This window comes from Diadema antillarum, unplaced genomic scaffold, assembly GCF_040938485.1.
Source record: "Diadema antillarum isolate AM-2024a unplaced genomic scaffold, OU_Dant_1.0 seq00000998_RagTag, whole genome shotgun sequence".
Classification (NCBI taxonomy): domain Eukaryota; kingdom Metazoa; phylum Echinodermata; class Echinoidea; order Diadematoida; family Diadematidae; genus Diadema; species Diadema antillarum.
The window spans coordinates 804,196-876,284 of NW_027271836.1; the positions used below are offsets into that span (position 1 = coordinate 804,196).

The 72,089-nt window shown below is 38.4% G+C and overlaps 1 protein-coding gene across 1 annotated transcript; it reads right to left on the bottom strand.

The window, feature by feature from the left end:
• Positions 1-1,141: 1,141 nt before the first annotated feature.
• LOC139742362 (kinesin-like protein KIF21A) lies at positions 1,142-42,977 on the bottom strand. Its single transcript, XM_071652940.1, has 34 exons — positions 42,973-42,977; positions 41,264-41,443; positions 39,852-40,077; positions 38,950-39,009; positions 37,585-37,677; positions 36,705-36,830; positions 35,718-35,900; positions 34,266-34,381; positions 32,491-32,686; positions 31,077-31,269; positions 29,366-29,480; positions 28,968-28,988; positions 28,599-28,721; positions 27,562-27,687; positions 26,042-26,232; positions 25,068-25,262; positions 24,110-24,312; positions 22,644-22,820; positions 21,243-21,482; positions 20,257-20,520; positions 17,702-17,803; positions 16,933-17,098; positions 16,242-16,293; positions 11,880-11,994; positions 10,412-10,641; positions 8,865-8,939; positions 7,738-7,845; positions 6,899-7,035; positions 5,815-5,995; positions 4,692-4,853; positions 3,748-3,865; positions 2,997-3,167; positions 1,538-1,737; positions 1,142-1,169 (listed from the first exon to the last, which is right to left on the bottom strand). Exons 1-34 carry the CDS (start codon positions 42,975-42,977, stop codon positions 1,142-1,144), a joined length of 4,878 nt encoding a protein of 1,625 aa, XP_071509041.1.
• Between the last annotated feature and the right edge of the window lie 29,112 nt (positions 42,978-72,089).

The following is a 72,089-nucleotide window of genomic DNA, read 5'->3' on the forward strand; positions in this document are numbered from 1 at the left end:
TTGAACAAGGTTTTTTTCAACAAATCTTAATGTATGGCTGGCTTTGTACTATCCCCCCACTACAGCTTGCTGAGACACATTGTACATGGAACAACTAATTTTAGAATGTAACATTATATAGACAATGACTAACAGAGCGGGGAACATATAGGATATTCTGTCCAAAGATTCTAAAATGCTATAAGTAAGTTAGACAGAATCTAGTACATATTCCTTGCACCCATGTACATCCTAAATCACTTGGTTTCTAAAATATTTCAATATGAATGTTTCCTACACATATTGAAAATAGTCATCATTCGTTCCAATGATTTAAGTAACAGACACTGTATATTGTATCTATCCCCTCCCTGGATGACACAATCGTGACACTCTTCTCATCTTTATATGAAGTATCTGTTATCCAAAGTAAAGTCTTCAGCGTTACACAGCTCTCCAAGAGGACCCTACTATTTATTACCCTAGCATTACCAACCACCCCTTTATACATCTGGGTTAAGAGGGACATACAATAGTAGCGGGTAATAATATCTTGTCCAAGTACATAAGTACTTGATAGGACTTGAACTAGGGATCTCCAATTGAAAAGTCAAGGGTCCTATCCATTATGCCACAGTGCCCCCATCCCCAAACGTATTACCCCGAGTTAGAGTGAACTGAAAATGTGTCTTACAGGAAAATCTGTCTGTCTTCGACAGGTTAAAGGGATAGTACAGTATTGGCTGGGATGAGAATTGGGCTTTTAACTTTTTGTGAGATACCAAGAAAACACTTATGATAAACTACAGAACATACCATTTTATGAGGAATTCAAAGTTTATTTGATGAAAATCAGATTTGGAACGACAGAAACATCCAAAAACAAAGTAAAACAAAGTGATCGTAATAAAGTGTGGGTCCCACACTTTCCTAGAATCCTCTTTTTTTGATATCTCAGCCATTTCGAAACCAATTTTCATCAAATAAATGTTGAATTCCTCGTAGAATTACATGTTCTTTCTTATTTCATAAGATTTTTCTCATTATCTCACCAAAAAAATGTTAGAAACCTGAAATCAGATCTTAACCAAAACTGTACAGTCCCTTTAAGGATGCTCTTTTTTCAAATAGCCTCCTCACCAGTTACATGAGATTAAAAGCCTCAGGGAGCTATCACAAGACACTGGACACTGACACAGTAGCAAATGAAAAGGTCAATCAAGGTTACCATATTGTTTTTTTCAATTCAGTACTGAGAACTCCATGAAACCAAACCAAAAGGAGTATTAAGAAAAATAACCGCAAGACATGGGAAAAGGCTGGACATTTGGCAACAAGACGCTTAGTTCAGTGATTTGATTAGGAACATTTCGCAACAAGACAATTAGCACAGTATTTTGATTAGGAACATTTTGCACTCAGCATGGAAACTTGATTAGAGTCACAGTAAAGTAAAACAATTACAAAACAAATCCACATCCATAGGCAGCCAACATGCAGGTTTGAGCAAACCAAACATCACACTGAGACCAAAGTTTGTAGGGATGAGGAGACTAACCTGGATGCAGTGAAGACATTGGTAGAGTTGGTTGCTATGGAGTTAATGGGACTGGTGTGAGCTTTCATCTCTCCTACCAGACTACAGTCATCTACGTTCCATAGTTTGAGATAGCCCCCTCTACAGCCACTCAAGAGACAGTTGTTACTTGGTAGGAAGTCTAGAGCACACACCCAGTCCTTGTGTGCGTTGGAAATGGGCTGCGGAGGTTAAGAGGTACATAAAGTCTTGTGGGTTAGAACTTCACAGAGGTATACATAATTGCAAATACTACACAAAGTGAGACAATTCATTTCCATTATGGCAATCAATGAAATTCTCCTCACAAGGAAGCAGAAATTCAGGTACCAAACTGACCATCTATAATATCTCTCTACATACTTTACTGTTCAGCTACAACTAAATATCAATATAAACAAAAATAAAAAAACAAAACTGCAAGTTGTGAGGACTTCAATATAACAAACAGAGCAAAAATAATGAAATTTTCATTACAACAAAGCTAAACTTAAGGTACCTAAACGAGCTTGTATATTTCTCTACATACTATACTATTCGTCTACTGCAAAATATCAAAATAAAGAAAAAAAAAGAAAAGAAAGAAAAAGCACGACCCGAGGATTTCATTAGTATGGGAGTCAGCTGTTTACGTGGTAGGGAGGCAAGAGAGTCCCTGTCAATTCCTGGTATTGCAGTAAAACTTATAAAAGTTACTCATCACAGTAATCTAAACCTACAAAAGCCATAACATTGTAATTCATATGTGAAGACATTGTACTTCTGTTGTTTCACACTGTATTTAACTTGTGATTCTACACCTTTGCCCATGTAATAGTTTCCAAATAAATGTTTTAACCCGTTGAGGACGGGCTGATGCTGCTACAACACACATTTTCCATAGACTCCTGCCTGAGTATACTCGGGACTCGTCCTCGACAGGTCAAGGCAGCTACTGTAGTTAAAGGGACATTCCGGACGATTTTCATAATTTCACATCTTGTAGTACATAAATCAACAAATCTATGTATAGATTTGTGGAATTTATTGTAGTTCTTGAGCAGAGAAACAATACTTTGAAAAACCTCAAACAAATTACACTGAACAAGGATAATGATATAGGAGGTTCACATATTTCAGAAATGTAGCTGTGTATTTCCATTACAATACTGCTTGCTTGCGAGTTCACCTGTGTATAATCTATGCATGCCTTCTTCTTTTGTGCTGCTTCCATGAGCCCGAACTCATGCATTCTAATGGTGACTCTGCCATGTCATCATCCTTGTTCATTGCAATTTATTCTAGACTTTGAAAATAGTATTATTCTTTCATCCTAATCATCACAAATTCTAAAACTCTGTCATCAGTATCACTAATTTTTAGTTGTTCAAATGTAAAAATCTGAAAATCATCCGGAGGTCTCCTTTAATGATACCTCATCCTCAAGGAAGTCTTGGCCTACCTTAGTGAGCTGTTTCTGTTCCAGGTCCCACTTCTTGATACAAGCATCCCTTGACCCACTAAAGAGAGAGTTGCCTTGAATAGCCATGGACTGTATCCCATCATAGTGTGGAGGGTCAAAGTTAAAGGCTGTGGTAAGACACCCTGATGCACCAGGCTCCACCTCAAACATCTAGAGACAAACAGAGACTGGTTGTTATTACACTTTATACAAGATACGTCAAATCATGCAACTGACTGACAAATTGCCAAACTTGATGCATAAATCAATAATTTGTACAAATATGCAGGACACACCCCTTTAAGGTTTATAACTATTTCTGGTTATTTGGCAGGAGCTAGGTAGAATAGTAGGTGTAATGTCTGTCAAGCAATCAGGAGGCCGTGGAATCCACCAGATTGTACATGTCCATAGTTTTTATCATGGCTGAATAATTGTTGATTATTTACACCCGTGAAAGGCAATTTTTCACTTGACTGCATTTTTCGTGCAAGAGTCAATAAAAAATGAAATCTTGATTCACACACTGACTGTGTTAGACTTGCTAGACTGAAGGCTGTTTAATAGTGCCAAGCAGAAAGTGGAATCTAGTCTCAAGTTTATATCAAGGCTGCTCATGAATTCAGTAGAATGCAGACTGCTGATCGAGTCATCCAGGCTATCACTAATATCTCACATGGTACTCAAAATCAAGTCTACAGAAGAAATCTCATTTCTTTGCACAGAGAAGCCTGCCATGTAAAATAATCACCTTCACATAGTGGTCTTTAGATCCAGCAAAGACCTGATCCAAGCCATTGGTAGTCTTGACTTCCAGACACATCACTGCAGCTGATGGTCCACCAAATAGTTTACACATTGACTGGAAGCTGAAATGAAAGAATAATATACAAATTCTTTTAAACTGCTGATGCTGGAAAGAAATGATGACCAATGTTTTGGCTTTGTCTGAAAGCTTTCTACTTTATCACTGTAAGCCAAGATACACCAATCAGTCTCCTTCATTAGAAATTAAAGACAAGCATGCAAAAAACATCACCTTGTGAATCAGTGAAGAATTATAGTCAAACTTTGATTGGTATTTGCAACCTTTTATCACACAAGCACAAATCTCTGATTAATGATAAATTGCTGTGAAAAGAATCAAACAGCATCATAAAGCACATGTAGTGCATGGTTTGGATTAAAAACTCCGATGAATATGCCTACAGAAGATCTGGAACTGAAATGATGCTATTTAGAGTGATACAGCTGCCAGGTCAGGTTGACAAAATTATCACACAGTTACTATCACATTATCATCTCAACGCATTGAGGACGGTTTGATTTTGTTACAACACACATTTCCCATAGAAGCTTGCTCCGAGTATACTCGGGACTAGTCCTCCAAGGGTTAACCTGGGATAAAGGGACTGCTATTGAGTAGTATTTAGGAAGGTAATCTCATAATCTCATGTAATTGAGAGACTGTTAATCTAACTCCAGCTAACAGACACACAAATCCAAACATACACAACCAAAGTGACCCAAAAAAGACACACCCCTAGTGACCCAACAGATGAGACACACCCCTAGTGACCCACCAGAGAAGCCACACCCCTAGTGACCCACTAGAGAAAACACACCCTTAGTGACCCACCAGAGAAGACACACCCCTAGTGACCCACTAGAAAAGACACACCCCTAGAGACCCACCTGCTAAGATCCCAGACTCTGACAATGTTACCAGCTGCTGAGTAAAGTCTCGTCCCAGCCTCATTGATTGCTATGTCATTGATCTGAGTCTCCCCCTGAGGTAAGGCCACGGTACGGGAAGCACTGCTACCTGCAGTCCTATCAAGCTGCATACCAGAAGAACTGTTGACCAATCAGAGAGGAGCATTCATAATTCATACCAATTACGTTAAAAAGTATTCAATACCACAAGTTTTCAAAGGTGTATCAGGGCAATTACCTCCCGAAGGCAATTAACCCCCAGCTAAATACTGGCTAGTGATAAGGTATAAAGATTAGGGTTAGGGTTAGGTTAAGGGTTAGGACTTTGGGTTAGGATTAGGATTAGGGCCAAGGGAAGGGTCCGGGGTAATTGCCCAGAGGGTAATTGTCCTTGACCTTTAAAAGGATCAGCTGGATAGATAGTTGGCAGCGACTTGTGGTGAAAAGTCAATTTTGAGTCCCTGATAATAACATAAAGATTACACTTCCTTCACGATCAATTGATGATGATGATTATTTCTTTTCCTCCTCCTTCTTCTTCTTACTATTGAAAGGTTCTTCACAAGGTAAATGGATGGAAAGATGGCATCACAATCAGCTAGCCATGCCAGGTTGGGAATCATTCCAGCACAAACCTAAAACAACCCGAGGAGAAAAATAGACTGGAGGAGTGTTGGCTTGATGCCTACTGTACATGTCTGCCTTTTGATGTGATGAATGGTTTTCAGGAGTACACCGTACATTACTTGAATCTGATGAAATGTCACATCAGTGTACTTTGACAGTATAATATTCAGTGTTATTCTACACTTCTCGTTGAAAGTCTTGAGTGAAATGAAGCAGTGTAGTGTTATTACTCAAGAGTCTGGTGTATACACCTCAGAGAATGACAAAGTCTGGTGTATTTACCTCAGTGTTGTTACACACTTTGATGTATCCATGGTGTCCCAGACATATATGAATACTATTGATACACTGAACAAAATCTTAGTGTTCCAAGATACAAAGGGTATGAATGTAAGTATTATGAATAGTGCAGTGTTACTACACAAGCAGCGGGTGTATACTACACCGGGTGAGTGACAAAGTCTGGTGTACTTACCTCAATGTTGTGACACACTTTGATGTATCCCTGATGTCCCAGATACGGATGAAAGCTGTTGATACACTGAACACCAGCTGTAGCCTCTCACAGTACCTCACAACACAGACATTATTTGTGTGTCCAGAGAGGGTAGCCAACTCTTTGGCCGAGTCAAGTTTCCAAATCTTCACAGTCCGATCTAAAAACAATCAGAGAAAATGTTATTACTACAGCAGTTATTGCGCCAAAAACTACACCTCAGCTACACCTGAGCATACTCAGACTGGGATACATGAGCATTTGACAGTATGAAAGTACAGAAGAGAGGCCTACCGGTACTAGACACCAACTCCTACAAAAAATTTGCCATTTTATGCAATTTTTTATGGCACTGTGTTTTTAACTGACTGAAGATTTCAAATGACTGATATGATTCAATGGATATGTGACTGAGAAAGGAAAGACCCACTGGTTTTAGAGAATTGCAAATTTCCCAGCTGATGGGAAAATTCATATGGTATAGGAGACCCAGCAAGATGTAGGAAGAAACCTTCAAATAAAGACAAAAAGATGTCTTAAATCAGACATATTGACCCGACAGGATATTATGGAATAGATACATACGGGAAATGATCTGTCCAATCACACTGACTGGGAAAATGGACCTTAAACCACGATGAAGACAATGACGATGAAGACAGAGGTTAGGGTTTCTACCTCCAGGGCACATCAAAGATCTGCAATCAAGAGTAGACTTTAGCCTCTACTTCTGGATCCACTAAAGAGTCTGGACTACACTGTATCCCATCTTTGGATCCAGTAAAGAGCCCTGTAGTCAGGACTAGATTGTAGCCCACATCTGAGTCTACTAAAGAGTCTTTTACTCTGGACTAGACCTACGCCTACCTTTGGATCCACTAAAGAGTCCTTATGTCTGGACAAGATTCTGGCCCACCTCTGGATCTAATAAAGAGCCTCATGTTCTGGACTAGACCTAGCCTACCTTTGGATCCAGCAAAAAACCCTTTAATCTGGACTAGACTCTAGCCCACATCTGAGTCCTTTGAAATAATCTTTTAGTCTGGAGTAGACTGTAGCCTACCTTTGGATCCACTGAAGAGTAATTCTTCTGTAGCCTGGACCGAGAGAACAGCTTTACTGTGACCCTCAGCAGTGAAGGAACACACCAGGGGGGCCCTGGGAGTGCTGGGTTTGTTGATGACTGGAATGATGGAACCCCTGGTGTAAGTAAACACAGAGTATCATCATTACACCTTGACTCACAAATGGCATTAGCAAACAAAGAGCATCAACACTACATCTTGTCTTACAACTGGCGTAAGCAAACACCAAGTGACACCATTACACCTTGCTGATAACTACTGTACATTGTAAGTAAACACAGAGTATCCACACTATACCTTGTCTCCCAAGTGGTGTATGTAAACACTGAGTATCAACATTACAACTTTTATCTCACACCTGATGTAAGAATACAGAGTATCATCAGCACATCTCCACAACTTTGCTTCACTCTCACAGCTACAAACACTGCCCTTGAAATAAAAACACCGGGAGAGCACAATTCAATATTTGTCAAAAATGGCACTAGATTTCATTACAGCTGTGTAAAGCATCAAGATACTTGTAGCAATGAGCCAAATTCCAATCAATATCACTCATTCACTTGGCTCAGCATATTTGATAGAAGAAAAAAAAAATCTTTCTGTTGCAAAGTCAACCCAAATAATTTTGTTAGCTCAATTCTAGAAGCCTACTTCAGTTTGTAGACAGTGATTAAAGTTGATGCCAGTTCATGCTGCAGCTACATGTAGTCTCTTTTCAGACTCAGGAGGTATAAAGCTGTATGCAAGGCTTCCAAACAAAGACTCAAACTAAATTTACATGCTGTTTTCCTTGTATGTTATCACGTAGACTCACTTGTCTTTTTGAGTGGCTGGTGAGTTTGTCTGAGCCAGTCTGGAGAAGACATTCCCTGCCCTGGTGGGAGGGGGTGAGCTGGGTGGGGTGTGGTCCGGGGTGTGGTCACTGCAACAAAGTCACAAATAAGTGAACTACAGTATAACATATCATTTTAGTCACAGCACAAGGGTTGTCATATTACTGTAAAACGAGGAATTTTTGCGTGCATTTTAATTTCGTGAATTTCGCGAGCGCCAAGATTCGCGAAATTAAAATGCACGCAAAAGTTCTTTTCTACACTATATGCATGGAATGCCAGTGGCAGTTCGCGAAAATTTCATGCCGCAAAAAAGGCTGTCAGCTCCAATTCGCGAAAAATTCATGCCGCGAATATATGTTTTACAGTAACCTGCTGAAAACTAGTCCTGAGTTTACTCAGGCAGGTGTCTATGGGAAACGGATGTCAAAACAAAACCAGCTCATCCTGAATGGGTTAAAGACCCAGTAGCATAGATCGTAGAGAGAGAAGGTTGGCCAAGCAGAATTGATCTTTACTCGCTGCTCGCTGTATATATTAAAAGAACTCATCTGTAGGCCTGCACTCCTGCTCCGTAAAAGAATTGCCGGTCACTGAATATATACAGGTGTGTATGCAGACAAGATTATTATGGGTAATGTTGGACTGGACGCAAGATTCTTCAGCTGCGTGTGTGCTGCATATAAAAGTGTACATAATTCATTATAAGGATTCCTGAATACATCTTGTTGCAAACCTTCACAATACACAGTGTTCCCCTCTTCTTGAGTCTTGAAGGACTGTAAACTGTTGTGAACAGGGAATGCTATCTTTACAGATTTTAACAGGATTGTATTGAGTACATGATCCTTTACCAAAAGGATGGTGCTGGTGTATAACAAAATGTTTTTAAGATAACTTACACCAGGCAATAAAAATCTGAAATTTGTGCCCACAGCCTCCTCATCCACAACTACGACATGGAGTCCATGTCTTTTTCATTGGTGGAAATATAAACATGAATAAAAAAGCAAAAGCATTTGACAAGTAAATCACTATCCTCTAGTTTAAAGATAGCTCATTTTGCTGAAGTTGAAAATGAATAAAGAGTTCTTAGAGATGTACTTACACTGATCCAGGGTTAGAGCTGGCTTGTAGCTTGTCAATATTCTTTCTTCTCAAAGCCGGTGAAAGACGCTCCGCTCTGACAACAGAAGGATCAGTAAACAAGTTTTCTCATTTTTCATGGCAATTTTTACCTACACAGTAACAGGCCTCTTGACAATTGCATGCAGTTACAGATTAGAATTATCATTTTTCCTAAACATGATATTTTTTTATAAGTCTCTAACAAAGGCAAATAACAAGAAATTGAACTATCAATTTATCATAATCAAGCTACGAATTTCATTCCCATGAGTTTGCTTCCTTTTGTACAGCAACATGTTGTGATCAGATGAGGAAATGTTTCTATGTGGATTGACTCTTCATAATAGTCACAATGACTCAGGACAAGAATCACTAAATGCTGCTATCCTACCTGAGCTCTTTTCGGAAAGGGATGTCAGGGTATACTTAAAGGACAAGTTCACCTTCATAAACATAAGGATTGAGAGAATGCAACAATGTTAGTAGAACACATCAGTGAAAGTTTGAGGAAAATTGGACAATCGATGCAAAAGTTATGAATTTTTTAAATTTTTGTGTTTGAACCGCTGGATGAGGAGACTACTACAGCTTGTTAGTCATATGCGTACAACAGTATAAAGAAAATATAAAGAAAATTCAACATATTTTCACTTTTTTCACATAATGAAAGAGCACTTGACTTGGCTCTTTCTAAAGGCAGGGGGAATAATATTACTCATAACATTTGTCGGTAACGAGTTGGGGGAATGTGAACTTTTTTTCATAAGATAAAATTTTGTGAAATTCTCTTTATAGTTTCCTTATATTGTTGTACGCATGTGACATCTAAGTTATTCCCACACTGCAGTAGTCTTCTCATCCAGCGGTTACTGCACAAAAACTTCAAAAATTCATAACTTTTGAACGGATTGTCCGATTTTCCTCAAACTTTCAATGATGTGTTCTACTAATATTGCTACATTCTCTCAATCCTTATGTTTATGAAGGTGAACTTGTCCTTTAAAGATGACTTGGAGATATGTGCTGCTGTATTAAGAAGAAGAAGATTAATGTAGATTGACTCTGCACAAAAGTCACACTGACTCTTGATGTCATGTTACTATCTGACCCAAGTTTCTTTCAGATGGGCTTGTTGAGATTTTAAGATGACTTGGAGATATGTCCAACTGTACTTTATGTAAATGTGGATTGACTCTTCAAAATAGTTACAGCGACTCTTTATAACATGCTACTATCCTATCAAAGTTCCTTTCAGATTGGGTTGTCAAGCAATTTTAAGATGATTATGGGATAACTGTATGTGCTGCTGTACATATGTGGATTGACTCTTCAAAATAGTCACACTGACTCTTTACCACACGCTACTATCTTACCTGAGTTCCTTTCTGATAGGGATGTCATAAGATTTTAGATGACTACGGGATACATTTATGTGCTACTGTACTTAGGTGGATTGACTCTTCAAAATAGTCACACTGACTCTTCAAAATAGTCACACTGACTTTTTACCACACATTGCTATCTTACCTGAGTTCCTTCCTAATAGGGATGTGACTCTGAGGGTGGATGTGGGGAAGGTCAATGGAGGCTGTGTCTGTAGATGATGATGTCTCATCAGATTCAGCCACCATCCCCATCCCAGGATCAGGAGTGAACTCCATTGGTCCCTTGGTCCCTAATAACTCCTCCTGGGTAGCGGTCCTCCTACGTGCCTGGTCATGGACAAGGTTCAGAAAATTAACCCGTTGAGGACGAGTCTTGAGTATACTCGGCAAGGGTATATGGGAAATGCATGTCGTAGCAAAATCAGTCCATCCTCAACAGGTTAAAGGGGACAGGTAGTAACTGATCAGTGGGAATCAGTGGAAATGCTGAGGGATGATTGTTCCAATCCTTTGGTATTCATTTAAGAGTAAATAATATATCTATTGTTGTGTGAAAATCTTTTGCTTCAGAATGATCTCATAAGTGATGTGCAGTTTGATGGTTCTAGGTTAGCATGCCTGTACAGTGACGGGGCTTTGAACTGCACATCACTTGAATATGAGACCATTCTAAAGCAAACAATTTTTACGCAACAATAGATATATAAATATAATTTACTCTCAAATGAAACCCACAAGGATTGGAACAATCATCCCCCAGCATTCCCACTGATCAGATACTCGTCATCCCCTTTCAACACGTACAATGGTATATCTTGCTGCGGAAAATTTTTGCAAAATCATGATGTATTCGTTTGTTTTGTTCTCATTTTCCATCGGGTAAAATGACTGGATAGCCCATATTCAGCTGCATTAGCTGGTCTTCAATGGGATCAGGTTGGATGTACACTAGGGCAGATCTCTTCGTCAGGATATTATGCACCTATTCTTGGCAATGAATGAATAAAGCAGGATCTTTTACGTGCATGGTCTGTAATTCTCTCACAAACAGGACCTCCATCACTAGAAGGGATGCCACAGTAGCACACATTTTTTTGTAATAGTCATGAAAACATTACAGACTCCCACAGTTTCAATTTGACAATTGGGGGAGGTGGGTGAGCCAAATCCCACTCCTAGCTGCTGGATGGGTCCAAAAACCCCGGCTCTTGTGGAATTAAGAGAGTATACTTTACGGGACATAGGGATAAATAGTCACATATTTAAACCCTTTAGCAACTGAAGATTCTGTACATAATGTCTGTGGTTCCTTGGAAGGTGTATGGCAATATTACTCTGATTTCGACAACATTCTATTCAAAATGATGTAAAATAGCTCATTGCATGTTTATTGTTTATTTGAAAGCCTATTATGACTGTACCAAGAGAATGGTGTGTCACAGAAATAATTTGGACATACACTGTATGTTGTTGACCTTTGACCTCTTTCAAATTTCATAATTATATATTCTTTATGAAAATAAATACACTGTAAATGGTTTCAGTGACTAATGGGTTAAGTAAATGTTGAAATCTTGTTGTATGCCTTCAGCATTGTGAAGTTCTCTTACCTTGTCCCTGGCCTTAGTCTGAGCGGGAACGGGAACGGCAGGTGTACTTGAATTCGCTGGTCCTGTGTATGGGATCGTTGAGTGATCAGGCACACTCAGTGAGGCAGTCAAGGCACTGTGCAGGGAGCAGCCAAATATCACAAGCCATGGATTGCAGCAGTGTGATGCAGTTGTAGGTTACAGGCCAATATTGGTTGCCATGGAAGGTTGCCATGGAGGGTTGCCATGGAAGGTTGCCATGGAGGGTTGCCATGCAGACGGGTCAATATGCACAAAGAAAATAAAAAGCAAAGTGAGTTAGAAGCATAAAATATAATATGAGTGACCACAATCTATAAATGTTGGAATCTCATTTTCTTTTTTTTTTGTCACGATTACCAGATAAATGTCTTTTTCTCCTATTCTCCAATCCTTTGATTTACTTTTCTCTCTCTCTCTCTCTCTCTCACTACATCTGCTAATTCACTCACAATCTACATCATGCATCAAACTTCTCATCACATGACATCTTCTCTTGCTCATCTCCAATTACAGTCAAACCTGTCCATAGCAGCCACCCATGGGAGAAGAAAAGAGTGGATGTTATAGGCAGGTGGCCACTAAGATAGACTTGAACATGCATTATGTACAGTGGACCTTCCTTGCTAGCTTTCCTCATATGTCACTGATTTTGTTTGCCTTCTATACCCACGATTCTGAGACAAATAAATGCTTCCCCCTGGATTGATAAAACAATTGCTTTATTATAACCACATGGTGTTTTCATTAATACAAGCTATTTTTTTTTAATGGATTAATTGAATCTCTCAAAATCTTGTTTTTCCCAGTAAATCTGTGGTGACCACACCCTTCTCTCTCCTCATCTTAATTTACATCGACTCCAGCTTATCCCAAAATGAACTGGACACCTTGGCCAAAGTCTTCCAACAATAATTCAAAATACCACACAACACACACACACAAACAAATGCACATAACGTATTGCATGTTCCCCAAAACTTCTGAAATTACTGTAGCACTTCCAGAAACAAAGAAATGGCAGTGTTATTTTATTATAAAACCAACTCTAATATAACCTCTTTCACATTCATTTTCTTGTACAGATAGCAGTGTTGACAAAAATCCCTGACACATATTATCTACTCACTAGCAGCAACTACATTATTGTTTTTTGTTTCTGTTTTTGAACACTTGTAGACATAAAACAATCAATTAGGCAGTGATTCTAATATGGCACTTAAAATTAACCCATTAAGGACAGGCTAATTTTGCTACATTGTAAAACACACATTTTCCACAGACATCAGTCCGAGTATACTCGGACTCGTCTTCAAAACAATGTTGATTTTTTAAATTCAAAGAATGACAAAATCATGCTATTAGAACAGTTTAAACATAACCTATAATGGCTAGAAATGACACTTTAACTTAATTTCAAAGATGACTGTGACATCAACCCTGTATTTTCAGGTAATTCATTGTTCAGTCCTTGCTATCCTTTTTACTAGATAGTATATCACTGATAAACAGTCCTTGCTGAAGTCATGGTTGGAGAATTACATTTCTCGCCAACATACAGTGACCTGTGACATTGACAGTACTTTCATTTCATGTAGTAATACAATGCCTATATTTTCACTTTCCTATCAAAGTTTTATACTTATATGACTACTGGACACTCCTTTATGGTAGATTATACAGCTGACCTTTATTTCTTTTTCTATACAGATATATTCACTCATAACCTCTAGCATTTTGCTGCTTCGATTTCAGGCAAGTATCTGTCTATATATTTCTCCCCTGTCGATCAAATCATAAAGACACTGGACATTCATAAATGAGGATACACCTGAAAAAGATCATTTTGGCCAAATTTAGTGACTCTGACCTCTGACCTTCAGACATTTTTCCTATTATCTACTCAATGCATCTCATCATCATGTAGAATACCTGGGCTTGGCACCAAGAGAACCTAGTCCACTAATTTTCTATTTTGAGATCTGGGACAGAGAGACAGACTAACGGATGAATGGCCCAAAACATAATGTCTCTGTAATCCAATGGGGTGGTGGCATCAATTTAAAAAAAAGGCATAGAAAAAAAAAAAGAAGAAATTTAGCGTCATTCTGTGTATTCTTTATGTTATTGTGACATCGTCAGCTGATACATCAAAGACTACTGTAAACTCATCCAGCAATGACAGCATACAAATTTCACCAAAACATTACAAATTACAATTTTTTTAATCCAGTTTCTGATTTTTCTCCAACTTTGGCGTGTGTTCTGATATTTTGAATTCACTGAATCCACTACTACATTTGGGGTAAGTCCCTCCTTAATGCATACACCCAGTAGATGGGTAAATGATTTCATGCCCAAATACTTCTCAGTACTGTGTGTTGTATAATTCCACTATGGATTGACCTCTAAGGGGTCTCTACTAGAATTATTCTCCAGCCAGTATCACTTTATAACACAGGTTTCCTGGAAAGTACAACAAACTATGTACATCAAACAATTCCAACATGCACTTACTACATGGTCCAAGTTTGCTAATGTCGGTATGAGGTGTAGCAGTCATAGATGATCTGGCATTTGCCCTTGTGTTTTTCAATAAATGCTGACATCAAAATAAGATAGAGTAATCACAGTGTCAGTGCTTAGATATGGTTGATACTACCTTCTCTTCACTTGTACTATTAAAAGACAAAACTAGAAATCATAAAAGAAGGCTTTCCGCATCAACAAAGGCACAGGATCAAAACTGAAAAGATCCGTTTGAAACATCTAGCATGATCTACCTAACTTTAAAGTTCCAATGTGCGTTTTCTTCATGTTATCATGAACTGGGAAGACCTAAGACCTAAGACCGACATTATACTCTCCTACAAACACGGTATGCTGCAGATCATGGAAAGAATGCACACAATGTTTCTTCCAAGTCAATCAAGTCTTCATTCTAATTCATTCAGCTACATAAAGGAAGATTCACTTTCATTTGTGAGTGTCGTATTGTTTCTTTTTGCTACAAACTCTCATCAGCTTTTGATTTTTCTGCTTCACTAAATGGATGACATGAGAGCAGAAAGTAAAGAAGCAGGTGACTAAAGCTATGAGACATGCTAGAAACAACAAAATGGGTCTGATGGCCGATATGATGGCAGACCAGACAGAACACAAAGTAATACGATTTGACGGATGAATGGATGCAAATCAGAGTCATAAACAAATCAAAGCAATGTGGTAGTAATCAATTTATGTGAGGATTGAGTGAAATAAGAGAAAAAGAAGAAACATTTAGGCATTGCTACATTAAAGTATCAACACTGATGGAAACTTTGGAAAAGAAACCCCAAACTAGATTTGTATGGTACCTATATAAAGTAGAGTTAAATGAGATCTATGAATCAGTAACTTTGAGGTTTGGTATTTGACACCATTTTGCCTGTAAAACACATGATAATATTATGTAGACAAAGAAAAAATGGCAAAAACCCAAACTACAGACTGTAAAACATAAAAGACCCACTGGAAATATTATCAAACCTTTGATTAAGTTGAAGTTCTGCACAAGCATTGGATTAAGTATCACTTGGTATGAAATCACCAAGCTTTTGATTCAGAACGGTTTGGAGGTCTGGGTATCTTTATTTTACCCTATTCAACTTTATTACGACTTAATTTGAGTGGTGATTTTGTTTGATTTCATTTACAAGAATTATTGTTGGGTTTTGTTTGTCTCTTGGTTTGTTTGTTTGTTTGTTTTTTTCACAAACAAGTGGTTCCGAAAAAAATCCATTTGATACAAATTTCCTTTCCTCATCTTGGAGCCCATAAGACTAGCTGTTATTACACCTGACACAACTCACTCTTTCTCAGTCACAGTCAAGCACACTCTCTCACCCCCTCTCTCTCTCTCTCCCCCTCTCTCTCTAAATGGTGTATGATTCTTTCTTAATAACAAAGAGTGTGTAAAGTCTGCATGTGTGTGTGTGCTTATACCTTTCACTTGTGCATGAGAATTGCAATGTGTGGCATTACGAATACAGCTCAAACTGACAACATTGTATCACGGTGAGAAATGTGCACATTCTCATCCAATTTTCAAAATTCAATGTGATGACACATATTGTAGTACATGGTTCCATACTTAAAAAAACAGAAACAAACAAAAACACGTATTAACCATAATAGTTTGATTGTGAATTGTGTTTGCCTTTTCGATGCTGTGTGGTGAACCACATTGATGTGCTGCAATTTGTCTCTAATTAGTAGTTTATGCAATTCTTCAGAGACATAGTTCTGTGACTGAATCAAATATCAGCAAATTAGAAAATATTGCCCCAAAAATGTATGCCTTACCTCATGTCAACTGGAGAGGGAGCCCTAGAGCTGTTGGTACTACTCCCACTGTCTGCAATGCGAAAAAAAGAAGGTCATATATTAGTCATGTCTAAAGGTTACAGACACAGTTACATTTTGTACATACGATGGTACGAGTGATATACAGTACCTACGTAAGGATGGTCAAAGAATCAAACTTATGATAGACAGGTCAAAGAGTCATACCTATGTTAGCATGGTAAAAAAGTAATATTTATGTCTGAGACATCTAAGAGACAAACCTATGTTACAATGTAGAATGGTCATAGAAATAAAGCTACAATGTTACGATGGTCAAAGAGTTACACCTATGATAGGATGGTCAAAGAGATATGCCTATATAAGGATGGGTGAGGGTCATGCATAAAATGTAGAGTGGTCAAGAGTCATACCTATGTTGGGATGGCCAAAAGTCATACCAATGCTGGGATGGTCAAAGAGTCATACCTATGTTGGGATAATCAAGAGTCATACCTATGTTGGGATAGTCAAAGAGATATGCCTACATAAGGGTGGGTGAGGATCATGCCTAATATGTAGAATGGTCAACAGTCATACCTATATTGGGATGGTCAAAGAGATATGCCTACAAAAGGGTGGGTGAGGATCATGCCTAATATGTAGAATGGTCAAGAGTCATACCAATGTTGGGATGGTCAAAGAGTCATACCAATGTTGGGATGGTCAAAGAGTCCATCCAAGTCCGGGTCCTCTCCCTGTCTTCCTTCCATCATGTGTTGTAGGAGAGTCTGCTGCACAAAGCTGTTCTGCTCTTCCTGGTGAAGCTTTGCCTGTAGCTCCTTCACTGTGGTGGCCTTTTGAGCTGCCTCCAGACCCTGTACGTCAAACACACAACAGTATTATTTTGTGATATGTATTCAGAGAGGTTATATACTCACCACCTCTAGAGGGCAGTCTACAGTTTTGGATATAAAATGCCTGTGATAACAAGGAAGGTTATCATGCCCTACTTGGTAAATAATGGCAAACTTCACTCCACTCACATGTGTCATAAAACATCTGTACCAGGCATATTGCGAGAAAGCACTGAAGTTCCTACTGGTATAGAAGTCTTTGTATGCATTTCACTTAGACTGGGAACATTAAGTAGTTACAACTTCCTTACAAAACCACCCACAATACTCTATGGGAAGAAAAGTGTACATACACTGTACGTCGTACATGGCATGTACATGGCTAATGTTATTTTACATCATTAATAACTGAGAAACACATACATTGAGAGCAACACATGACATACTGAATGTCCACTCTGAATGTCCACTCTGAATGTCCATTCTGAATGACTTACATTCTGCATGTATCTGTATGTCCATTCTAAATGTCAATTATTTATGTCCATTCTGTACTAGTATTCTGTTACCAGAAGAAACCATGGCATGCTAGTTAAGAAAACTGCACACAGTGAGTGAGTGTACCTTGTTGATGGCCAGGTTGATGAAATGCTCCAACATGTACTTGGCTTCCCTCAGTGAACACTGCTCAATGACGGCTGCTGCATCCACAGCATCTATCTCTTCCTGTTTAGAGAAAATAAACAGTGCCCTCTATCAACAAATAACTCTCATTTCAATTGCACGACCTAGCTAAGCATTCCCCTTGTTAGTTAAGAAAAAAAAAAGAACATCACATTAAATGGATTGTCAGCAAAGTGAAATTCCCTCTCTTTTCCTTTTTATATCAATTAATGTGAAGTTTTTTGTTGTTTCTTCAGTAAAGCAGATACATGGCTGACATAATGAGAACAAGAATTATCTCTCAGGCTTAAATCTCTCAGTTATAACAGTTTCAAGAAAGAGAACCAGTGTCTCATGGACACACTGTAACATAGCATGACTTACAGGCGGTAATCATGCCCCCCCCCCCCCCCCCCCCCCCCCCGCCATAACGTTTAGTAATATTCCTACTTTTCTACTTTGCTAGCATCTTTTTTTTTTTATGTCAATCTGCCAGCCTGTACAAAAGGTACTTTTTTATTCATCCAAATATTCTCTTTGACAGTGTGCACTAGATCGCGGAATTTGCAACAGCTCCCTCATGTGACAAGTCTCAGAAAACATCTAGCAAAGGAGTTCTGCACTATATGATAAGACTACATTCAAACAGTGCAAAGCAGAGTGGGGTGTTAGAAGCCGACCTTCTGAAGCAGAGCAAAGAGTTGCAGGACATATGGTACCCATACTCATATAATATAAAGCATCTAATAATTATGCTTGTAAAACAGGGCTCTCTTTCTGACAACAAAACAATTAATTTACTTCATACTGGAGACTGACAAGAAAAATCAATGATAGGAGAAAACTTAATTGACAGGTGATTGAAGTAGGGAGAATAAAGAGGGAAATAAAGGAGATAAAAAACATGGTTGCAGAGAGAATGATGAAGGTAGACAATTGTGAAACAAGGTGAACATTGAGGCAAATCATTGAAGCAAAGTAAAGTCTCTCCTTCAGTTCAATTAAAGGAGAATTTATATACACAACTTAGAATTGCAGACAAATGTAACACAAACTAACATTTACATCTAGCATACGAGTACAGTCAAACCTGCCTTAGCAGCCACCTGCTGTATAAGGCCACTGAAAAGTTCCCTTCCCTATAAATGGAAAGTCATGTCAAATACCCTGTCTATAACAGCCACTTGTTTCCACCTCCCTGGAGGTTGGCCACTGTAGACAGGTTTGACTGTACACACTTTACAAACATGAATACATTGAATAAATAATTTGTCTTGCTAGAACATGGTAACAGTGGTATAAACAGCTGTACAGACAGTACAATGCACTGAAGACATGTTTTACAGACAAACAGAATACATACCCACAAACCATCCTAGGACAGTGCAAAAGTTTATGAAGAGAAATTTGGTCAGTCTTACAATTGCAACCATTTTAATCCTAATATGATTTTTCCTTTGACTCCTTGTTTTATAATATACCAATATGTATTGCATTGTTCTCTTTCCTTTGTTCTCAAATTATCTTTTTCTGTCTTTCTCTCCTTCACTATACATCTCTTCATTCTTGTGAGTAAATGCTTATCTCTTCATATTCATATATTAATACCTGCTAAAGATACAGTATCTTGACATAAATAATGTTTATATCTCCTATTGCATATCTCTCAATACGAGTCAATATATCTCAAGAATGATATACATGTTTATCTCTCCCATGCATTAAAAGCGTGTGTTGTTGTCTGTTCAATTTTTTACCGTTCAATGTGTAGGTGAATGTATATCATTCCCCATAGGCTTCCATTGTTTACTGTTCAATAATACATTGTATCTTGTCTCGTCTGCTACACGAGCACTTGCTGATTGCACGAACGCTTTATAGTGCGCAAAATCTTCAATTCTAAGTTTGCTATTTGCTTGACATGTAATTGTGTAGGGCCTACTACTTTTTCAGTGCTGTGTCAACTTCAAAGTCGAGTAGAAGTCTGGTACTTTTGTGCAGTTTATGCTTTCTCTACGTACATAATGATTATAGATGATAATAATTACATTGGACAGAATTAATTCATGGAATACCAGGGAATAAGGCACTTGTTAGGTTCAATGTTGCTCTCATCTCCAATTCATGCAATATTGGCCCTAACTCATGCAATATTTCCTGGTATCCCATTCACAGCCATCCAATATAATATACATATATTGCATGTTTATCTCTTCTAGTCAATAACACCTGATACCACTCAATACATCTTTATATTTCACACTCCTTACCTTTCCTTCCATCACTTCCATGATCCCACTCTGTGATCTGTTCCTGGACGTATTTAATATCTACAGCATCCAGCCATCCAATATATATATATATTTCATGTTTATCTCTTCTATTCCATTACTCTTGATACCTGTCTATATATCTTGATATACCTTGATACAATGTATATTTTAATATAGGTTGTATCTCTTCTATTCCTATCCCCTTATACCAGTCAATATATCTTAATATTTTCAACTCCTTACCTTTCCTTCCATCACCTCCATGATCCCACTCTGACACTCAGTGATCTGTTCCTGGACGTATTCAATATTAGCATTCAATCCATCAATCTGTTCATCGAGCTCCTTGATAGCTGACAGATCTTTGCCTCCTCCCTTCACGGCCTGGTCTCTCTTTGTCAAATATTTCTCCACTTTTTTACTCAGTTTGTGTCTGTGATGGATGAATCTTTCCATGTCTCTCTCCATGTGTGAGATGGTTTGTCTCCTAGCAACGATGTCTGTGATCTGAAAGAGGGCGACAAAAACGTAAATGAGATGAAAATATCACTGACTTAACTCTTACTGAAGATATTTAATTTTGATTAATGCAAGTAAATCCTTTCAAAATTAACCCAAATCACGTTTCATTCCACGGATCTTAAAAATCCAACTTCGCACAGTTGATATGGAGGGTTTACCAGACAAAAATTTTTAAAAATCGAAATTTTCAGGTGATCTTGATAAAGAAATGGCAAAATATCAAGACTTGGGAAAAATATAGGAAATCAGATTTATGTGTAATTTACAAAATATCATGTTTGATGCTATACTTTGCCCATCTCCATTCTTATGTCCACTACCTACGCTCACTTTCCATGACCATTTTCTATGTTCATTTCCTATATCTGCTTCTATGTCCTCTTTCTATGTTCTTTTTCTATGTCCACTTTTTATGTCTACTTTCTATGTCCACATTCTACGTCTACATTCTACGTCCATGTTCTGTGGCCATGTTCTACATCCATGTTTTACAATGTCAATGTTCTACATGTCCATTCAAAATGTGTCCACTGTATGCATAAAGTCATTTATGATTGTGTGTTAACCAGGGTAGAGTGAAGTCCAGCCCTAGAGAATTAACCTATTGAGCAAAGTTTGATTTTGCTACAACACACATTTCCCATAGACACCTGCCTGAGCATACTCAGGACTCGTCCTCAACGGGTTAAAGATCAGTCCATTCCTACCTTCCTCTCCACCATGTTCCACTTCTGCCTTGCTGCGCGAGACGAATATTCACTAGTATTCTTCCTCCCATGCTTAGCTGGTCTGCCTGTGTCCACCTTGGCCATCCCTCGTCGACTTAATGACCTTTGACCCGCGGGGCCTGTCTCTGCCGGGGCACTAGAGGGCTTCTTGGCGGGTCGGGTCACTCGGCCTGCCACCTTGTCTGACATGGGTTTCTGATTCTTACGAAGGGCTTCAAGCTGAAACAGAGCGAGAGAAGATGAAACTTGGTGAAACACCAGGGACCAGTTTTACCAGGCTCTAAAATCAATCCTACGTTATACTGTAAAACACGATATATTCGCGGCATGAAATTTTTGCAAATTGCAGATGATGGCCTTCTTTGCGGCATGAAATCTTTGTGAGTTAGCTCTAAGACTTAATGCATATGGTGTAGACAAGAACTTTCACATGTGCTTTAATTTTGCAAATCTTGGCTCACCGAAATTAAAATGCATGTGACATTCCTTGTTTTACAGTATACAACTGATCTTAGGGAGAATTTTGGGATCAACCCATCCTCAAAATTTAGGAACTATTTCACTTACCATTTGGGAACAACATCTTGCTCCCACCATGGCATATTCTACAATACATTCTGAATTCTATGTATCCCCTTCGCAACTTGATACAATGCCAATCTGTTCCAACTTTGAGTTCATCGTTGGGCTCGATATAGTTTTCATGTTAGTGAAACAGGGTAAAGAACACAAGTCATTATTCCATCCTCTTCCTCATTCAGCCATGTTTACCTCAAAGCAAACTGTCAGGGCAGTTTCCTTCGTCAAAGTCTTTTTCTTCTTAGCACTGAAATGGATATACTGTAACATATTCCATTTGAAGCCAGATTCAAGGAAGTGGTGTGTAATTCAAGGCTACTAGATAAAACCATGACACACAGTGCCTTGAAACACCTGTTGGTCATTGGAATGTGTATCCTTTACGAGTCAAGTTGTTATCTGTTATCAATCATTAGATACAATACATGCACACACATGATTACAGTATCAGCCCTACTCTAACAATCTTTCACTCAGCGACCACCGGAATGCAATCATTTAAACTCTTTGTGAGTTGTTTGAAAGTTTCCATGGTGAAGTAAAGGAGAAAGACAGGTTTGCAGTACCACCATGTGTATGAAATCCTTTCAAGGATTGTCAGTGGGTGAAAGAAGAACCTAGAAAGAGAAGAGCTGAGGAGGGAAGTGACACAGGGAGAGTGTAAGGCAGGCAAATAGTGATAGTTGAGGGACATTGGACAATAGAGGGAGCACTAATGGAGATGTGTGAGTTGTAAGGAAGACTAGAGTGAGAATCAAGTAAAGGGTTTGGAAGTCAGCAGGAAGAGAAAGAAATCCTCACTGCTTCATGTTTCCTCTTCAAGACAATCTCTCTCTGCTTGGCCGATGCCTCCAGAGATTTGATCTGAGTCTCTTGTCTCCTGGATTCTTTCTTCAGTCTCTGGATCTCTCGGGACGACTGCTGGTCTCGGCTACGACTCTTCTGCTGCTCCTCTCGGATCTGCTTCATGAGCTTCACCTGAAGGGGAGAATTTGGTGAGAGAGAACTATTATAGATAAACAGACAGACAAGCAAGCAGACAAAGTAAGGGGGAGAAGGGGAGTGAAACAGGCAAAAGTGACAGAGACCTATTCAGCTTGTTAACCAATATAAACAATCAACTCTTCATGAGCTTCACCTGTAGGGGGAGGATTAGGTGAGAGAGAATTATTATAGATAGACAGAGGGACAGACGGACAAACATACATCGTGAGGGAGGAGGAGAGAATGATTATAGACAAACAGAGTGAGAAAGGGAAAGAGAGAGACAGCAAACAGTGTGTCATTAAATTGATTTGGACCTACAAATTTTTTGAATTCGGATGGTTAACCAGTCAATCTCACAGTCAATCTGATAGAATCTGACCCTTCTCATGTAGAGGGAGGATGAAGATTGGGTGAGAGAGAATGATTATAAACAGACAGAAAGACGGACCAACGGACAGACAGACATAGTGACGAAGGAAGAAAGATAAACAGTGTGTCATTGAACTAATCAGATTATTAACCAGTCAATCTCACAGTCAATCTACGGAATGGAATATCACCATTCTCACATGAATACCCATCTACCTTCCTACACTGAGATTCTCAACCAACTTGAATCCTAAAATACTGAGTGAAGTCACCATCAAACTATTAAGACTCAAATGGGAACACAATGGGGTAGTATTTGAGAATTATCATTCCTCAAGCACACTGATCCACTGGTTGGAGACATAGTACACTACATTTTTTTTTTCATTAACCAGGCATTCAAAGTAGAGACTGTGCTTAAAATTCACCTCAGTGAAAACAGAATTCTGTATTATCATGACAAAATATATGTACCTACAGGCACTTCCTACCTCCCCGCGGCGATAGAAACTACATGTCTCAAAGAATATTTAGCAGAACTACAGATGTCATAAAAGTGCATTATTCACATAGGTCACATTAATCAAATTTGTATTGAATTTGGTACGTGTATTGAATTTCTAGTGTAAAAGTTACTAAATTGTTGACTTCTTTCAATCAAGAGTCATTCAATCTGGACTAAAAAAAAAAGAATGTTCTTCCTTCCAAAGCAGTCTGATTATCTAGTGAAAGCTGTATAAAAACAGGAAGTCTGTTAAATCTGTGATATCTGGAGAAAAAAAATAGAATGAGCTTTAAACATCAGAATATTTTTTTTTAATGTGCAGTGGTGCCAATTGACACCAGTAGTTTGCCATTCTCCACCACACTCATCATAACCTGCATGCCAACGAGACAAAGTGACCTCTGACCTTGGTTTCTTTCATCTTGGTCACTTCATCCTGGAGTCCTTTCATCTGTTTCTCAAAACGAGATTTAGTCTTGAGAATCTTGCTGTGTTCTTTCTGAGCCTTCAGCAATCGGTCCTTCTCTTCAGACAACTTCTTTAGTTTGATCTCAAATTCCTTCCTGATTTTATCTGCTTTGTCCTTTGTCCTTGACTCGGCCATTGACCCTGGTGAACAAGGATAAGAAAGTGACCACGGTAAAAAAATCTCATTCCACAATCTGTCTTAAGCCAAACACACATTACACAATTTGACCGGTTGCACAGCTAGAGATGCGAGCAAGGTCATATGACCAGTAGCACGACTCGACATCGAACACTATATGATCAGACTACAGAGATATGCCTACGACCGTTCTGATTTCAGTACATTATATTGTAGTTTGATGGACGGAAAGCCCACAACCAGTTGTGAAAATCACCTCCAACAAAATTGTACACTACTGTACTATTCAGCTATTGCTCATAGCAATGTCAGTGTTATTTGATATATAGTTTGTGAACTATCAAGGATCAAAAGTGGGAAATGTTTGTTTTATAACTCATAGTACAAACTGTAAGGCAACTCTTTTTAAACGAAATTCCTTCGATATGTTTTTTCATGAGCTGAATTGTTAACTTGTTAGACGTTTTCTGGTGTACGGTACAAACTACACGTACAGTACATGCACATAATGCATTGTATACCACTCTAATATGGAGCATTCTAAATGTTGGTGTCCATTTATACAGAGTTTAGAGGGCTTCAGAGCCTGATACCCAGTAGCCCTTTAAAGACAAGTCCAGAGTTTACTCAGGCAAGAGTGTCTATGGGAAATGCATGGTGTAGAAGCCGTTCTTAATAGATTAATACAGAGTAGGGGTGCTTCAGAAGCTTTCTTAAAGTAATCATAACACCCAGGTACAGCCAGGGTCTTACTCACCCAAATTTTCCAGGACCTTATCTCGTTCACTCTCCGTCTCTCTGATCTTGTCATGAAGTGAGCAAAGTTTCTCTTCATACTGAGCCTTCATAGCATGAAGTCTCTTCTGACTCAGTTCTAACTCCTCTATCAGTCTCTGTTTGATGTTGATCTCACACGAAAGCTCCGCCAGGTTTTCTTGAAGCTGGGACGTCTCTGTTTCAAAGGGAATCATCAGTATTCACGGTCAACAAGGATTTCTTGGATTGGATGTCCAAGCAATGGTATGGAGTACACATTACATGTTGCATTTTTTTTTTACTTAACATCAATTTTTTTCATGAAAGGCTCTCATTTACTGAAAGAGAAATTCTGCCCCCTCTTTTTCTGAAGTTTGGAATTACAAATGAATCAATGGGAAAGTGGAATTTTAGCAGTTTTTCAGTATCACTATTTTGTAGAATAGTGTGATGAGGTACAAAACTGTATGTCTTGGGGCCCCTTTTTCATTGTTTAAACCTATAATATCTTATATCTGTTCATTTCTAACCCTTCACATACCTCATTTACAACTCTGGAAACTTTTGAAAGGATGATGCTACTGCTTTGAAACACAGTATTTGTCATGTATGGCATACCTTACCAGTGCATGCTCAATTCTAGCTTAATCCCATAATCCCTTCATTGTTGTCCCTATGGAGCACTACATCCTGTTTTTTGTCCCAATCACTGCAGAGCACAGCTTGGTAAGATTAAGTGCTTGAATAGACCCTCAACTTCAGAGTCTCTCTTGTTAGTACCACACTTCTCCTGAGTGTGTACTTTCTTTCCAATATCTAGATAGGATAGGAGATCCCATTTGAATTGAATTTAAAGTACTAAAGTCTGCCTGTTCAGAATCTGCCATTAATTGAAGATCCATGTCTGGCGACTTTTTGTTCGTTTTGTGATGCAGGGTCACAAAGTGAAACTAAGGAATTAATGAGAAATCTCACCTTCCTCATCAGATTCTGAGTCACTGCTACTACTGGAGTCCTTGTCATCATCGTCTTCATCATCGGCATCGAGCTCCTCCTTCTCCTCCTCGTCCTTTTCTTCCTTCCCTCCTTCCATCTCAGTGTCCTGCACTGAGTCATGACTCTCATCGGTCACTTCTTCACAAGACTCTATGTCCTTCTCGCTGCCACTGAATGATCAAATTACAGCAAGAGTTTGATAGCAAAAGAAATAAGGTGCTACTTTTTAACATTTGAATGAAGTCTAGTTATCAGGGCCCCGTTGCAAGAAAGTTGCAATCAATTGCAAATAATTGCTAATTTTGAAACAACCATTCTGATTGGCTCAGGGTCTGCCCTATTAAGAAGACATGCATGCAACAATGATTTTGATTGGCCAGTGACAATCAGTTGCAAGTTGCGTTTAAACGCAAAGTTTCTTGCAACGGGGCCCAGATAGAGTAATTTTGAGATCATGTCCATGACACCTCACATGTCTAATACACAACAAAGAATATTTCAAATCACAGCAAGAGTTCGAAATTAGGGAATGCTTTTAAGCATGTAGAATTAAGTCTATAATCAAACAATGTAAAATGAGACCATCCCCATGAGATCCTTCACATGTAACACAACTAGGAATATTTCAAATCATAGCAAGAGTTTGAAATAAGGTGATACTTTTTGACATTTTTAATCATGGCCATAATCAGACAGAGTAAAATGAGACCACGTCAATAACACCTCACATGTTTACACAAGAAGGAACATTTTAGAAGACACGGTGAAAACATTCCATAATTTAATTTTGTTTTCTCTATTTTTAGCAGCTTTAATCTCAAATACCTGAAATAAAAATTCAACTGTCTAAAGTTTATCTGTTCTTCGTAGTTACACAAAGGGAAAGACATCACAACATTTTCTCTTACTGACATTACAGACCCAGTAGCCTGGCCAGAAAAAGATTGTTGTGATTGTAGTGAAGTCTTTTAATCTGCTGCCCACCTACAGGTACATTAAAAAACCACAACTAGCGCAGGCCTGCTAGAATAGAGTTCCCGTCAGTGAATTATGTGCACAGAAGAGTACCGCTATTGGTACCGTAGCAGAAGTGCACCTTTATTGGTAACAAACATGTGCTCATAACAGTAACATTCAATTTCACTTGAGATTCTTTGGCTGAGTATGTATTTTACACAGAGATCACTGATAAAGCAACACACAACTTGTTACAGCAGGGGATTCTCAAATATAACTAAGTTGGACCAGCCTTCCCAAACCATGAGATATCTTCGGCTACTATGTGTTGTTTTAAGGTTTGCATGGTGAAGTAAATGAGGGAGAAAGATTTGCGGTGACATCATGTGTATGAAGTCCTTAACCGGATCGTTGTTTGGCAGAAGAGCCTAGAAAGAGGAGAAATGAAGAGGACGTTTCAGGCAGGTTGACTGTCCTTCGTCAGAAGGCTACTGTATCTTAAGATCTAAAACCAAGTCTGACTGATCACCATGACAACATACCCATGAGAATGTCTCCTCTTCTCAACCTGTTTGATCTTCTCTTGATCACTCTCCACCTGTTTCTTGGCATCAGCCAGGACGGAGGCCACTCTGGTGTCCTCATCACCATGGAACTCATTCTCAAATCTGGAGAGAGGAACAAAGAGACTTGGAGTCAATATCAAGAAACAAAAGCTGCATTCATGCAAAGGAAAAAAATGTTTCCTTATCGCAATGCAAAACTCATGTTTATTTGCTATCGTTCACACAAACTATAATTACACGGTTGTGAAATGTAAAATACAAGTAGTTTTTTCTTTTAATACTCATAAGTACCATTCATACACAATTGAATTAATGCTTTTTGAAACTCGAGTTGTGTAATGCCATGTACAAAATGTCAATTCTTGTGTGTGGATACCAAAAAATCTGTAATTACAGCGTATCATGATCTGCATTGCAATGCAAAAATCCTGCTTGCTTTCGTCAGTGAAGGGTACATTGTCAATCAGTAGCAATAAATACAATTTGACAGATTCATTACTTCGAAGAAAACAAAATTTTTATTACATGCAAGTCTACTACATTGATATGTTCACATTCATGAAATTCTTTGGTCCAGATATATTTACATCGCATCTGATAGACAAATTGCCCTACATTGATGTATTAATGTCGATGTAGTGCAATTTGTCAATCAGTTAATACTAAGTATATTGATATGACTTCACATAATGTTCCAGCTGAATCTAATGAGGTAAAGACTTGATGTTGGACTCCAAAGAGAATTCAAGGATAAGAGTTTGATGAGTTGAATACAAAGTCGTCGTAAAATCAAATACGGACTTTGTCAATCAGTAGCAATTAAAACAATTTGATGGATTCATTAATTTGAAGAGCTCTCAACATACAATGACTTCACATAATGTCCAGTGGGATCCAGTGAGGTAAAGGCTTGATGTCTGAGTTTAAATTGGGAAATCACGTTTGAGAGTTTTAGATAACAGGGAGATTCAACCTAAAATCAACTACAGCCTAGACTTTCCTTCCATACTCACATGGGTGCATTGAAGATGACTGAGCTTGGTCTGAGGGGGACGTGGGATGGACTGTGGGTATGTCTTGGGGTGACTCTGACCGGTGAGTCCACTGCCTTCCTTCGTAGGGCTGAATTCATCGAGGTTAGGGTCAGGGAAGGGTCTGGGGTAATTGTCCAGGGGTTAACTGTATTGGAACCCAATTAACATTGTTAACTTGTATAGCAATGTCTTCTATAAAATGATGTAGTGTATTCCTGTGATCTGATTGGTCGATTGTGAACATCATCCTCTCAGTGATTACATGCACATTTTCTTTGAGTGTAATGAAGGCAAACAGAGACAGTCAAAGGGCAGCAGTGAGCTGGGTGTTAAAGGGATGGTATAGTATTTGTGGAGATGAGAATTGCCCTTTAACTTTTCGCGATACTACCAAGAAACCACTTCCAAAGTAGTAGAGACCATGCCATTGTAATAGAAATTCAACGTTTATTTGATAAAAGTCGGTTTTCAAATGGCTGAGACGTCCAAAATAAAGTAAAAACAAAGCAATCCTAATAAAAGGTGGGTCCCACCATTTATTAGGATTACTTTGTTTTGGGTATCTCAGCCATTTCAAAACCAATTTTCATCAAAAAAAAAGTTGAATTCCTCTTGGAATTACTTGCTCATTCATATTTCACAAGAAGTTTCTCATCATCTCACCCAAAAATGTAATAGAAACCTGAAGTTAGGTCTCAACCAAACCTATACGATCCCTCTAAAGAGTTTAGATGAAGTAGTCCTACCTGAGATCTTCTATCTCTTTGATGTATCCTGTCATCATGGTGGTCGTCTCATCCATCTCACCATCAGTGTGTCCTGTCAGGTCAAAGGTCATAAAACAGTTTACAGTAGATCTCACTTATCTTTCTATGGTACCCATACATAAATGTTCTCAGATGAGCAGTTGTAGTGTGTGATGTCTGGTTTAACATGACACATTCTTCATAAATATGTTTTGGCAAATACATGAATGAATTCAATTGAATTGCATGAATGGTTTTGAATTGAATGAATGGTTTATTGATCACGAAACTTCGCAGCCAAATGGCTGAATTGCATCTGATTTACATCGATAAAAATACAGTGAGACAAAATAACTTATGACAACAACAAATCATCAGTTACATCAGTTGTGGCAATACATTCAGTATATAAAAATATAGGTTTTTAAAAGCAGGAATACCTCAGTTGAATTCTTTCGTATTGTGAGACTTTATACTTGATTTTCTGTGCTCACAGAAACCAAATGATGCACTATAACTTTTCAAAGACTTGAGCTTAACCAATTCAACACACGGTGCCATGATGACAATAATAGTACTGAATGAAATCTGGTAAAAATGTCGGCCTTAAGAGAAAAAGACAAATATGTAAAGATAAATCTGTCTCTAAAGATTACTGTTACAATCAAACAAAAGTCAGAGATAATCAAACTTAAGTCAGATGTTAGCCAATCACAAAAGCGTATTCAGAGACTTATAATTGATATTCTAACTTGTGTTTGATATCAGCTGGACTAATGCTCTGATTACTGTAAAACACGATATTATTAACGGCATGAAAATTTCGCGAATTGGAGCCGACGGCCTTTATCGCTGCATGAAATTTTCGCAGATTGCTGCTGGCATCCAATGCATATTGTGTACGTAGGCAAGAACGTTCGCGTGCATTTTAATTTTGAGAATGTTGGCGCTGGCAAAGTTCACGAAATGTGACCCTGCACCTCAAAACAAACAAAAAGTCGCCAGACATGGATTTTTAGTTAAGAGTAGATTCTGAAAGAGCAGACTTTAAGCTTTAAAATGATGTATAACTCAATTCAAATGGACCCTCCTAACCTATCTAAGTATTGGTAAGAAAGGACACACTCTGGAAAGTGTGAACTGAGAAAACAGGCTCTGAAGTACAGGGTGTATTCAAGCACTTAATCTTTACCAAGCTATACTGGCTGTGGGATGAATGGAACAAAGAAACAGGATGTTGACCACTGGAGCAACAACAATGAAGGGGTTATCAGATTAAGCTGAAATTAAGCATGCTTCATTAGCACATTCTGTACATGACAAATGCCAACTTTCAATGCAGTAGCATTATTGTCTCTAAAGTTATTGGAGTCGAAAGTGAAGTGTATGGCTAGGGTTTTTGAGAAATGGGAAGAGGGTTCTATGAGAAACAACTAATCACACTATTCCACCAAAAAGTGTTCGAGAAAAACTGCTGAAAACACAAGTTCCTGTTTTTTTTAATGATCCCAAACTTTAATATGATATGGAAAAAGACTTGCTCTTTCAGAAAATATGAAAAGCTAAAAATTGGCACGGTTGACTCATTTCACTTATTTTCAGTCCTCACACAAAATCACTGTGTGCGACTTTTTGTTTGTTTTGAGATGCACGGTCACAAATTACAATGAATGTGAATATTCCTCTTTTTACAGAACAAAGTAGCTCTCACCTGGAGAAGCCGACATGCCAAACCTGGCCTGTTCAGCCACCAGTAAAGCAATCCTAGCTGTCAGTCCATCTATAGTCTCCTGTAAAGCCTTGATCCTTTCTCTCAGGTTTGTGTTCTCTACTTGAAGCATGGTGTTCTCATGGAAGAGGTCATTGATCTCCTCCACTCCATCAGAGTTCATTGACCTCTTACCCTGTACCATCACACATTAGTAGAGTGACAAAACAGATAAACATCAAACATAATTCTTCCTTTTTGCATTTGTGGTGGAGAGAGTGTGGTTGCAGTGATTTTGACAAAACACATACACATGAATTAAAGAAGGAAGGAAATCCTTTCCTTTTACATTTTTTTTTTTTTTTTTTTTTTTTTTTTTGGGGGGGGGAGGTAGTGCAGTTGTAGGTGTTTTCTTTTCCTGCTATCCCCTATGAATACTGGGGGCTTGATACGTATCTTCCAACGTCATTATGTCACTGCCATGAACTGTCTTCAAATGAAGTCAGACTGAGCCATGTCAACAACCTCAGGCTGAGTATTTCAATAATCACAAGGATTTAAAGCTAATAATAGTGGTCAACATGGCATTATGTTCATAGCTGCACATAAGTATTAAAGATGTAGGAATACTTTTAAAAAGTCACTGTAAATACATCACACCAGACCTGTCAAATAGTACGACTATACACCCGATGGAGGATAGTAAGCAAATAATCAACGTTGGTGAAGGTGATGGGACAAACTATCACTTCCGAGGCGACCTGGATGTAGCTATCTTTCCGCAGCGCAGCTGAGGAAAGATAGCGTACACATTCAGATCGCCGAGGAAGTGATAGTTTGTCTCATTGCCTGAAACTAAAAGTTGATTATTTGCTTTATATTCCACATCTACGGTCCTAGAAATTCCCATTTTATTCCACATCTGAAACAGTTTTAGCTGTCTTTAGGTATCCTTAGTATGGCTTAGCCTTGGCTATAGCCTCGGCTACGTGTGCGCGTAGATGACAAAACAATGAATTTGCTGCGCGCCGGCACCGAAGTGAAAGTGCGTTGCACTGTGTACTGTCAAGTGACCTAGGTCATATGATAGTCCACAGTGCAACGCACTTTTATTTCACACGTACTCATCTTGTGTTAGGACTGTGTAGACTGTGTGGAGATCAGCGAAACAAAAGGGACTATCAACATAGAGTGTAACAAACTTTTCTTCTCAGGTGATGTGATGGGCAAAACTACGCTTCATCACGTGATCAGCTCTGGACCAATCCTATTGCAACATTCTTAGTATGTGGAATATAATACTTATTAACCCGTTGAGGACAAGTCCCGAGTATACTCAAGTTGGGCAAGTGTCTATGGGAAATGCGTGTTGTAGCAAAATCAGTCCGTTCTCAACAGCGTAAGAAGAAAAACTGACCTGTTTGTAGTCGTTGAGTTCATCTTGCAGCCTCTTGATCTCAGCTCTGAGGACAGCCAGCTGACGACTGGTCTTATCCTGGTTGGCTACCACAACATTCTTGATATTCCTGGCTCTATTAGCATAGCGCAGGGTGTTGAGAGTCTCCATAAAGTCTGGGTCTGAGGGACTCACGCAGGCTATCATTAGAGTTCGGCTGAAGAAAACAAATATCAGAGACAACATGTTAACTATCACTGATATCACTTAAACATTGATTGCATCTAATTATTGATAGCATTGACAGAATATCATCAATGAAAACATCTTACCATTGATAGAAAAAAAAACCAGTGATGGAATATTACCATTGGTGAAATAATTGATGGATTATTATCATTGATAGCATCTTACATGTACCACTGATAATATACAGCATGTTACCATTGACAGAATGTTACCATTCATACCATATTACTATTGATAGAATATTACCAGTAACAGCATCTTACCATTGATGTAATATTACCAATGATGGCATCTTACCATTGATGTAATATTACCAGTAATAGCATCTTACCATTGATGTAATATTACCAATGATGGCATCTTACCATTGATGTAATATTACCAGTAATAGCATCTTACCATTGATGTAATATTACCAATGATGGTATCTTACCATTGATGTAATATTACCAGTAATAGCATCTTACCATTGATGTAATATTACCAATGATGGCATCTTACCATTGATGTAATATTACCAGTAATAGCATCTTACCATTGATGTAATATTACCAATGATACCATCTTACCATTGATAGAAAATTACCACTGATGGAATATTACCATTGGTAGAATTATTGATGGGATATTACTACTGATAGTATCTTATCATTGAGAGCATTTTAGCATTGTTGGAACATTACCATTGATAGTGCATACAATATTACCAGTTATAGGACATTACCACTGATAGCATTTTACCATTGATAGAACATTACCATTGATGTGAAACACGTTACCAATGCTACTCATACAGCAAAGTTTTAAGTCAGTACTGATATACTGCCAAGAACCTCAATCCCACACCCTTCACCATTCATAACATCTTACTATGAAATCATAGGATTTTACCATTGATAATCATACAGCAAAGTTTTATGTCAAACTATCAAAAATCCCAATCCCACACCTGTCACCATTCATAACATCTTACTATTAAATCATAGGATTTTACTATTGATATTCATACAGCAAAGATTTACGTATATCAAAAATCCCAATCCAACACCTGTCACCATTCATAACATCTTACTATTAAATCATAGGATTTTACTATTGATAATCATACAGCAAAGTTTTACGTACATCAAAAATCCCAATCCAACACCTGTCACCATTCATAACATCTTACTATTAAATCATAGGATTTTACTATTGATAATCATACAGCAAAGTTTTACGTACATCAAAAATCCCAATCCAACACCTGTCACCATTCATAACATCTTACTATTAAATCATAGGATTTTACTATTGATAATCATACAGCAAAGTTTTACGTACATCAAAAATCCCAATCCAACACCTGTCACCATTCATAACATCTTACTATTAAATCATAGGATTTTACTATTGATAATCATACAGCAAAGTTTTACGTACATCAAAAATCCCAATCCAACACCTGTCACCATTCATAACATCTTACTATTAAATCATACCATCTTTCCATTGACAATCACACAACAAAGTTTTATATCAAGAATCCCAATCCCACTCCTCCTCACCTGTTTCCTCCCAGTGAATCTTGAAGGAGACGAGTCAGTTTAGAATCTCGGTATGGAACGTGAGAAGATTTCTTGGCTGGGTCTCCTAAAGCACTGATCACATTCCCCAAGGCAAGCTGTGTGAGAGAAGAGAGAACCATGTATTAGAATGTCTGTAAAGCCTGCCGCACACTACGATGTATACAACTCACGACTATACGACCTTAAGACCATAAGACCCAGTTGTATGACCAGCCAATGCACACTATACGACCTAAACTTACAAGTAGGCTTACAACTGTTTTGTCTTCAGTACATTTTACCATTGAGAATTAAAGCGCAAATGGAAACTAGCAAGACTGGTGGTGTGACACTTCTGGTCTTAAAGGGATTGTATTGTTTTGGCTGAGACCTAATTTCCGGTTTCTAATATTTTTTGGTGAGATAATGAGAAACCTCTTTAAATATGAAATATGAAAGAGCATGTAATTCCATGAGGAATTCAATGTTTATTTAATGAAAATTGGTTTTGAAATGGCTGAGATATCCAAAACAGAGTGATTCTAGTAACGTGTGGGACCCACACTTTATTACGATCGCTTTGTTCTACTTTGTTTTTCAATGTTTCAGTTATTCCAAACCCGATTTTCATCAAATGAACTTTGAATTCCTCTTAAAATGGTATGCTCTGTACTATTTCATAAGTGTTTTCTTGGTATCTCGCAAAAAGTTAAAAGCCCTATTTTCATCTCCACCAATACTGTACTATCCCTTTAACGTCGTAAGCCAATCAGATCGTACAGTGTGCAGCGGGCTGCAGAATGATTGCGACTCGACTAAAAACAGAATGTGAAAGTCATTTATGACATGTGGACACTCAAATTCTATCAAGTAAAAGATGCATGAAGTTAAAAACATATTACGTGAATTTATCAAATCTACAATGCTCTGAGAATAAATAACTTTTCATTGTGTATCTAGTCCTTGTCTTCTTCTTGATTTACAGCAGTGTGCCAGGTTGATACCATTTCCTAACTACTGCTGGTCACCTGTGGCAAACCACATGGGGTCTCAGCATTAACTTGCCTGTTTTCTGGCATAGGGATGTGGGTGTGCATCTAGTGATGTAGTACAATGATTATGGAGGTTTAACATAGCCCAGTACTGTAAAACAAGGAATGTTCGCATGCATTTCAATTTCAAAAATTTTGCGAGAGCCAGGAAACGCGATGTTAAAAGGCACATGAAAGTGCATACACATTGAACGTTAGAGGCAGCTCACAAAAATTTCATGCCGCAAAAATATCTTGTTTGACAGTACTCCATCCATTGCTCAACCCCCGACTTGTTCCACAAACCCCTACAGTTTACCCCTGGGACCGAGTCTACTTACTAGCCCACAGTTTATTGAAATGTCTTCCATCACAAACTCCTACAGTTTACCCCTGGGACCTACAACCGTAGTCTACTTACCAGCCCACAGTTTATTGAGATGCCCTCCTTGGCCCTGTCTCCGGTTGCTCCCGTTCTCTTCAATCTCTCTGAACCAGCGAGATCCACAAAGTGGAATTTAGCCGTCAGCGTTTCAAACTCATGCATGGCTTCTCCGTCCGTTGCCTTCTCCACCACCTTCTCCTCCCCCTCAGCATCGTTAGACTGAAAGAATCAAAGACATCACTCAGAATGAGGTACTACCATTGGAGTCATTAGACATCACTCAATGTTGCGCACTGCATGAATATAAGGCACACTATGATAATGACAATGATAATAAAACGCATCTACATCTATATTGCAACATCTATCTGGTAAAACTATTATGAGGCAAATTATGAAGTAGGAGGATATTAGAGAGAAAAAATGTAATAAACTGTAGACAATTACAAACTTGTGTCCGTTACATATTGCATGCTTTTGTGGAAAGGATTGCTTTCAGGTTAGCTGTTAAAAAAATCCAATATTTGAAAACTAGATACTGTACGAGTTGAAATTTTCACGTACAGATATTTTGGCGAATTGCTACTTGAAGGACATTTTTGTGTGTTGTTAATTTCGCGGTTGCGAGGGTCTATTAACTGAACTTAGTTATTTGAACATTGTTATTTTCGTGGTTCAAAGGCCATTCGCGATAATAAAACCACCGCGAAAATTTCAGCTCATACAGTATTAGATATCAACAGGAAACTAATTCCACGAACATGATGTAACAGCTTGGAAGACTCAGTCTGTAAATGAATGATGACAAAGCCAATCAAACTCAATGGTGAGTTCATACTTTGCAGCTAGATAACTATGTAGAGAACATGGTCACAACTTGTGTTTGAACTTGATTTATAAAGAGTTAAGCCTACATCACTGCCATGTAATGAAATGCAAATTATCAAGGCCTCCTGAGGCAAAGCTCAGACTATCCCTACGTCTACCATGACACCACAGGGGGTAATGTTTAGAAGCTGTTACCATGGTAATTAATCTCTGCTGCTTGATGTGTAGAGTAAATATTGCATGTGAACGGGAGCTTTGTGAGTTCATCTTGGTGCTAGCTGTGGTTCTTGACAAGGCCCCAGCCTGTAGAGCCTGGAGGGTCTGATGGAAGGAAGACGAGACAAGGGATTGGTATGTCAGGCAAGCCTTTCATAAAGATATTTGCATACATACATTAACAGCTTAAAGGGGAATTCTCCTCATATCAATACATTAATTGAGTAAAGATATTAAGAATATCAGAATTATATAACCAGTAATGACAGCACCAATGCTTTAGAAATTCTGAACTTTTAAAGAGATTGTCCAATTTTCATCAAACCTAACTGTGTTCTATCAATACAGCTGTATTCACTCAATACATGTTTATTTGGGTTTCTTTCCCCTTAAATGAAGGCACATTCATCTCTTGTACATAACCCATTTAGAAAGTCATTTTACATTATACACATATTGCATGACACTATTTGAAATTTAGTCTGTTATCATACTAGCGATATGATTTCTGACGAGTCTAAATCATATGAAATCACATTCTCTCTGAATCAGACTGGCATGATATCATTTTCCATTATACATTTGTTATCGACATTATTATTTAAGTCCATTTTGTTCATGTCAAACACACAATGCACTGGGCTAGGGTTACAGAAGCTGTGTATCACATTAACCCATTGAGGACAAGTCCCAAGAATATTTGGGCAGGTGTCTATGAGAAAAACATGTTACAGCAAAATGAGTCCATCCTCAATGGGTTTACTAAGAGCTAATACAACAGCCTGACTCCTAGACAAGTCATATCATGGTATCCGCCCTTCTCTCTCTCTCTCTCTCTCTGACCACGCCCCCTTCTTACCTCTTGCTCTGATGTCACAGTCCTCGTTGTCACGCCAACAACATAGATCCCTCCCACTGCATCTTCATGAATCTTGATGTGAGATTTCTTGCTCTGTGATTGGAGGAAGTATAAAGATGGGAGTTACTTAGTCAGCAGTCCACTGTTTGAAATACATGTATTCTGGTTGACTACCACAGGATATTGCATACATTGTACGATGTTGGTTTATAGCTGGCCATTTGTCAAATCATCACACAAGACTGCATTAAAAGGTCAATCAACATTATACTGAGAAACACAACCGTTGTAGTGTATGAAATGACTGTTTATTCTTATCCAATTTCATCACATTTGTTAATCAACTTCTTGCACAATAAATCTTAGAAACTGTCATAAAGTCAAATCACAATCAGCAGCTTTTACATGAAGAAGACAGTGCTTTGTCATTCACTGGCAGACATCCTGTTTTTGTAGTATGAACTACACAAAGTCAAATATCAATATTCTGTGCATATTTTTGTTTATCTATAGATCATCAGAAAACTCCTCATTAAAAGTGTCAGAATGATTGTATTTCTATTATATAGAAGCCCTAAGAGCATATGTGACCGTGCACCTCAAAACGAACATAAAGTCGCACACACTGATTTTGCGTGAGGACTGAAAATAAGTGAAATGGGTCAACGTAGCTGACCTTGACTTTTTCATATTTTCTGAAAGAGCAGGTCTTCTTCTACATTATGCTAAAATTGGGTATCATAAAATGGGCAGGAAAGTGTGTTTTTTTAGCAGTTTATCTCGAACATTTTTTGTAAAATAGTGTGATTAGGTGTGTCTTTAGAATCCCTTTTTCATTTCTGAAAAACCTTGTCCACACTCTTCACTTTCAACTCTAATAACTTTTGAAAAGATAGTGCTACTGCTTTGAAAGTTGGCATTAATTATGGACAGAATGTGTTAATGAGGCATGCTTAATTTTAGTTTAATCTGATAATCCCTTCATTGTATTACTCTGGTGGTTTACTTCCTGTTTTTTTGTCCCATTCATCGCACAGCCAGCACGGTTTGGTAAAGATTAAGCGCTTGAATAGGCACTGTACTTCAGAGCCTCTTTTCTCAGTTCACACTTTTCCTGAGTTTGTGCTTTCTTTCCAATAGTTAGATAGGTTAGGAGAGTCCATTTGATTTGAGTTATACATCATTTTAAAGCTTAAAGTCTGCTCTTTCAGAATATGGTCTTAACTAAAAATTCATGTCTGGCGACTTTTTGTTTGTTTTGAGGTGCAGGGTCACATATACTGCAATGATTTGACACACATTCTGGTCCACACAAAATATTAGCAAGGGATATATTCACAGAAATCAGCAATCCTCCTGACTTACCCGACTGGACTCCAGGTCCCTAGCTGTGTCAAACAGGTCCAGGATCTCCTCATTGTACAGCTACAGTTAGAGGGAGGGATGGAATTGAAATAGGTTGAAAAAGGGAACATGAAAGTAAAAGCAGGCATGGTTGGGTTCAATCATGATTGGACTTCTTCATGAAATAACTAGGAAGTTTCAAGACTTTGGAATGAATCATATCAGATGTAATTTCTTTGAAATTACCCTGACCATCAAGGTGGTCCACAACTTGAGATTTGAACATGATTTATAGCAAGCTCAGAATTTGAAAATATTGCAGAAATTGTATTGTACATTGAGCACACATCAGGCACGCAAAGTAAGCAATATTTCACAGCCTATCTCTCTTTGTGCTGCTTGCATTCAATGTTCTCTCTCATGTTTTGCACACAAGTATTTAAGATGTTTCTTGTGTTTTGCACATGTTTTTCACATGAACCTTAAATACAGTTTATTTTGAGCTTGTTGCAAATTCTTGAGGATGTTGCACAACATGTTGCTGGCTTTTGAGGATGTTGCACAAGATTTGAGGATGTTACAGTGACATGCTGAAACCCCTTATAGACCACCCTGTTAGTCACAGACAACCTCTGAACTATACAGATACCATTACACAAGATATTGGGCATGTTTTAGCCAAAGTGCAGATACTGATGACGGACAGAATGGCACTGTGACTTTGACCTTGAATGCATCCATTCCAGTGGCAGATCCAGAGGGGGCGCACTTTTTCTCACTTTTTCAGGGGGTCAAAACAAAGAAATAAAGAAAAAAATGGGTGCGCATGCACCCTCCCCCCTTCAATTTTGTAAAGGCACCTCCCTTTTACAGAATTCCTGGATTCGCCCCTACATTCAGTGGTGGTAGTAGACTATCCTCACCTCCATAAACTCTGCATAGATCTTGAACTCAGGTGGTGGCTCACTCTTGGTAGCAGCCAGACACCGCCTCTCCTCGATGCCAGTAAACAGGTGTCTCACAGCCCTAGGGATGATCCCCTTCTGGTCCTCTGTGATACCAGGCTCAAAACCAGTCCCCATGGAGTACGTCTTACCAGCTCCTGTCTGGCCATAGGCAAAGACTGTGGCATTGTATCCTTCAAAACACCTGGATGAAAAGACAATGATAATGTTATGACCTACAAAATGTACCCTTCAAAAGAGCTGGATGAGAAGACTATTATGAATACCTATGTCCAAAAACAAAGTGGGAAAAAACAAACACATATTGAGAATCCAAAGAATTGTTTCCCTGCAACATTATGAAGCTTGATTTTAACAGAAAAGTATTCAAATGTCAGCTAATGGGAAAAAATACTTGGCATACTTCACAGAGAGAAGTATTAAACCATACAAACATTTCAATGTAAATAATGTATCACAACATAATGAGTGTAAGGTTGTTTGAAGTTCAAACTTCAATTCTTTGGCCTAAACACCTTTGAGAGATTATAAACAGAAATGGATCCACTGCAACTTTAATAATGGGGTTATAACAAGATTTTGATTTATTGCCTCATTACAATATTTACACTCCCAAATGAACCCATTAGTCTGTGAAATATTTCCACAGCATTCAAAGAAAAGAGAAATCTAATTTAAAGGAATACCTGCATTCCTAGCTCCAAAGCAAACTTGTACTTTGACCTGACATTTCCTCACTGCCATCCTGTCATGAAATGTCATCTTGTGTGACAGTGTGAAGAGAGGAAGACTAGCAAAAAAAACTTTGCTTTATCTCGATGGGTGCAGTTTGGATACACTTTGTAGGACACCGACTTCTAAAGGGCATCAAAGACTAAATTTATTCTTCAAACTACAGGCATCTTTAATAGCAACACTCATATGCAGGACATATTGGGTTTTGAATAGCGATGCAAATATATCTGTTACAATATTCTGAGAATTAGAAAGCTGTGTCTTTAAAAATGGAAGTTGCTGGGTTTTTTTTTTCACTTCCCTTCAAAAGTATTTTCCTTCAACAGACACATGTACAAAGTACATTTAGTGGACAGACTTTGGGATTAACAGCATTTTCTATTAAATTTGCAGCATTTTTGGCAAAAAAACATCTTATAGGGCAAAATACGTACTGCACATGCTTTGCAACAGTTGACATCTCTGCAGACTTATAAATACATACTGTATCTTGGGTGTCAATACAGGGTACGCATACATTGTTGGCCTACGTGTACATGGTACTGTAGCCAACAGGTTTTAGTGATAGAACTCTCGTTAACTAATTGATTCCCACACACACTGCTACACCTGTTTGGTTGGTGTCAAAACCTCACCCTTCAATGAGTGGATGTACAGTCTTCTGGTAGAGGAATTCCTGGCGACTGTCCATGTCAAAGACATAGTCATAGGTGAACATACGGTCAGGGCCCAAAGTGACCTGTGGCTCGTCGGGGTCAACGGCCGTACACACCCGGCAGGAGTCGATCTTTTCTCTGGCCAGCTGAGGCCGAATCCTACAGATATGGACAAAGAATATGATAAGTGGTCAGTGATCTGGAAAGAGTGATTCAGGAGCCAATGACATGATACACAGAGAAAATGGCTGAACATAGAATTTGATATCAAAGATTAATATACTGTATTGAAAAGGGCCATCTAAGGGGGATTTACACATGCAATGCAGGCTCATCAGGGGTCGCACTTAACTTTTTTTTTTAACTAGCCAGGCGGACTACTTAGAATCAATTTTGACATTGAAGCAATATTTTGGCAAGCCAGACGGACTAGTAACTTCAGAATTTTATGATTTTTAGCTAGTCCGACGTGATTTTGGGTGGCCAATGGCCAGCGGACCATCGCCAATTTCGAACCCTGCTCATACAGGAATACACAGGGTTCATAGTGTTGAACAATGTATGGTCATAGGGGTTACACGCAGGAGACACAAATTTACGTGTAAGTTTATAAAAATCCTACTGTCACGTATGGGTCTGAGTGGTGAACATACATAAACCAAGGGGTTCATCACAGGGGGGAACAAGCAATCAAAAGGTCATAAAAGGTATACAGACAACACACTGTAAGGGGTATAGAAAGAGACCTACTGTAATTTTGATGAATTGACACCATAGAACTTGGTGATATTTCCTTCATGTAAATACTGCTGGTCACCTGTCATTACTGTACAGATTGGCCCACAGTACAGTGTATTGTACCTTCTCCACTACACCAAGACTTTTCCACCTGTTCTATTTATTAAAGCCGTTGAAGAGTGGCAGTCTCAAGTACTGGATACGCCAAATATTTCGCGAGGTTTTTATTTTTGCGAATTTCGCGAGTCCGCTGCTTTTCGCGAAATTAAAAACACACGAAAATATTGACTCTGATGCTGGTATGAATGTGACGTACGCATGTACACATTTCTCCGTTCAGTCCAGGACTCCACGATCGCGAATTTACCCACTCGCGAAATTGTCGGGAAGTCCCGATTCGCGAAAATTTAAACTCGCGAAATATATGGCGTATACAGTACCACTGTATATGCAGGCAGGTGTCTATATAGAAAATATGTGACATACCAATGTACAATTGTAACATACGGTACTGTACATGTTGCAACTTTAGTCAGCTTGTGCTCAATGGAAATGTAACAAGGTTTATGCAGTTGGCAATTATAACCTGACTACTGTGGTTGATAAAAGACATGAGATATTGTATTAAATCTGTTTGTAAGAAAGATCTGACAGAGTATCTAACAATGCCTTTATGAGTGAATGCAAAAAAAAAAAAAAAAATGAATTCAGATCTGTATCACCAAAGTGTATGTGAGATGGACAGTTGACTAGTTAACAAAACTTCACTGAACCAATCTCATTTTACTGTGTCAACTCTACACAATGTACATCTCTATGGTGTATCGACACATCTTGTCTCCATTGTAAGGCAGTGTACACAAGAGATTAGCTGGAGGTTGACACAACCAATGGTGCTTGGAGATTGTCTACTAAGTGTCAACTAATGGGTGAATTCACATCAGAATTACCGCATGGTGTTTAACACAATATTACACTCTTGATAACAGGCTGATTCTGCTACAACACACATTTCCCATAGACACCTGCCCGAGTATACTCGGGACTCGTCTTAAAAAAACTTGTGAACACCATTCTCATTGGCAAAATACCTGAGAAGTTCCGTGTGGTGAGATAGTACAAACATGTACATGTATACATATTGTTTTGTACCTGTATACCCACTGAGTACTGTTCTAATCCACAAAATACAGTACAATGTGGTATAATTTGTGTCACAAGTACAGTACAGTACAGTACAGTGTGTGAATTGTATTGGGCACATGTACAATTGTATGCACCATACATACAAGTAGACACAAAGCATGTTGAGTCACATTAGAATTGTCCTGCACACTGCTGTACAATTGGTGGTATTTCTAGACAACATTCATACTTGACTTTATATTCCATTCATATACTGAGTGTGAAATGAGAAATACCACCCTGAATATTGCAAAATATCGTAATTCATTTCATCCTTCAATTGTGTTCACATTTCAAAATACTGCTCAAAATACTACAAAACATAATATTTTTGCTGAATGAAATTTTTGCGAATGGGAGCCGACGGCCTTTTTCGTGGCATGAGATTTTTGCGAGTTGCCTGTAACATTCAATGCGTATAGTGCAGACAAGAACCTTCACATTATGCATTTTAATTCCGCAAATCTTGGTTCTCGGGAAATTCATCGCAATACTTCATCAACGTGAATGCACCCAAAGTATCAATTGAAGAGAGATAAAAATAAAATCTTGAGCCTTTCTCAAGATGAAGCATGCCTCTCTTCTAATCCTAGTGTTCCATCTCATTCATTCCTTACAATTTAAATGAGATTAAACGGAGAGAATTCCACACAACAATGGAAGAAATACAATGTGTATTAGCAGACCTGTGGGCTCAAATACTACCTACATAAATCTCTCCCTAAAGAGTGCTACAAAGTATATCATGTACGGGATAGACAGCCCTGTTTAGCAATGAGGACCAGGGAATAATTTTCCTAGTATCACATTGCAATTTCCTACTGATGCATTTTTTATGACTGTTTAATAGAGAGATTTTCATTTTTGTGACAATGTTATAATAATAACAATAGAGTTTTACCGTTATGTTCCATTTTGTTCAATGAACATTGTTTTAGATCTGTATCTCAGCTAAAATTGTGATTCAATTTCAAGAAAGAGAATCCTTCCCTCAAGAACTACAGTACTGCACCTGATGCCTTGTCTACAATGTATGTAGATGTCATACTTGTACTGTAGTTGGCACGGATCAAGACTATGACAGTGAGAGGAATGCTCAGCCACTCACCTTACTTTCTACAACACATCTGGCTTATGTTCATTTTATCCTCTTTGGGGAAGGAAATGCAAGGAATAGACAATGCCATGTCATACTCTGAGAGGATAATGTACAGTGTGTTAGACAAACATCAAAATCCTCAAGACAACCCTGTACAATGCTTATGGTATACTGTAGAACCTCACACACTGTACTTGGCAGGACCATGTAATCTTATGGTGCAATGTGTTCAAAGTCAGCAGGAATAGTTTTATCCTTCATAAGGATTGTATGATGTAGATTTCCTTCCTAAAGTTCCCTTCTAGGATGCACACATAATCTCTATTACATTTTGTAACTTGGAAGGACCTACAGTAAGAAGGCTCTGAAGGTGATTGTTAAAGGGCTCCATTAACCAAATGGAGACCAAAGGTCCAGTCCCAAAAATACAATACTACAAGTACAATGTACATGTAGGGCAGGTGTCTATGGGAAATGCATGATTCAGTAGCAAAATCAGCTCATTCTCAATGACAGGCCTTGAATTACCCGGGAGGCAAAAGGCAATTTGCCGCAATGCCCTATCTACTTGCCCTATCTACTTGCCGCAATGGCTCTCTCAAAATTACCATGCTTAATACTGCAACTTTTCCTTGCTGCCCTTAAACAATTTTGAGAGACAGTGCCCCTAAAACCAAAAATTGCCTGTCCCTAAAACTGGCGAAATTCGAGGCCTGCAATGAGTTCATAGGATTTGTAAAATCTGCAGATTAAACAAAACAGGGATACAAGATGTACAAATATCACGATTTCTGCAAATTCAAAATTCCATCTCTTCAATCCAAAGATTGGGGCTTTCCTGTTCTAATAGTCAAACTACAGTGCAGACTTCCTACTTCAACATTCTACATGAGTCATATGTGGAAGACAAAACAAAGAGGTCCATTGTTCCCACTGCAGAAGAACAAGTCTGGCTGTAATCTGATGAATGAAATGTTATCTTTTACTTGACTTGTAGAGAGCTAAAGTTGCCTTTCAATATGTCATGCATGGTATCTCAATATCAACTTTAAGTACTGAATGTTAACACTTTTACTAATTTATATTCTGAGAGCTGAAGTTGCCTTTTCATGTGTCATAATATGTAAAACTTTTACACATGGTATATTTATAAAAACTCAATATTAACTTTATAAGTACCGGGTACTAAGGTTCTTTAAATTTGTTACAATTTAGCACATAAACTGCTCTGTAATGATGATAAAAGTACAGTGTATTGATGGAACCCAGCCACTATTGTGGCACTGTAATGTGGAGTGGAAGTTAAATATGAATAGAGTGAGAGTTGAGAGAAGACTGGAGTGCTTGTTGATCTAATTAATTCTTCCTACACAACCAAGACAACACCCATCTACGCTGGAAGGGCTCCCTCGCTGGCTGGCTCTAGAGACACACAAGGGTGAGGCTATACAGTGTATGTCTAATGCATGACGGCAAAATGAAGGCTGTTTAGTCAGCCACTATTTACATCACACTGCACTGTATTTAAAGCACCTCAGCTTATTATACATTGAATGTGGCATGTATTCAAGTCATTGAGACCATTAAATATCACATGATACTAAGGCTTGGTAACAGCTGCTCCAAGTGGGAAAGAAACATGCCATGTAAACCAAACTACTTGGTACTCAGGCATGTGATTTCAAACTACTTTCGTGCAAGTGTAAAAGAAAGAGTGTCTGCATTACAGCTTTACATACATTGTACCAGTAGGCCCTACAGTCTTTTACAAATAATAAACTCTGGTCTCCATAAACTTCAAGGTACACAATGTAATCTTACAAACTGTACTTGAAAATGAAGTTTTGTTTTGATTTTGCAATGTCACAATGATTGAGCATTTATTGAATAGTATGTGTGACTTTCACTTCTCATTTCAATTCACAGTAAAGCTAGCATTTGCTGCAAGCTTCTTTTAAAAACAATCTTAATATACAACAGAACTTATAAATTAGTAGATAAAACACAATAGTACAATCTGTAGGAATCTAATGCACAGAATGACAACACAGTTCATGTTGTGAAATAATAAGCATCTTCATGCTCATATATGGAAAGTTGATTTCCTTCGCACAGTCCCTCTTTACATATCAGAACGAGCAAGAGGGCTACGCATTGTATACTTGGCAATTTAAAGTACAAAATGTACACCCTAACAATCCAAACAGTAAACCCTAACAATCCAAACAGTAAAAGTACAATGTATACGTTCTTCATGAAATACACATGTAACATCACATCAAACAACATCAGTCTTAAAGTCATGCATTTCCAGTCAGTTTGGCTCTGTAATCCAAATAAAAAATGTATCTACAGTTTACTGTAAAACACAACATTTTCGCAGCATGAAATTTTCGCTAATTGGAGCCGACAGCCTTTTTCCCCACACCATGAAATTTTCGCGAGTTGCCTATAAAAACATTCAATGCATGTACAAGTAATACTAGCTAGTATAGACAAGAACTTTCACATGCATACATTAATTTTGCGAATCTTGGCTCTTGCGAAATTAAAATGTACGCGAACATTCCTCATTTCACAGTATTCTGAGACAAGGAAGTTCCTGACAAGACTTGGTATTAAAAAAAGAAAAAACTTTTAACAGGCCCTGCTCAACGAGAGATTACCAGGAACCACCTTTGCCCTTTAAAACCAGAACAGCTATTAAACTCAGGCTGAAAGCAAGGCTAGGCATTGTGGAATTGGTCCAACTTTAAGTGATAATGCTGGTAATCTACTAGAAATTACAGACCACATTGAGTGAGTGTCAGGTGATTGTAAGATTGAATCACTGTCTAGTGAAAGTGACACACACTGTGGTCCACGTCACAATCACGGTAGGATCATACTGCCTGTATTGTGAAGTCATCAACACAAGGGTCACTAAAGGTCACTGTCAAGGACTTCTATCTTGGCTTGACAGGAAGTATTCCTTTATGACATGATCATTCTTGACAATTTGTGAAGTTATCTCAGCCAGACTAAGCATGCTGTTTAGCTACGTACATGTACATGATGTAACAGTCACAACAACTCTGCTGGTACACAGTACCGGTATTACTATTAAAGCTTTTATCAACAGTATGTCACTACACAATTTGTAGACTATACAGCAAGTTACATTGTATGTACATGTACCATTCTCTATTTATTGTATGTTTTCACAATAAAAGATATTTACTTAAACTAAATCTTTTACTAAAAATAAATGTATCATATTGTCCTCTGATTGGACTCAATGCAATGTACAGTAACGCTGTCATCTTCCAGATGTTAAAAAAAAATCAACAGGTGTCATACCAACAGGTGAACCATGATTCTTGCTACCATCGAATGTAGCCACAGTACATTCGTAAGATACTGGTTGCTATCACATTCAAGGCTATTATGACATCACAATGGCCTCTTCATGCCCCATGTATGTATTCAGCCCTCATCCAGGAAACCCTGTCTAACCACTGCTAATCCATCAATTACAGTTTCCTGTTTCTACACTCTAGTCTGGCATACAACAGTGCTACCTCCTGGAGTACCTTTCTTCCTCCAAAACAAAACTCTCCATATGATAATCAGTACTTCACACAGACAATCTGTTTTCATATATCTTGTTTTCTTTTGTATCAACATCATTTGGATATTCATTGTGTAATGATACAGTAGTAATTGGGGTGTTTCACAGAGCTGTTCCTAAATTTAAGAATACAAACGTTGTAAGAATGACTTACGAACGAATGGAACACATTCTGATATCAAAATGTAAATAATTCAGCCCAATAAATGATCACCAGTCACTCTTAGCTGTATATTTGTAACTTTAAGAACCTTCATGAAACACCCCCAGATTGCTTTTCTTTTTGAAATCATTTTACATACTTATGACAAATGTGAACAGGAACACTGCTATAATATCAAGACAATACTACATAAATTTGTACTAATAGCCAGTATACAAGCAACGCTGCACACTGGCACTGGTCCAATGGTCCCTGACCAGTGAAAATCACTATCAGACCAGTAACTTTTTCAGGAATGGACCAGTAAATCATGGAAAAACTGGATACCTACTGGTCCGACAGACAGGTTGGACCAGTTGAAAAAAAATGGGCTAGTGTGCAGCCCTGCTGCAGGCCATACAATGTACTTGGTGAGATAATGAGAAAATTTTTATGAAATATGAAAGAGCATGTAATTTTAAGAGGAATTCAGCATTTATTTGATGAAAATTGGTTTTGAAATGGTTGAGATATCCAAAAAAGAGTGATCCTAATAAAAGTTTAGACCCAGCTTTTATTACGATCACTTTGTTTTACTTTCTTTTTGAGTGTCTCAGCCATTCCACACCGATTTTCATCAAATAAACTTTGAATTCCTCCTAGTATGGTATCCTTTGTACTATTTCATGGTTTCCTGGTATCTCAAAAAAAAAAGTTAAAAGCCAAATTCTCACCTCCACCAATACTCAACTATTCCTTTAAAGTTTCATTCATTCTGTTGACAAACAATGATCCAAAAGAAAAGTTGGTTTTTCCCAAACCACAAACTACCTAGTAACACATGTGTGATCACAGGACATGTGTTTGCCATAATTCACAGAGTGCATTTCCCACACCCCGCCTCCACCATGTACTTAATGTACAATGTATGCTTGCTATTGAACAGCAGTGTGGTGTGAGCAAGCAACAAAGGACCTCTGCCTGATAGTGAAAGTATAAAAGAGGGTCCATGGTTTCGTGCCCAATACCAAAGGCACTCAACAATGCATCGGAGTACTGTAAAACTAAAAGTAGAAATTTTCAGTGTTGAAATCTTTGCACATTTCACAATTACCAGAAACAGGTCGAAATAAAAGCATGCAAATATTACAAATTCTTTGCATGCCACATGCTTCAGTATTAACTGTCTTTATCCTGCGGAGTCATAAACATGTGAACCTCATCTTACCAGGCCGAGCGCGAAAAATTAGTTGCGCAGAAATATCCACTTTTACAGTATTGTATCACAGTACATGTAGTTACTTTTTAAAAATGTGACACCTTATGACAACATTGCTACTTTTTTTTTTTTCAAAGTCTTCTCCCTCCCTCTTTTTAATACTTTACTTGCTTAACACACATTGTAGTTTTGAAAACAAGGCATTAAAATAAAAAATACAGCTCTGTAAGATGTACTGTACAATGTAGTTTGCACAAATTTTGCACTTTGAAGAATTGCCTCACTTTGTGTGATAGCATGCCACCTACTGTACACATTATGCCAAATATTTTGTGAGGTTTTCTATTCTTCTCGAATTTTGCGAGTCTGGTGCTATTCGCGAAATTAAAAACAACCAAAAACATCGACTCTGATCCCAATGTGGATGAGACGTTGTACGCGCACATTTCTCCGTTCAGTAAACTACTCCATAATCGCATCCATTTAACCACAAGCAAAATCGTTGGGAATTCCTGATTCGCGAAAATTTAGACTTGCGAAATAGGATACAATTGTATGAAGTACAGTATCAGTTTTATCATTAAGTCTGAAAGAAGACTATTCTAGACATTCTCTGTCCGATTACTTCCTGTCACATTGAATCAATCACAGCCCACTCACACTGCCCCCCCCCCCCTCCATCCTTTGTTTCCCCCACTCACTTGACACTCATCCACCCTGACATTTTGCACAAATAACTGTGTACAGAAAAATTCCCAGCAATCTCCTTGGCATGAAAATCACATACACAATAAGATGTACTAGGTATGGAAAATTCATAGTTCTGAGTCAAAAGGGGATCCTCTTTTAATACGTACACGTACACTTATAACAGAGGAATAATTTTATGAAATAGACTGGGTTTAAAGTGAACAAAAACATCCACTATGTGAAGGTTTCCACGGATACATCACCAGGATTGTGGTTGCATTACTGTATCTCCCCCACTGAGGTGTCTGAGGTTTGATACGAGTTTGGGTGGAGACCCACTCTGTGTTTGAGGTTATTTGTGATTACTTTGTTCCAAGTTCAGACTTATTAACATTCATCAGTCATGGTGAGGGGTTGTGTGTGTGGGGGGGGGGGGGGGGGGGGTGTGCAGAGGCGGATCCAGGAATTCTGTAAAGGCAGTATTAAAGGGGAAGGCTAGTAACTGATCAGTGGGAATCAGTGGAAATGCTGGGAGATGATTGTTCCAATCCTTACGGGATTCATTCAAGAGTTCATATCTATTGTTGTGTGAAAATGATTTGCTTCAGAATGGTATCATATTCAAGTAATGTGCAGTTTAATGCTTCCAGGTTAGCGTCCCTGGTCAGTGACGGCGCATTAATCTGCACATTACTTGAATATGAGACCGTTCTGAAGCAAATCATTTTCACACAACAATACAACTTGTAGATATACAATGAACTTCTGAATGAATCCCATAAGGATTGGAACAATCATCTCCCAGCATTTCCACTGATTCCCACTGATCAGTTACTAGCCTTCCCCTTTAAAGGGGGGGATGCATGCCCCCATCCTTTTTTTGTCCCTTTTATTTTGTTTTAATGAAGAAAGGGAGAGCACACCCCAGTGCGCCCCCTCTGGATCAAAGGTGCGCCCCCCCCCCCCCCCTCCAGATCTGCCACTGGTGTGTGTTCAAGCAACAATGGATAGCTGAACAAACTCCACACAGGAAATTATTGACTTGGGATCTTAATGATAATTCTTGGTGATAACATTCATACAATGTAAATAAAATTGTTTCATCTAAATGAAAACTTTTTTTCTTGTGGTTTAACAAAGAAGAGCAATCTACCAATTCATACCAAGCTCATTTTTTAGAGAATTCTCATGGTACAGTATGAGGCTGATCACAGATTTTTCTCACGCTCTTAAAAGTGGATAGAGGGAATGAGGAAACTGTTCATGATGCCAAAGTCAAAGCTCCACTTTAACCTGTTGAGGACGGACTGATTTTGCTAAGTACTTACACGCATTTCCCATAGACATCTGCCCGAGTATACTCGAGACTCGTCCTCAATGGGTTAAAAACTACTCTCTGGATTGAGTCTCTTAAACTCAGTATACAGGCTTCCTTCTGGTGGTTTTCCCACATCTCAATCTACACGTTGTAGACTGTGCATTCACATCAATGGTGAAACACACACATGGTATGTACTGCAGTATTTCATCATGTGAACGCAAATTACACCGCAAATTGCAAAACACCATGATATTCTTGAAACCCGTTGAGGACGAGTCCCGATTATACTCGAGCAGGTGTCTAGATGGGAAATGCGTGTTGTATACAGTGTAGCAAAGTCAGTCCGTCCTCAACAGACAGGTTAATAAGGGTGGTTAAATTCAAACTTTGTCCCAAATATTAGATGCAAAGTTTGAGTGCGAGTCATTATCACACAGCGTACCACCAATAGTACAGCAGTGTATTGTTTATCATGACAAAATCTGCATCTTTACCAGATTGAAATATTCAAATGCTACTACACAATGTAGATACTCAAATACTACTACAGTACATTGCATGTTGTGAGGGGTAAGGATACGAAGTGAATCATTCGAAGGACTGTATGTACAATACATACTGTGTACAATGTGTATGTGTTGTACAACACCACAAGGCAACAGAATGTTTCAAAAACCCAAGGTCATTTCCTCGAAGAATTAATTGTACTTAATCATTTCCAAGGTCTAGGCCAATGATCTATGGGGAGAGTAAAAATATCAGTTGGAATAATTTAGACTAAACACAACCCATGGGATGTTCAACGCTAGACCCAAGCTCACCCCCCCCCCCCCCCCCCCCCCTCATCCCCTACTCTCAAGCAGACACCAATCCACGGTCCCTCTTGGCCAGAGAGCTTGGTTGAACTACAATATAATGTGTGCAAATTTTACTTTCTTGCATTACCAAAAGAGCTACACATGTGTACAAGTACTTGTACTATGGGGCACATTTATGTGTTCACTCAAGGAATACAGACCATCCTAAATAACATACAGTATGTACAATAGGCCTACACTGTACACTCAACTGAACTGCATGGTACAATGTAGCAAGCTATACCAAACTAATGTGTAAGAGCATAGTATCTTTTAAAAGTCATTGTGCATTGAATACAATAGCTCTGTTGAATCATATGACAGTATAGTTATGCCAGGATATTTTTATGACTGATGACAAAATACAGAGTACCAGCAAAATTCACTTCTACTGTGTAGGCCGAGTGTTTTAATGAGACTACAAAGATGGGAAGATTTCCAATGGCCAACATGTAAAATGCAAAATGAAGTGAAAACCTGCACAATATACAATAGGCCTACAGTACGGTAGAAACATGGACCTCCATGGTAGAAACAATCAACAAAAGGTATAACTGTAACAAAAGACTTGAGTTTCTAGAAAACTACCAAAATTAATCCTAGCGCTACCATACCAGTACGGAAATTCGTGGCACAAAATGATGCAGATACTTTGGTAGAATTTCTTTTTGAATCTGCCTGATGAATAACTTTATGAAAGAAAAGAATATGAACCATAGACCCTACAATACTGTAGGTACTATTTGTTTATCAAAATAAATTGCAATCATCTATCATTGTATCTTTTGATATTAAAGTACAACGGGAATCATACTACAATGTATTTTACCGTAAACACACACAGCACACACAATTATGTGTTACATCAATTTTTGCTCATTTTGCACTTCACCCTGTACGTCTGGCCAGTGCAAATTCTAAAACCCATGAAAACATCTCACAGTTTTCTCATACAGTTGTAACTTGAACTTGACAATTTCAGAGCCGATTCGCAAAAAAAAAAAAAATATATATATATATAATAATAAAAAATAAAAAACTAGATTCACTAAAATATATGGCGTTCATACAGTTCTCTATAAGGAGGAATCTTTGAAGGCTTCCTCAAGGAGTTGGGAAATAAATTTTGTACATGTATGGTATGCCTGGTCTGATACAAAATTGAACTGCGCTCCTTGGTGTACAGTCATTTTACAGTCCTGACGAGTTTGCCTGGCACTGCCCCACAGGGAAAACATCATCAGCAGTCAGGTGTTACTGTTTAATGTCTGAAAATGAAGACTAAGATACATGTAATACATTGTACACTGTACATCCCCATCTTCTACAGTACTCAGTACTTCATGGATCAGGGGGAAAATATCGTCTGTTGAGAATGATAAGGGCGTTAAGTTGTCACTAAACCCATAGTGTTCGAGACAACTTAACGCCCTTCTCATTCTCAGCCGACGATATGTTGCAATACAGATGATGTCTGAAAATGAAGACTATCCATTCGCTAAAACACCCCGCTCATCCTCCCATCCCCCCCCCCCCCCCCCCCCCACACACACACACATAAAGGGAAAAAAAATGTATATAAGGAGTTAGGGATGGAAGGGAATGAAGAAAATAGGATGCATCATTTCACATGATTGGTGTGTAGACTCAGGAGTGGGTATGAGTCACCGACAGTCATCCCAACACACCCCCAGGGCTCTCTAGCATACCTTCTTTACACAGTCAGCTATGGACCAGCTGGGAAGATTATTCTCTCCTTTCAGTCATGGTACTCAAGCTTTTGTCTTGATTAAACCATGGAGCTAAAGTAGCTCCATGATTAAACATTGCAACCCACATCTATAATATTCCCTCTCACCTCTACTAGACTAAACCTCATTACTGCATAATCATACGATGTCACTGCCAAGCAGGTCCTGCTCTGAAAGTGCAATAGGCTCTCATACGTACATGTAGCATTCACAGAAGAAAACCTCTGACAGTCTGGGGAGAAGACTATTAATGTTCCCTCTCTAGACTAAACCTCATTCCTGCATTATGTCAACACTATCTATCCTGCTCTGAAAGTACTGATAGGCTTTCATATAGCATTTACAGAAGGAAACCTCTGACAGTCTGGAGAGAAGACTATAACGTTCCCTCTCTAGACTACAGTAAACCTCATTACTGCACTAAATGTCAACACTGCCATGTAGATCCTGCTCTGAAAAAGTACTGATAGGCATTCATATCACAGAAGAAAACCTCCAACAGTCTGGAGAGAAGGCTACACAGCAGACAATTCCAAATGCATGTAAACATGACAGCGTTTGATAGCAACCCCAGCCATATAACACATGACTGACTTTTAAACACACAGACCTGGGTCTGCTCCGCTGATGTCAGAAATCTCTTCATTTACACTGTATACTTGTCTAAAGGAGCATGGAGATGTAGCACCATCGGTTTAAAAAAAAAAAAAAATCTTTTGTATGAGCATTTTTCTAAGTCGCATCCCTTGTATGCAATTGCATCTCTCATAATTAAAAGCCTCAACGCATCATAAATTGGAATAGAATACTAGGAGATCACTTTAAAGGGCTTCACTGAATTTTATAACATTTGAAAAGATTCCTCTCTTTCTTCAGTTGGAGGCATGATAGGACAGTCTCTACACCTACATGTAGTTTAAACCAGCAGCCATAAAAGGGACATCTGGTATTGTTTTTGGTCAAGATGGGGCTTCAGATTTGTAACTTTTTCTGAAATATGAATGAGAAACTTCTTCTTCTTCTTCTTCTTCTTCTTCTTCTTCTTCTGTCTGCCTCCTTCAAACTTGAAGATTCTTGCAAACTTCTTTTGAAATACAAGTTTGGATGAAAGAACATTCAATTTTAACAGGAATTAAAAGTATTGAAATGGCTGAGAGTATTAAAAGAACAAAGAGGTCCCAATGCAAGGTGGGACCCATCTTTCATTACATGTACAGCTGTACATTGTAGGACCAACCAACCTTTCATTGCACATGTAGGACCAATTCGCTTAACTTTGTTTTGGATATCTCAGCCATTTAAAAATCGATTTTCATAAAATAAACCCTTGAAACTTTGAATTCCTCTTAGAAATAGAAATATGCTCTTTCATCACATCATTATTCCCCGCATTCAGCACATACAGACAGTGCGCAAGCAGTGAGATTTTGAGAGCAAGCTTGCGCACGCACCCAAGGATACTGATATCCTCTAGTGAGTGCGCAAGCTCGCTCTCAAAATCTCACAGCTTGTGCGCCGTCGGTATGTACTGGATACGTGGAATAATGATGCGATGTGACGTCGCGTCATGGAATGATTCCAGAAAAGGCACCCAAAGGTTAGCAGGCTTTTACTTGCACATGGCAAATTTTATTTTGTACAATTGATTATAATTGCCATCTGTAAATACACTCTGTCCGTCGGCCGTTGATGTCACCTTGTACCATCCCAGTATAGCTTCCCACGAAAAGCTGCAACAGGGATTACTCCTTCAAGGTTCAAGGTTCAAGATGGAATTGGCGAAGAAAGTGAACTCGTCATACCTACAAAGTGAGATTAGTTTGCTAACAAACTGGAGTACTCACCTACTCTATCAGTGTGGAATTGTAATTTGGAATATACGCACAAGATCATTTCATTTCATTTCATTTATTTTCACTTAATAAAACATGCATACATAAAAAATGTGACAATAGTATAACAAGTATAACATGAAAAGTGACAAAATAGACAAACAAGCAAACAAACAACCAAAGTTATCAAGTGAAGGGGTTAGAGAAGGCGCAGGGCCTTATTTAAAACTAATCCCGGGAAAGTAAATACAGTGTATTGTCTCTTCTTTCTACAATATAGTACAAACTATAACCGGTAACTGAAAAAAAAAAAGTCAGCACACGTATTATCAGGTTTTAATAGTACTGATTTTATTTTTCCTGTTATGAATTTTTGTAAAAAGATGTCAGACTTCAGCTTTACGAGGCTGATTCGTGCGCGGAAAGGTGAGAGCCGCAGAAAAAAAGCACCGAAAATATTTAGTCGGGTCAGGCCCCTAGGTGTGGTAGTCTTGCATTTAGACAGAAAGATCCGTCTGTCCTTCGTAGACAGACGGAAGGTACCAGTACCCATTGCTGTGTGGATATTCTTAACCACTGTCTCTATGGAAAATTGGGTGAGGTACCTCACCCTTCTCGATTGCGTCTAATTCACGGCCCTAGGTCGGCAAATTTAAGCTTGTATAGTGAAAGCAACTATTTAACAATTCACTTCACTCACCAGATTAATGAATAATCCAACATTTTGGTAGAATTTTCAACGTAAAACACACATCAACCAGCCCATCGCGTCGTCGCGTTCAAACTACAAACATACAGTATGGTTCTATTAGCCAATCACATGCGAGGTAGTTTCTACGTGTTTTTTTTACTAAAACACGTACCTCACATGTGATTGGCTTACAGATTCAAAATGGCGACTTACGGCTAGCGAACGGCGATGTTGCGATATGGATAAAATTTCTGCGTTATAACCGAGTTACTGTGAGTATTTCGATTGCACAATGTGAGAAATGAACCCCAAATATTGCTGCATAATGTGTCATGTCATGTCAAACTTGTTTGAATGTAAAAAAGCTGTCTGAAATGTGGTTTATCGTAACGTTTGATCTGTGCGCTACTGCTCCACACAGGAGCCGCAATCATTGACTTCGGTCTGTATACGGAGGGGATCCGTGAAACCAGACGCAGTGTCCGCGGAACATTCCCTGACGGACAGATACAGACCGATCTTTCGGTCAATCTTGCATTGTGCGAACACGCTGGCGCCCATGTTTTGATGGGTCACTCTTCATCGGTTGATTAAAACTCGATTGTAAAAAAAAAAAAAAAAAAAACATACAAAATTTTTTCTTCTTTTCATCATGGATAGGGTCTAGTGCAAGAGTAGTGGACATGTGTGTGTAGTAAAAAATCGCTGTGCAAAGTTGCGACAACTTAATGTCAGATGTGAGATGAATAAAAAGTGAATAGGGAGCTTCTTGAGGCTCCGGGAGGCCTCACGAGGCTCTCGGCAGGCCTCGTGAGCTGAGGCGGGCCAAAAGCCTCGTGAGGCGGGTAGTGCTCGTACGGGGGAGCAGGCCTCGCGCCGTGAGCGGCTTTCCCAGACTGATTTATATAGTGATAATATCACAATTATATTTTCTAGGCCTAACACGCTAACGTTAGCTAGGCCTGAAACAGTAAAGGAGCAGGAAGAGTTCACAGCCTCACACAAGAAAACACATTCATTGGCACACCACCCATCTGTTCGTGACTTGGAAAGTCACGGGTATGGTAACGACGTTGACCCAATCACTAAATCGAATCAGTTTATCAGCAATCTTAACGTGTCGTTGCTAACTGTTGTAATGCAGAGACTCCAACCCAAAGCATCTTCTGATCTGGAGATTCTCCCGCCTTAAACCCCTAGCAAACGGAAGACTCCAAGTTGATGTGTGCAAAGCGCGAATTTCCTAGGGTTCTAGATGCTCTCTGGTGCTATCTAAGGCTTACTTTTTCAACATACGATAGCAATCCAATAAGTAGGAAATCCTTTCCAACGGGAGACACAGAGCCAGGGCGGGAGAAAGTAAATCTCAACCGGGAGAACGGGAGGTTTTGCAAAAATGGGTTTTCGGCGGGAGATCTCCCGTCGAAAACGGGAGAGTTGGAGTCTCTGGTAATGTTAGTGTTGACTGTTACAATAGAGAAGTATTAGAACCTTAAAAAAAAAACACTGGCTTTACGTTTCATACTAACCTCACAGCCACACGAACACTCGTATCATCGTGTTTCTCCGGCATGCTTGTCAATCTGTGTTTCCCAACGAAGCAGAAATATTGTGGAAACTTGGTTTCCTCTAAAAGTTGGTTGGCTTCCCGGCTTCCCTCCCTCTTCTCACACAAATCTTCAGCCAAGTTCCACAAGCACAATCCTTCTCAGGTTTCGTCTTCTACTCCATCGCTCGCTCAACCACGTCAGGGTCTGTCTGGTTACAGACCGTCAGTGTGTTGAGTGGCTGCTGCAGAATTTGTCCTCCCGTAGCTCGCTGCAGGAGAACCGAGCTGCTGTCTGCACAATCCTTTTTCGACTAATTTTGCTATAAACATTGGGACTCCCCTGAGTTCAAGCTGAGGCAAGGTTGTTCCGTAATGCCAAAAAATGTCGTCGAGACAGGGAGTGATAGGTCAGGGTGACTCACAAATTTGCTTGCATGAGCGGTAATGAAATTGAAGCGAATTTCCCTTCTTCCTCGCACAATTTCCTACCTCTCGTACGGGCCGCCGGTGCGCGGTGCGAATCACGTACGGCTTTGAACTCACAACCAGTACAGTGTCTATGCGGGATGCAGCGGAATGAAGATCAACCACTTGTTAAAAATTTACTCGTTATGCCTACAGATGGCGCTGTTGATAATCCCTTTTCGAACCTTCCGATCTTTCACCAAAAAGGAAAACAAATTTAGAGTTTGTTTGCAAAAACCGATAAGTTCATTTTTGAAGATTTTGAATACGGTCTCTGTCATAAAATACAAAACAATACCTTTTAAATGATATATTGGTCACTACATATAAAGGTACATTCTTAAAGTTATGGTAAAAAGAATCAAAATTTTTCTTATTATTCTTTCTATTTTTTCTCGAACTTTAATCGCAAATATCTCCATTTGGAAAATATGGCCTTATCGGTTTTTGCAAACAAACCCTGATTACTATTCGGTTCCAAAAATACTTTAATAAGAACACAATAGTGTAGCTGCTGCAGGACGTAGAAAGTCCATTCATAATAGTAAGTATAGTAAGCTAATATCTATAGTAAGACGCTTGCTCTCCTTAAAGCAACTAGGTTATAGATCTATTAAAATTCAGGAAGATAAAATGAACTGATGAAACCTAGTTATCTTTCATAATTGATTCATCAAAATGTTGCTCAATGGTCTATTTCTGATATTGTTGAGATTGCATTATACGCCTTTATAAGTTTGTCGAAACTTAATTTGGCTAAACAAGAATTACTGCTGATATAGGTCCAATGTCTAGTCTATTAGAATGAAAATAATAAAGAACTAAATTGCAGATATGTTAGTGACTCTGTACTTTTTAAGAAGAGAAACTTTAGAGTCTAACTGAATATATTTCAAGTTCAAGTCCGTTCAATGCTATTCGCTGCATATGTTGTTTTCTCTATTCTAGTTAATTTTTTGCTCTCCATTAATTTGAGCTTCTTTCAGAAAAAAATAAAGATATGTGACTTGTTCAACCACTGAACTATCCCCCTCCCCATTCCCCACTTGTGTTCAACTACAGTCCGTTGTCTTATCCACTGGAGCACAAACAAACAAAATACCACATTTTTTGTTTGTTTGTTTTTCTTTCTTTCTTTCTTTCTTTCTTTCTTCCTTCCTTCCTTCCTTTGATGGGAGAGGCGGGGTTATAGGTGCAGGGATTTGGAGGTTTTCAGAAGAACCTCTCCGACAAGGTATATTAATAGTAAATCACATACAAATCTTCGTATAATGATTACCTGTCTATACATTATTATGCTAGCCGTTTTATCTTACCGTATTTAGGCAATGACGGATCCAGGCGGGGTGGCCCCCTTTATTTTATTCATTTATTTTTGTTAAAATAAAGGGGAAAAAACATAAATTTTGTAAGCCCCCCCCCCCCCCCCCCCCTTTACAGAATTCTGGATCCGCCCCTGCCTATAGGAGTAGACTCTTATCCTCGCTGCTTAAATTCTTCTCCGTGGAGGGGAGGGGGTGGGGAGGCTTTTTTTAAGGCTCGTAGGCATAGTGTAATTTTGGTTTCTAATGTTATTTTTGCTTAGGGTCCAAGTTAGGGCAGACGAAATGGACATTACAATAAGAGTGAATGTAGGTTACATAATTTTAGTGAAAACAAAAACTGGAAATAATCATGTTTTTGGTTAGGAGGAATAATATAAAAAAAGAATAGCCAGTCGTATTATAGAGTATACTGACCAAACCTAAATCTACATCAAGAGATACCCACATAGGCCTATCGACTGCAGACTGGTTGGATTACAATCTGAACGGAAAATCGAGAGCTGAGCAGCAGCAGTGGTATACGAGATGTAGGGCTATGCTGATGAACTCATTCTGTAAAAGGAATGTAGACTGTTTGCGAACATCATCGTGAATTCTGTTCTGTATATATTTCACACAATATACTCTATCTGGCAATGATTCTTGAAAGTCTATAATGTGATTTCATAAGAGATTTACATCTATCATAGTTATCATCCTCACATATGAGTTTAAAAGGATTGTTTGTTAGCACTCAATTTTTTTTTATTGGTTCCCAAGAATATTCAAGAACTATTAGAAGTAATAATAATTGCGGGTGTAAACGTGGGAGTTTGCTAGCGTTATGATTAGGTCCGGTGCTGCATTTTCAATAGGGGGGGGGGGGGGGGGGTAGTTTAAACTTTTGGTGCCACATTCGGGTTTAATCAGTTCTGCCCTCAAAGTATTACAGATTTGTAGCAAGCATAGAAAATTGGCAAATGGAAGCAAGTGACAATCATATTATCATCACTTGCTTCCTTTTGCCAAAGTATTTTAGACTGTGTGCAGATATAAATTATTTGGCAAAAGGAAACATACAGTGACAATCATTATCATGAGGTTGTAACTTGCTTCCTTTTGCCAAAGTATTTCAGATTTTTAGCAAACATGAAAGACCTGGCAAAAGGAAGCAAGTGACAATCATAAATTATCATGAGAATGTTACTTGCTTCCTTTTGCCAAAGTATTATAGATTTGTATATAACAAACATAAAAAATTGGCAGAAGGAAGCAAGTGACAATCATATCATAAGGACTGGGTGTTACTTGCTCTCCTTTGCCAATTTTTTTTTCATGCAATTTTGTGCACTTGCTTCCTTTTGCCACCCGAATATCTCAGAAATGGGCCGAAATTGTAACTTTTGGATTTTTCAGTTAAATAAAGCATGCCTCAGATATGCCAAATCAATGAAAAAGTCAATATTCATAAAAATGCCACTTGCTTCCTTTTGCCAAAGTAGAGCAGAGTTGACAAGCAAACACAAAATAGTGACAAACACATTAAAAAAAAAGGTTAAAGCGCATTTTTCTGATGGGTCACTTCCAAGGGGAAAAAAAAAAGGGGGGGGGGCAAATTCTAGACCCTAAATTATGTAATCCTATGTATTATGAAAAAAATAAGAAGTTGTGTGTGTGTGGGGGGGGGGGGGGGGGGGGGGGAGGGGGATGGGGGCGGCCGCCGGCCTCTCATTCCACAAATGTACACAGGATGAGCCAAGCCGGTAAAGATTTTTCTAAAAGTCCAGAACAATGGGACTACAGGGGACATTATTGATTTTCGCTGGACAGCAGTCGCTCGGCGGACACAACCCGTGGTCTGTTATCATTCATGTGTGGAAGGGATGGTGGACTCGTAGCCCCAGCAGCTGATGGGAGTGTTGCCGCTGGGCAGACTGCACCCTTGGCATGCCCGTGACAGTCCGACCATCAGCTGCCCAGATCGGTCAAACCACAAGACTTCAATCTCTCCTCCCCACAAAGATGACGCTTCGATGTACACACAGTCTTTCAAAGTTATCAAGTCAACTTGTAAAAAGATAACAGGACAAGCCTGGTATGCATGCATGTGTCTTAAAGTTTTTAATGATCTCGTTTAAGGCAAGGATAGTATAATGCTGTGTGTCTCGGCTGTGTACGTAATTAAGCTACTGAGTGGGAAGGAATGCTAGGGGGTCATCAAATATGACTATTGTGTTTAGGCGTTATAAGTCAAACAATAATTAAGGGCCTATTGGATTAACTTGATGATGCAAATAATTATGTATTTCATGATTCAGGTGCATTTTTGCAGCCTGTTGTTTTCTCGATTGCACCTTTGTTTTATGCACGCACGTAAGCAATGCAAAGAGGTGAAATTTTATTATCTCATATAGTGTTGATTTCAACCTCGATCCAATTATGATTTGAAGACTTCTTGATACATGGTTTTAGGTGGTGTATAGGCTAAATCAATTATGACGATTATAGAATAAGGCATTCAACGACCCCAGTCTTAAAAGTTGCAAGTATAGGACCTACAGATCCTCGAACACCGATCTAAAACTATCGGAATGCCATACAATTCAATTCAGTTCAGCTCAGTTAAATTCAGGTTTATTCCATGTTCTTCTTTCATAGAACCTAACATACTGTACCCCAACTATAGTCTCCATGCAAGGCGATGTGTAATACTTTATTCTCACCTCGATGTCGGATCGAAACGTCAGAGTTGGGTCCAATCGCATAAAAAACTCTCTCTTTACAATAAATCTTAATTCAATGATAACAATAACTGTTATCGGCTAAATAGTGTTGCAGTGCTGGTTTCCATTTTGTGTAAAGTTATACCATGGTCTACTATGCAAGGATATACCCTGATATACGTAATATGTTTCTATTTCTATAGGTCACAGCAGATACTGCTTGACATCCTCAGACCCCATGCCTAAGAGAGTGAAGCCCGCCACCTGCGTCGGGGTCGGTGTAATAGCCTTCTGCCTGGTCCTGATACCTCAACTTCGGAAAGCCTACAGGAAAGGTGAGGACATTATGACGTCACTCGCATTGCCTTCCATAACTTTCTCATAAACGGACATTGTTATCACAAACTTGATGATAACTGGTTAAAACCCGCGACATGCTGATTGTGAAAGGTTGTGACTCAATGTAATCTTGGTAAATTATCTTATTGTATCGTCTATGAAAACTGTACTAATCAATGATTCGTTATCTATGTCATGACCCATGCGGGCGTTCTTTCTCTGTCTTTACAAAGTCAATTATAACATCCATGTTATATTATATAATGAAATACATTAAATGGATAGTATAGTTTCTGTTGCGATAGGGATTCAGCTTTTAACTTTTGTGTTCTAAAATATTCTTAAAAGAGGAATTCAAAGTTTGTTTGAAAATTGGTTTTCAAATCGCTGAAATATCCAAAAAGAAAGTAAAACAAAACAAACCCAACGAAAGGTGGTCCCAGCTTTTATCATTATCACTTTGTTATATATGTATATATATATATATGTATATATATATACATAATAATACGTGTATAAAATATCAGCCATTTCAAAACCCATGTTTACAAAACAACAACTCTGAATTCCTCTTAGAATTGTATGCTTCTTTATACATATGTGTGTATTTCATAAGAAGTTTCTCATTATACCTAACAAAAGTTTGGAACCTGAAGCTGCATTTTGACCTAAACTATGTCATCCCTTTAAGTAGTAATAACGTTGAAGAAAACTTACAAGAACATTTAAGCGATAAAAAAGAATAGTAATATCGAACGTTCCTATATTCGTAAAAATGAGCATATCAATGCAATAGAAATCGAGTATCAGTAGGCTTTGGATAATAATTAACTTGGTAATTCACTGTTCAGTCTCAATTGGTTTCACCAGGTCTTTCAGAATACCAGCACGGACCCGACAGGCTTACCTACCTTGGGCCCAGAAATACCAGCCAGCAGACCTTGAAAGGACTTATTGAAGGCGAGGCGAATATTAGGAGGAGAAACAACTCGATAGAACGAAGTAAATTATCTTTGAAAGGACACAACCCCCAGATGACGGAAATAATGATTGGATCACAATATCGGATAGGAGGAGAATTCAACAAAGCATTCTTGCCAAGAAACCTCTACGCTATGTCTAAATATGTATGTATTATATTGCTGTATACACCTTAACAAAATATAGAAATGTAGTATCTTCATTTGACATTATTCGGAATACTTTTCGTTCTTCTATACAATGTCGGTCCCATACTCTTTAAAGGAATCTCAATCATGGTCGCACTCTGTACGCATTATCCCTTTCTGTGCCAGGCACTTTGGACAGCAGGGGCGGATCCAGGAATCATGTAAAAGGGGGGGGGGGGGCGTAACTATTATTTATGTGCCACTTCCGGGTTTCATTTCATTTTGTTTCTTTTTATTTCTTTTGTTTTTAACGATAAATAAAGGGGAGGGGGCGTGCGCCTCTTGCCCCCCCCCCCCCCCGATCCGCCACTGGACAGTGTAAAGCTACAGGGTTTTCTATGTCAATGCAGGGGGTTAATAAACCCAACGGATGTCATTATCCAACCAAGGTGATGTCTATATAGCTCATTGTCCATAAAGGGGTTAATACAAGGTTGAATGACTCAATTAAATTGTCGAAACTTCCCCGATACCTCTTTGATTTCGATAAAGGACTATCGGATTGGAACACCATTTGTTTCCACTGATTTCAGTTCACTGAGACGCAATCGTCAAGTGAATTTCCCCGATTCGCATCAACCAATCCTAGCTCCGTTCTCTTTCTGAACGGCAGGTATTCCAAAGTGTGCCAAGACGCTACCTGCCCGGCTTCAAGAGTTCATGCTGGTATGTGAAGAAGACAAACCTTCGCTGTCTACCATACTTCTATCTCCTTGGAACACCAAAGAGTGGTACAACGGACTTATGGGAAAAGATCACAAAACACCCGGATGTAGTTTACGCCAGGAAAGAGATCATGCAGTGGTGGACGATGGGAAGAAAGCGTGAGTTGATCGAGACAGGTGCAATGGTTGTCATACTGTAACTCATCTCTGTTCACAGTTTAGAGTCAACCTCGCATTTAAGCCAATTCAAAATTATCAGAGTAACTTTCGACTAATAAACACAAAAGCATTGAATCATTGCCCTATCCATCTCCGGGATACGAAGTAATGATTTTGTTTTAAACACAATCTCAGAGTACCACACAATGCCTTATTTTAATGCAGTATCGTAAAAGTGTTTTTTTTTTCTCTCTCTCGACATGGTCATTGTTTAAAGAAGGAATATGTGACTGCCGAAAAAAAACAAAAACTATACATGATATTCCTGTTGCGATTAATATGCTATATATGCAACTTACAATTTGATTTTTGTCTTCATCGACTATATAGATTTATCTCTGGGAAGCTACGCGAGTCTCTCATCTCAACTTGTTCAACGTTTTACCGACGATCCCTCCACGAAGACAAGGCTTGTATACGGTAAGTATTACATGGAGGAAAATCGCAGATAATTTTCAAGAACTTTGACATGTCTCAAGTTTGCTGGGGTCGATGTGTAAGTTAAACGATTTATTTTAAAAATACCACTCTGGAAATTAAGACAACCGGCTCTGAAATCGTCTAAAAATGTGCTCTTTATTTTTAACAAATACATTGTACCAAGAATAAAGTGTAAGGTTCATCTTAAAACCGACTGTCTATAAACGAAAACATCAATGTGTTATATATTTTTAACGATGACATTATCTGACACGTCACTGTATGGTTTGAAAGCAAGGGGTAGCACATGGTACCCAAGCAACGCCCCGCATCACTGTCAAATATACAATCTCAGAACACACACAATACCAGATTAGATGCATTGTCATAATCACGATAGTCATGGGCGTCAAACTTCATTTGCACTTGAAAAGCTCAGAGAGATAAACTGATTACTGTAGATGCCTTTCTCATCTCGTAAGGTATTATTAATTGCATGGCTGTCTGAACCCTTAACATTACAAAGGAAAGGAAGTGTATAATTCAAATTTCCTTTCTACATCACTCGTATATATACACATCACACATTTTTATTCTATTTTTCAAGAAATGATAATGGGGGGGGGGGGTGGTGTAGAAATCACTACAGCGTTTCTTGATTTGATCGATACATCAACATAATCCTGTAAACGCAAAGGTAGCAGTGCAGTAGTTTGCACGATAGAATGAGAATATGCCAGCGTGTATATCGTGTGATGTAATTTCGGCAAGACTTCGCTTGTAAAATATGATAATACACAATCATTTAAAATTGCACTGTGCATTTTGAAAATCATGTAAGAAACGTGCCGCCCATCAGTCTTATTCTGAAGACTTCACTGTCTTCTTTTCTTTGCCTTCACTAAGGAGACGGATCACCAAGCACTTTTTGGGACAATCAAAACTGGAAGACTTGGTTCAGAAATCGCTATCAAGGACCGCAATACGTCACTGCTGACGTCATGAGAGCTATACAACCTGATGCAAAGCTGTTGGTAATTCTTCGCGAACCTGTGTCAAGGTAGGACTTATTTTCCCTGTAAAAATTGATTCTGTATTCATCTCTTTGTTTTTTTACTTCATCCACATCAGGAAATAATACCGACATAAAACTGCATGCGTTTATTAATCTGTCTGTTTCTTGTCGTCTTGTTGTCGAATACTCATAGAAATAAACAAACTATCAAATTATTCATTTTCTGTGGTGGCACAGCAGTCGAGAATATACCTCTCGGTTACCTGATTTGAGTTTAGTTTAGGGTTTTTTTTTCTACAGTCTCAGACGATAGATCAAATTATTCGAAGACTTACAAAAGATAGTAAGACCAATCGTGTAATCTATGAATGCTAAATGTTTCATCTGTGATTCGTCGTATCGAACCGATCAAAACTTCAAATAATTTGATATTTTCAACTTAATTGTGCACTGGTCATCTCATTAATAGCATTTCAGACTATTGCAGTGCATGCATGGCATTCGGTATACACTTCAAATTCACTTGGTCTTTGGGGATTTGTTCTTAACTATAACAAAAAATACACGTTTTTTTTTTTTTTTGGCCAAAAACAATGACCTAGGAAACCTTGAATAGAAATACATACCTCCTCAAAAAAAAAAAAAAATGAAAAAAAAAACTTTATAGACCAATCACATTCAAATGAAATCAAGCATAATGTACCATTTTAGAAACACTGAACATTTTATTATTCCTAGATTTTGCTAAAAAAAAAATTACATAAACTATTCTCTTTTTTATTAATCTTGAAATACAAGGAGCGCGTTTTCTCTGTCTGCAGTAATTGTATTGTTTGATATTATTTTAAAATAGTATTATATCAATGACAGTAATGAACAGGTAACTATAGTGCTACTTAACACTAAAAATAGTCATTTTCATAATGAGATATGCGTCTGATACAGTGCACTCCCGTTACAACGAAGTAAAAATTCTGGTCCCAAAGTTATCATCTCTGCTTTACTTTTTGGCCATAAAAGCATATAATAAACGAAAGAAAACCAACGGACCCGAGGATTTCAATATAACCAGAGTGCAAACACAATATCACGGTGGAATATCTCAGAAGTATTCCTATTCTACAATTGTCTAGGAATTTTACAATCAATTTCTTCATTTCTTCAGACTTTACTCCGGCTATCTCTACTTTGAAGATTCCTCCAGAAAGAGTCCAGAGCATTTCCATCAAGAGGTTACCATGGCAATAAGTAAGTTCAACTCATGCAGAGAGAAACTGAGTTACCGCGCATGCGCCTACAGCCCGGACCAGGTTCATCATGGCAACTTTGCAGTAAGTCACTTGACAGTGTACAATTATTGAGATGTTCATCTTGTGTATACTCCAGTAGAAGTTGGAAATGTTTTATAATATCGCAATGACATGAGGCCGATCGGAAATGTTTACCTTACAAGCCCCCCAAACAATACTATTATGGAGAAAAACAACCCTGAGTGCAATTTAAAAAAAATAGCTTGAGAAGAAATCTGTGATGGAATATGAAGGAGAGAGAAGACGATAAGCGAACAGTTACCATGGTGACCCACCCAAATTAGAATTTACACTGTATGGCTTTTTGGTACCAGGTGAACAGTTTGAATGTAAAAAGAGTTAGGCGCCATTTTTCTTGTTATTATTATTATCAAGTGAGCCATCAAGTATACAGAAAGAGTTCATTCTTCTCGAAGATGCTGCACACGCTTCACAACAAGAAATATTTGAAGAAAGATTTATACCAATAAAATTATCACATCCATTCTGATAATTTCCTTTGTTTATTACCAGGTTCATTCTCAAATATCTCAAGTTGATAGATGAATATGTCGGGTTCTGCTGCTAAATTTTCCAAGTGATAATGACAGAGATGATCAGTTGTGTGATCTGTTTTTGCAGCGAATCCTGATCGGCCTTTACGCCGTCTTCACCCGGGACTGGTTGCGAGCCTTCCCGAGAGAGCAGCTGAAGATTGTTAGGATGGAGGATTGGCAGATCAACTGTACAGGGATACTGACCGATATCTTCTCCTTTCTTACACTAGGTAAATTTGGATTTACATGCCGCTGTGAAGTTTTAGTCTTGTTAATGTTATAACATTTATTTCCTGTGTCTTTCTCGTCATCATTGACCCATTTTTTCAATGATATGACGTTTTCTACAGATTTGATTAATATCACATGCATTAAACGTGAGCAGAGTATATTCAGCACTCCTGAAAAGTCGTCCTTGTGTACGCTCTTGGGTGTGAAGAGGAACGCGTCAAACTTTCCAGTATATATATAAAAAAATGATAAAATGTTTATTTAGCGGGATTATCATTTGTCCTTCGATCTCCTTTTACATGCTGCATGCAAGATGGTATAGCGCAAGACATATCTTATTGTTGAAACGATGATTCTCCTAAACTTTCTAAAGAAAATAATATCTCCTCTGTGTATTTGCTCAATCTTTACGAGACACAGAAATACCCATTCTTCTGAGGATTAGATTTTCATTTTGGGTGATGTTCGTTATTTCTTAGGCTCGTTTTCCAAAACACATGAAATCTGTGTATCTAGATGTTCGTCCATCCAAAAGCGAATTAGAATTCTTACATTTGTGGCGTCACTTGTAGTATTTGTTATTCAAATGAATGAAACAAAAGGTTCCCTATAAGTAAGGTTCGTTTACCCGAAAATGAAATAAAGTTAATTAATTTTTGCCCCCCCCCCCCCCCTTCTCCGACGGTTCGATAGTCCGAAATGAAATGATATCTGGACTAATAAGCCTTACTTCATTTTCGGACTACCGAACTTTTGGCATGTCGAACCTTCGGAATAGCAAAATTTAACCGATTTTTTTTTCACTGTTTTTTTTTCTTCAATGTTTTGTTATGTTTTTCCTCGTAGGGAATCTAAGTCCGGAGCACACAGCTCAGATCTGTGAAGCCACGCCCCAAAACTCCAACAAGGCGAAGCTCCGAGAGGTTGGGGACATGTTACCACAAACGATATCCGTCTTGAAAGACTTTTACCAGCGATCCAACGAAGAGCTGAGCCAGCTACTGGGCAGTGACAAATTTTTGTGGAAAGGCACATACCTAGCTCAAGAAATATCACATAATAAAAGAGATGGATAGATAGGTGAATAGATAGATAGATAGATAGACAGGGAGATTGAAAGATTGATAGATAGACAGGTATATAGAACGATAGATAGATTGATAGATAGACAGTTATTAGGTAGATAGACATGCCAATAGACAGATAGACAGATTGATAGATAGATAGATAGACAGGGAGATTGATAGATTGATAGATAGTGAGACAGATAAATCGATAGATTGATTAACAGATTGATGGATATATAGGTAGAAAATATGTACATTTATAGACAGATAGATTGATAGATGGACAGGCAGATTGATAGATTGATAGATGCATGTAGACAGGTAGACTGACAGATAGATAGGTAGATAATCAAGTAGATAGATTTAAAGATCACATGCACGAGAAGACAGACTGAAAGGGGAAAGACATAATATCTGAGAGTCTGTTTGTTGGTATCTGTCTTTGATAAGATGAAGAAGAGTGACAGAAAAAAAGAGAAATTGGTATAAATGTTGCAATAATGATTACGCTGAATTTCAAAGTCATGCAATGTTAATGTGAAGAAATTAGCACAGAGAAATACCATTGTTGTTGACAATCATAGATTACAATTATATCTTGTTGTGTAATATCAGAAAAAAATACCTGCAGGCGAACGAGATAGGTTTTGTAATAATAAATTAGCACCAAATATAAGAGCAAGCGTATCAGAAGTTAACCCTAACTAGGCCGGAGGGGGGGGGGGGGGGCTCCGAGGTCCCCCCCCCCCCCTCGACGTTCCGCGCGATGTATCGCTAACGCGAAACGCTATTGCCGCGACGTTTCATGACTTTTTACTTTCGAGTCTCCCGCATCTTTTGACACCAAATTTGCGATGCCCGGGCGCGCGGTTCCGAAGTTGCGCATAAATATGTACGTGCATGTCAGACCAAAAATTGCTCAAAAACGTGAATTTGTGTACAATTTCAATGCAAACTGTGTTTACAGGCAAATTTCATAAAAGCATGGTTATTTGGGGGTTTTATTAATCAAAATCAATTAATAACATATTTTCTTGTTCGGAACAATGTCGCGGACAAGTTTCATCGAAAAAACAATGAAAAACATAAAGTCGAAAAAACAGAGAAATACATAAGAAATTAAAAAAACAATAAAATACTTCAGAAATGTTTTTCTGATGGCACAATTTTTTTCTCTTATATTTGCTCAGGACACTATAAAGAATATTTACACAAAAAATGTGCCCATTTTGAGCTTTATTTAGTGATTTATACCAAATTGTCTGATTTCATGGATGATTATGCATAAATTAACATAATTTCGCATAAATGATAATTTGTTAAAAAATTTAACTTCTTGGTTATGTAGAATACATCATAGGCAATATTGTGTGTGCCAATTTTCGTCGCGATCGCGCGGTCGACGGCCGAGATCTGGAAGGGGGGTGGAGAGAACAGTCATTGGTGCTTCAAAAACTGTTTTGACCTTCAATGAAATGCGCTGCAGAAATACTTAGTTGTTTGGTCACAATGCAATCACGTGACTAATGTGGCGAGGATCGAAATCGTTAAAGCTGGAGTGACGTCATGCAAAATAATAAGATTCCAGGATTTTACTGGCTGCTGACAAGCTGGCCTTGAATGAAATGAAATATATTCATGCACAACATGATATAACACATGTTACCATGTCTTTTGCTGCGGATAGACTTGGCAATGATGACTTTTATTTTACCTTCGATGATGTTGCGATTCATGTTAATGAAAATAGAACAAAACTTGCCTCTCATGTACATTTTCTTGGGGTTAAAAAAAAAGTGACTGTTTGTCGTGAGAGGAACACATTGGTGTCATCTGCAACAAAATGTCAAAGAGTATCGTGATTTTAAACAGCCTATGGTCATACAACAGATCTTTGTTGTCATTATTGCATATCACACCCTTATTTTGCCACTTTGAATTACCTATTTTAGCATGGGGGAAATCTAGTAAATGTAATGTGCAGAGACTGCCATCTAAATTACAAAAGCGAGCTATTAAAACAGTCTTGCATTCACCGTATATAGGGCGCCTTCTTTGCCGATATTTTGTCTATTTTAAGTGTGTATGATATAAATGTATTACAGAATGCCGTATTGTGTATCATGTTCTTATGCTATAATGATATTTCATCCGCATCCTTGCTATGTAGGTTATTTCAAGTAAAACAAAGATAATCATAATTATGGCACAAGAAATTGTAGAAAATTTTATTCACCGCTGATTCGAACATCCTACTGCAAAAAGTTTATTTTTTCAAGGCCCTCAAATCTGAAATTTTACACTGATGTGAAATGTAAGAAGACGGTAAAACGTTTTATGAAAGCTTTCACGCGTATTTCCAACGGAAGGTATTCACGAAGTAATCAGTATCATTCAGAATTGATAAGAAATTAGCATTAAAGGGGTATGTTTTTCAAAATGGCATCTTGCAGAAGCTGGTGTATGTTTTGTCTTTGTATTGTGTGTGTATATGTGTGTGTGTGTGCGTGCGAGTGCCGACTTTTTTATCAGTTATAGTTTATAAAAAGAAGAGACAAAACTCTGTGTCTACTTCCAGGGGTTGATTTTTTTATCAGGCCCATTGCCTTCTCATTAACCCCTTCATGTGATAACTTTGGGCGTTTGTTTGGTTGTTTG

Coding starts and splice junctions, on each gene's coding strand:
- LOC139742362 (XM_071652940.1), bottom strand. Junction 36,831..37,584: donor CTGTGACATCAGAGCAAGAG/GTAAGAAGGGGG, acceptor TCCTTCCATCAG/ACCCTCCAGGCTCTACAGGC. Junction 28,989..29,365: donor AAAGAGATAGAAGATCTCAG/GTAGGACTACTT, acceptor GAAAAGTTAAAG/GGCAATTCTCATCTCCACAA.